Source organism: Hordeum vulgare, chromosome 4H (genome assembly GCF_904849725.1).
Source record: "Hordeum vulgare subsp. vulgare chromosome 4H, MorexV3_pseudomolecules_assembly, whole genome shotgun sequence".
In the NCBI taxonomy this organism is placed as follows: domain Eukaryota; kingdom Viridiplantae; phylum Streptophyta; class Magnoliopsida; order Poales; family Poaceae; genus Hordeum; species Hordeum vulgare.
Window position 1 is genome coordinate 495191657 of NC_058521.1, and position 72089 is coordinate 495263745.

The window sequence follows — 72089 nt, forward strand, 5'->3', positions numbered from 1 at the left end:
CAAGATAATTAGAGTTTAACTAATCAAATTAATTAATAATCTCCCACTCAAAAAGTACATCCCTCTAGTAATTTGAGTGGTACATGATCCAAATCCACTAACTCAAGTCCGATCATCACGTGAGTTGAGTATAGTTTCAGTGGTAAGCATCTCTATGCTAATCATATCAACTATACGATTCATGCTCGGCCTTTCGGTCTCTTGTGTTCCGAGGCCATGTCTGCACATGCTAGGCTCGTCAAGTTTAACCCGAGTGTTCCGCGTGTGCAACTGTTTTGCACCCGTTGTATGTGAACGTTGAGTCTATCACACCCGATAATCACGTGGTGTCTGGAAACGACGAACTGTCGCAACGGTGCACAGTCGGGGAGAACACAATTTCATCTTGAAATTTTAGTGAGGGATCACTTTATAATGTTACTGTCGTTGCCATGATCTTGTGCTTCTTGATCTCCATCACCTAAGCACCGGCATGATCTTCTTGTCACCGGCGCCACACCATGATCTCCATCATCATGATATCCATCATCGTGCCGCCATCGAGGTTGTCGTGCTATCTATGCTGTTACTACTACAGCTACAACCTAGCAATATAGTAAACACATCTGCAAACACAAACGTTAGTTTAAAGACAACCCTATGGCTCCTGTCGATTGCGTAGCATCGACGTGCAAGTCGATATTAACTACTACAACATGATCATCTCATACATCCAATATATCACATCATGTCTTTGGCCATATCACATCACAATCATACCCTGCAAAAACAAGTTAGACGTCCTATAATTTGTTGTTGCATGTTTTACGTGGTTGCTATGGGTATCTAGTATGATCGCATCTTACTTACGCAAAAAACACAACGGAGATGTGCAAATTGCTATTTAACCTCTATCCAAGGACCGTTGATACGTCTCAAACGTATCTATAATTTTTGATGGTTTCATGTTGTTATCTTGTCATCTTTGGATGTTTTATGTACCTTTTATATCTTTTTGGGGACAAACTTATTAATTCAGTGCCAAGTGCCAGTTCCTGTTTTTTCTGTGTTTTTGGCTCTTTTCAGATCTGATTTTGGAACGAAGTCCAAACGGAATAAAATCCCCGAAATGATTTTTTCCCAAACGAAAGAAGATCAGGGGACTTGTGGGCCAAGCCAGGAGGGCAACAGGGAGCCCACAAGCCCCCACTCCGCAACCAGGGGGGCGGCGGTGGGTAGGCTTGTGGCCTCCCTGGTGCCCCCCTAACCTAGATCTTGCACCTATATATTCCCGAAAAATCACAAAAAAATCAAGGGATCCACGAAAATACTTTTCCGCCGCCGCAAGCTTCCGTTTCCGCGAGATCTCATCTAGAGACCCTTCCCGGTGCCCTGTCGGAGGGGACTTTGGAGTTGGAGGGCTTCTTCATCATCATCATCGCCCCTCCAATGATTCGTGAGTAGTTCACTTCAGACCTACGGGTCCGTAGTTAGTAGCTAGATGGCTTCTTCTCTCTCTTTGATCTTCAATACAAAGTTCTCCATGATTTTCATGGAGATCTATCCGATGTAATCTTCTTTGGTGGTGTGTTTGTCGAGATCCGATGAATTGTGGATTTGTGATCAGATTATCTATGATATATATTTGAGTCTTTGCTGATTTCTTATATGCATGATTTGATATCCTTGTAAGTCTCTCCGAGTCTTGGGGTTTGTTTGGCCAACTAGATCTATGATTCTTGCAATGGGAGAAGTGCTTGGTTTTGGGTTCTTACCGTATGGTGACCTTTCCCAGTGACAGTAGGGGCAGCAAGGCACACATTATGTAGTTGCCATCAAGGGTAACAAGGTGGGCTCTGTCGTTGATATGAGATTGTCCATCTACATCATGTCGTCTTGCTTAAGGCGTTACTGTGTTCTTTTGGACTTAATACACTAGATGCATGCTGGATAGCGGTCGACGTGTGGAGTAATAGTAGTAGATGCAAAAAGTATCGGTCTACTTGTTTTGGACGTGATACCTATAGATACAATCATTGCCATAGATGACGTCACGACTTTGCGCTGTTCTATCAATTGCTCGACAGTAATTTGTTCACCCACCATCTACTTGCTTTCATGAGAGAAGCCACTAGTACACACTACGGCCCCTGGGTCTATTCACACCTATCGTTTCCACTTTCGCTTTTACTTTGCTTTGTTACTTTGTTGCTTTCAGTTCTCACTTGGCCAACAATCTATAAGGGATTGACAACCCCTTCATAGCGTTGGGAGCAAGCTTTTTGTGTTTGTGCAGGCTCTTGTGATACTCCTTCACTGGATCGATACCTTGGTTCTCAAACTGAGGGAAATACTTACCACGGCTGCGCTACATCACCCTTTCCGCTTCGAGGGAACACCAACACAAGGCTCCAAGGCAACGGGGGAAATCCTTTGCATATTTGCCTAGGAAGTCCCTTAAGGCGTAGCCATAGCAGAAGGATTCCTGGTGCCGTCGACACACCTATTTCTGGTGCCGTTGGAAGGTCTTTTGTTGCAGTAGCAGAAGTATTTTTGGCGCCGTTGCCGGGGAAGGAGAGATCTATCCAAGTAGGTCTTACAAACTCATCTCTTGCATTTACCTTTTTTGCTAGTTGCCTCTCGTTTTCCTCTCCCCCACTTCACATTTGCCTTTTTGCCTTTTTTCGTTTGCCTTTTTCGTTCACCCTTTTCTCTCGCTTGCTTTCTGTTCGCTTGTGTGCCATGTGCCTTCATTATGCTTGCATCTTCGCTTGCTGGAAATCTAGTGATATGGATCCTCACCCACTAGCTAATCTATGTAAGAGACCCACTTATGTCGAACGAATTCCTAGTGAGTTAAGTGCACTTGACTATCTTTATGGAGTTTTGCTTGAGATGCATGAGTCTGAAAATCGTGATGAAGAAATTCATGAAGTGATTCACGAGGGCTCCTTGGATGAAAAGCATGATTGCAATGGTTTCACTATAAATTCTATTAGTGACAATCATGCCAAAAATGTGCAAAACCCTAAGCTTGGGGATGCTAGTTTTGCTATGACCACTACTTGTTGCAATAATCATGATTGGGGTGATGATCTTTCTTATGATCTTGAAAATTTGTTCAAACATCATGATGAATATGATATTTGCAACAATATTGAAAGTGGGATTGGAGAAGTCATGACTTTAGTTGATTATAATCCCACTATTTTTGAAGAGCGTGAACTTTGCATGCATGTGGATCATGAAAAGAATATCCTATGGGATAGCTATGTTGTTGAATTTGAATATGATCCCACATGTAATTGCTATGAGAGAGGAAAATATTGTGGTAGAAACTTTCATGCTACTAAATCACCTCTCGTGATGTTGAGATTCCTCTTGTCTCTTTCTTCTTCCTTGCATTTGGCAGCTTTTGGTTGTCTTGAAGTTTTATTTTCCTATAAAATGCGTATGCGTAGGAAGTATGTTAGACTTAGATGTGATTTTCACATGCTTTAGATGCTCTCGTTGTGCTTCAATTCTTGTCTTTTGTGAGAGCATCATTGAATGCCTAGCTAAGGGCGTTAAACAAAAGCGCTTGTTGGGAGGCAACCCAACGAATCTATCCTTTTTATTTATGCTTTGTGTTTTCCACACTTTCATAATTCTATTATGATTGTGTCTTTTGTGTTTCTTTTTGCGTTTGTGCCAAGAAAAACCGTTATGATTAGTCTTGGGGATGATCGTTTGGTCATGCTGGAAAAGACAGAAACTTTCTGCTCACAAAAAGAATTTTCATTTTTTTCTGTAAGAGCTTTTGAGTTGATTCTTTTTGCTGCTGATTTCTACGCAAATTTTGCAGACTGGTGTAATTTTTCAGAATTTTTGAAGTACGAGAAGTATACGAAATATACAGATTGCTACAAACTGGTCTGCTGTTAACAAATTCTGTTTTTATTGTGTTGGTTGCTTATTTTGATGAAACTATGGATAGTATCGGGGGGTATTAGCCATGGAAGATTGAAAATACATTAACCCAACATCAGCATAAGTATAATTTAAGTTTGCTACAGTCCTAAGGAAGTGGTGGTTTGCTTTCTCATACTAATGTTATCACGAGTTTCAGTTTAAGTTTCGTGTTGTGAAGTTTTCAAGTTTTGGGTGAAGTTCTTATGGACAAAGAGATAAAGAGTGGCAAGAGCTCAAGCTTGGGGATTCCCAAGGCACCCCAAGAGATTCAAGGATGTCGTAAAAGCCTATGCTTGGGGATACCCTGGGAAGGCATCCCCTCTCTCGTCTTCAATCCATCGGTAACGTTACTTGGGGCTATATTTTTATTCACCACATGTTATGTGTTTTTCCTTGGAGCGTCTTGTATCGTAGGAATATTTTTTTTTGTGTCACAATCATCCTTGCTGCACACCTAGAGAGAGATACATGCACTCATCGTGATTTTGTCGAGCTTCACTTATATCTTTTGGTAGACAATTCAGCTCACATGTGCTTCACTTATATCTTTTGAGCTAGATACTTTTGCTCTATGTGCTTCACTTATATGTTTTAGAGCACATCGGTGCGTGGATTGGTAGTTTATCTATGCTTTGAAAGTAGTCTCAAAATGGGTAGTTATCCAAAGGGATACGAAAACTTCCACCTTCATGTGCATTGAATAGTTAGAGAAGTTTGATTCATCTCGATTAGTTTTGAGTTGTGGTTTTGGTAATATTGAAGTTATGCTAGTAAGGTGTTGTGGATCTAGAAATACTTGTGTTGAAGTTAGTGATTCCCGTAGCATGCACGTATGGTGAACCTCTATGTGATGAAATCTGAGCATGATTAGTCTATTGATTGTCATCCTTTGCGTGGCGGTCAGGATCGTGCGATGGTTTATACCTACCAACCCTTCCCCTAGGAGTATGCATTGAATGCTTTGTTTCGATTACTAATAAAACTTTTGCAACAAGTATATGAGTTCTTCATGACTAATGTTGAGTCCATGGTTTAGATGCACTTTCACCTTCCACCATCACTATCTTCTTAGTGCCGTGCAACTTTCGCCGGTGCATAAAACCCACCATTAGCCTCCCTCAAAACAGCCACCATACCTACCTACTATGGCTTTTTCAAAGTCATTCCGAGATATATTGCCATGCAACTACCACCATGCCATGTGCCATCACGTCTACATTGCAATTTCATGATCGTAAGATAGCTAGCATGATGTTTCCATTAATGTCTATGCCATGCTAAATCATCGCCACGGTACACTACCGAAGGCATTCCATATAGAATCATAGTTGCTCTAAGTTTTGAGATGAAAGTGTGACGATCATCATTGATGGAGCATTGTCCCATGTGAGGAAATAAAAGAGGCCAAAGAAGCCCACCAAAATTAAAAAAAAAGAGGCCAAAGAGCCCACCCAGAAAAAAATGAGAGAAAAAGAGAGAAGGGACAATGCTACCACTTTTTCCACACTTGTGCATTTTAAGCACCATGATCTTCATGATTGAGAGTCTCTCGTTTTGTCACCACCATATAGCTAGTGGGAAATTTTCATTATATAACTTGGCTTGTATATTCCAATGATAGGCTTCCTCAAAATTGCCTTAGGTCTTCGTGAGCAAGCAAGTTGGATACACACCCACTAGTTTTCTTTAACAACTTTCACATACTCTTAGCTCTAGTGCATCATTTGTCTGGCAATACCTACTCATTCACATTGATATCTATTGATGAGCATCTCCATAGCTCATTGATATGCCTAGTTAATGTGACCATCTTCTCCTATTTTGTCTTGCAACCTCCACCACACTCCACACCATCTATAGTGCTAAAACCATGGCTCACGCTCATGTATTGCGTGAGAGTTGAAAAGGTTTGAGAAAGTAAAGGTGTGAAACAATTACTTGGCCAATTCCTGGGTTGTGCATGATTTAAATTTGTTGTGCAATGATGATAGAGCATAGCCAGACTATATGCTTTTGTAGGGATAACTTTCTTTTGGCCTTGTTATTTTGAAAGTTTATGATTACCTTGCTAGTTGGCTTGAATTATTATTGTTTCCACGTCAATAGCAAACTATTGTTTTGAATCTAATGGATCTGAACATTCACGTCACATAAGAGGAGTTACAAAGGACATCTATGCTAGGTAGCATGAAAGCAATAAAAATTCATTCTTTATCACTTCCCTACTCGAGGACGAGCAGGAGTTAAGCTTGGGGATGCTTGATACGTCTCAAACGTATCTATAATTTTTGATTGTTTCATGCTGTTATCTTGTCATCTTTGGATGTTTTATGTACCTTTTATATCTTTTTTGGGACTAACTTATTAATTCAGTGCCAAGTGCCAGTTCCTGTTTTTTCTGTGTTTTGGCTCTTTTCAGATCTGATTTTGGAACGGAGTCCAAACGGAATAAAATCCCCGAAATGATTTTTTCCCGAACGAAAGAAGATCAGGGGGCTTGTGGGCCAAGCCAGGAGGGCTACAGGGAGCCCACAAGCCCCCACTCCGCCACCAGGGGGCGGCAGTGGGCAGGCTTGTGGCCTCGCTGGCGCCTCTGACCTAGATCTTGCGCCTATATATTCCCTAAAAATCCGAAAAAAATCAAGGGATCCACGAAAATACTTTTCCGCTGCCGCAAGCTTCCGTTTCCGCGAGATCTCATCTGGAGACCCTTCCCGGTGCCCTGCCGGAGGGGACTTTGGAGTTGGAGGGCTTCTTCATCATCATCATCGCCCCTCCAATGACTCGTGAGTAGTTCACTTCAGACCTATGGGTCCGTAGTTAGTAGCTAGATGGCTTCTTCTCTCTCTTGGATCTTCAATACAAAGTTCTCCATGATCTTCATGGAGATCTATCCGATGTAATCTTCTTTGGCGGTGTATTTGTCGAGATCCGATGAATTGTGGATTTGTGATCAGATTATCTATGATATATATTTGAGTCTTTGCTGATTTCTTATATGCATGATTTGATATCCTTGTAAGTCTCTCCGAGTCTTGGGTTTTGTTTGGCCAACTAGATCTATGATTCTTGCAATGGGAGAAGTGCTTGGTTTTGGGTTCTTACCGTGTGGTGACCTTTCCCAGTGAAAGTAGGGGTAGCAAGGCACACATTGTGTAGTTGCCATAAAGGGTAACAAGGTGGGCTCTGACGTTGATATAAGATTGTCCATCTACATCATGTCATCTTGCTTAAGATGTTACTCTATTCTTTTGGACTTAATACACTAGATGCATGCTGGATAGCGGTCGACGTGTGGAGTAATAGTAGTAGATGCAGAAATTATCGGTCTAGTTGTTTTTGACGTGATGCCTATAGATATAATCATTGCCATAGATGACGTCACGACTTTGCGCGGTTCTATCAATTGCTCGACAGTAATTTGTTCACCCACCGTCTACTTGCTTTCATGAGAGAAGCCACTAGTAAACACTACGCCCCCGGGTCTATTCACACCTATCGTTTCCACTTTCGCTTTTACTTTGCTTTGTTACTTTGTTGCTTTCAGTTCTCACTTGGCGAACAATCTATAAGGGATTGACAACCCCTTCATAGCGTTGGCAGCAAGCTTTTTGTGTTTGTGCAGGCTCTTGTGATACTCCTTCACTGGATCGATACCTTGGTTCTCAAACTGAGGGAAATACTTACCACCGTTGCGCTACATCACCCTTTCCGCTTCGAGGGAACACCAACGCAAGGCTCCAAGGCCACGGGGGAAATCCTTTGCATATTTTCCTTGGAAATCCCTTAAGGCGTAGCCGTAGCAGAAGGACCCTGGTGCCGTCGACACACCTATTTATGGCGTGTTGGAAGGTCTTTTCTTGTAGTAGAAACCGCCTCGGTCAAAATCAATTCAACTAAAGTTCAAGAAAACGACACCCGCCAGTCATCTTTATGCAACGAGTTGCATGTCAGTCGATGAAACCAGTCTCTCGTAAGCGTACGAGTAATGTCGGTCCGGGCCGCTTCAATCCAACAATACCGCCGAATCGAGAAAGTATTAAGGAGGGCATCAAATCGAACATCAACTCCCACAAAACCTTTTGTGTTCTACTCGAGATAACATCTACGCATGAACCTAGCTCATGATGCCATTGTTGGGGAACATTGGATGGGAAACAAAAAAAATTCGACGCACACAAAAACCTATCATGGTGATGTTCATCTACGAGAGGAGATTAGATCCACATACCCTTGTAGATCGCTAAGCGAGAAGCATTAAGAAACGTGGTTGATGTAGTGGTACAACTTCATGATTCAAATCACCGTCATCCTACGATCCGTTCCGATCTAGCGCCGAACGGATGGCACCTCCACGTTGAGCACACGTACGACTCAATGACGATCTCGGCGTTCTTGATCCAGCAAGAGAGAAGGAGAAGTAGATGAGTTCTCCGGCAGCGTGACGGCGCGACGGTGGTGGTGATGATCTACAACTGCAGGGCTCTGCCCGAGCTCCGCAGAAATCCGATCTAGAGGACGAACTACGTGGTATAGGTTTGAGTTGCACGTGGCAAAAGTTGTGTCTCAAAAGCCCTAAAACCACGAGTATATATAGGAGGAGGGGAGGGGCTAGCCTTGGGGCTCAAGGGAGCCCCAAGGACGCCGACCGATTGGGAGGAGGTGGACTCCCACCCCAATTCAGTTTGGGGGAAGGAGTCCACTCCTTCCTTCCCACCTCCCTCTTTCCTTGTTTTTTCTTTTCCTTTGGTTTTTTCCACTTCTGGTGCCATGGCCCTCTTGGGCTGGCCTCACCAACCCACTAAGGTCTGGTGCGCTACCCTAGGGTCACTGGGCTCACTCCCGGGTGGGTGGGCCCTTCCCGGTGAATACCCGGAACCCATTCGTCACTCCCGGTACACTACCGATAATGCCCAAAAACTTTCCGGTGACCAAATAAACCATGCTATATATCAATCTTTGTTTTCGAACCATTCCGGAAACCCTCGTGACGTCCGTGATCTCATCCGGGACTCCGAACAACCTTTGGTCACCAAGACATATAACTCAACTATACTAAAACATCATTGAACCTTAAGTGTGCAGACCCTGCAGGTTCGAGAACTATGTAGACCTGACCCGAGACACTCCTCGGTCAATATACAATAGAGGGATCTGGATGTGCATATTGGATCCTACATATTCAATGAAGATCTTATCGGTTGAACCTGTGTGCCAAGGATTCATATAATCCCATATATCATTCCCTTTGTCCTTCGGTATGTTACTTGCCCGAGATTTGATCGTCGGTATCCGTATACCTATTTCAATCTCGTTACCGACAAGTCTCTTTACTCGTTCCGTAATACAAGATCTCGTGACTTACACTTGAGTCACATTGCTCGCAAGGCTTGTATGTGATGTTGTATCACCGAGTGGGCCCCGAGATACCTCTCTGTCACACGGAGTGACAAATCCCAGTCTTGATCCATGCTAACTCAACGGACACCTTTGGAGATACCTGTAGAGCACCTTTATAGTCACCCAGTAACGTTGTGACGTTTGATACACACAAGGTATTCCTCCGGTAACAGTGAGTTACATGATCTCATGGTCATAGGAATGAATACTTGACACGCAGAAAATAATAGCAACAAAATGACTCGATCACATGCTACATTCAGAATTTGGGTCTAGTCCATCACATGATTCTCCTAATGATGTGATCCAGTTATCAACTGACAACACTTGCGTATGGTCAGAAAACCTTAACCATCCTTGATCAACTGGCTAGCCAACTAGAGGCTTGCTAGGGACATTATTTTATCTATATATATACACACATGTATCTATGCTTTCATTCAATACAATTATAGCATGGATAATAAACTATTATCTTGAAACAGGAAATATAATAATAACTATATTATCATTGCCTCTAGGGCATATTTCCAACAATCCCTCCTATTGGAATTGTGCGAGATGTTGAAGTCATATGTGGAAAGGTAAAATATCCTACCGACTTTCTAGTACTCGGTTCAGTGCAAGATATTTTTGCCCTATTATCTTTGGTGGGCCTTTTCTCAAAACTTGTGGAGCTATTATAGATTGCAGGAAAGGTAAAGTATCTGTTGAATTTAATGGTGAGCCATGATACATCTCAAACGTATCTATAATTTTTTATGGTTTCATGTTGTTATCTTGTTATCTTTGGATGTTTTATGTACCTTTTATATCTTTTTTGGGACTAACTTATTAATTCAGTGCCAAGTGTCAATGTTGGGGATATTATCTATTGATAACCCGCCCTAGTTGGGCTGGGTCACCAAATCTGGCGATTCATCTAAGCATGGTTCGGGCCTTGGCCTCGCAAGACCGAAGGTTGTATGGCGGTTTACAACTTCCGAAAGGTTTCCAAGCTTTGGAAAGATGGCGACTTAGAGATCGTGAGAATCACGGTCTGTAGAAAGGAAAGTACCCTTGTAAACCCTAGGGACTTGACCTGTATATAAAGGCGAGCCCCAGGGAAGAAGAGGGCAGGTTAGAAATCATCGAGTACTAGGTCTGGCGAGTTACACCCTCCTTGTAATCGAAACTCCATCAATACAACTCAAAGCAGGACGTAGGCCTTTACCTCCTCACGAGGGGCCGAACCTAGGTAAATCGCCATCTCACTCCCGTTCAACCCCTTTGAGTCGCCACCAAAGTGCGATGGCTCCAATACTAAGTCCTTTCACGAGGACATCTGCCGTGACAAAACCACGACAGTTGGCGCCCACCGTGGGGACTGCGCACGGTGGAGTTGAGTTCTCAAAGTTAGCCCTACCAGGGTTTGGGAGCTACGCGACGGGGCTCATGACTCGGAGCCGCCGTGGGAAGTACTACATCAACAACCTGCTATGGGGGCCCGAGGCGGATTCGATCTAATCTGGTTACAGGGTCTCCTTCGGCAAGATCAACGTCTTCATCGGCATGATCAGATCATCCGTGCCTGAGCCGGACATTTCCACCCACATCGTCGAGCCGACCAGGTATGTCCGTCCAGTAATGACGTCAAATCTAACTCGCCCGGTATTTGTTGGGTTCACGTAGGGATCGGAGGAACCAGAACACTCAGCGACCCAGGAAACCACACCGATCAACACCGATGACGAATCGTCCATGGGCGATTCAGATTCAATCCGGTCTCTACATGGGGATTGTCTTGGGGACTTGTCGCTGGCCATGGACCCCGAAGTCCTTGACCGAACCCGCCGCCAGATCGCCATTTACATGGCTGGGGCGACTCAACCCTCTCCAAACCCGAGAGGCGGGGATGGAACTGGCGAGACATTTAGAAGCCCGGCCGCTGTCTTGGTGGAATTAGCAGCGGAAATTACAAGGCTTATGGCGACCCCCATCACACCGGAAAACCAGGAGGCAGTAAACACGGAATTGGCGAAACTAAGAGAAGCAGTGGCAAAGGCTCATCGGGATGCCGAGGTGGAGTCCGCCAGGATCGAGACCCGGCAAGCTCAAATTACCGCCGAGAGAACTCGCTTAAATACTGACAACTGGCGGCTCGAAAGACACCAGCGCGCATCTGACGCCGTCCATCAGCGAAGGCACCAGGGTCGCCTGCCCCCAGATCTTAACCCGACCCGCCTGTTCGATACTCCGCGAACTCCCGAGGCGGGAGCCGCCGCAGGGGGAGGACCGGCCAACCACCTAACCAGCCGGTTCAACCAATTGAGGATCGCATTCCCCGATTCCGGACACCTCAAGGTCACTTTTCCAACCCAGTGGACAACGTCCTTGCTGCAACTCGCCATTTGGAATCTCTTCCGATTCACGGCAATACTCTTGCCGAGATAGAAGCAAGGAACGCCATTGAGATGTTGAAGATGGCGGTGGTTCAAAACGCCCAGTTCTCACATAGCCTAGATAGGTTGCATTCCACTCCCCAGGCGAGTCACACCAGGAGTCGGCCAGAGGACCAGCCCGCTGTAAACAGCGGACCACAACTCATCCCCCAGGACAATCCACCTGATCATCAAAACCCGCCGGGCCGGGATCTCCCAAACATCCAAGTCGCCCCAGCCCCTCTCGTCGGGAGCGGTGGACGAGTGGGGGTGCCGTGCTTGGCCCCCACCCTTCGCAATGAACGAATGCCCAAGGATTTTAAAGGACCAAGAAAGGTGCCTAACTACACCCCGGACCTTGACCCGGCGTCGTGGGTCGAGAGTTATGAAATCGCCATGGACATGCTCGACGTAAACGAAGCAGTTTGCGCCAGATACTTCACGATGATGCTCGAAGGGTCAGCACGTACTTGGTTAAAAAACTTACCCCCAACTCAATCCAGACCTGGGCTGAATTGAAAGAGCGCTTCATCAAAAACTTCCGAGGAACCTGCAAACGTCCAATGACGATTGTCGATCTGCAGCACTGCGTTCAGGGCCCCGATGAGTCGGCCCACCATTGGTCACGGCGGGTCGCGGAAATTATTCATTCATCAGACGGTATTACGGCGGCTCAGGCGGTGTTGATCCTCGAGCAGAATTGCCACTACGAACCTCTGGTGCAGAAGTTGGGGCGACTCAAGCGAAAGGTCCAAGACATGGGGGAGCTAATGGATACCCTCACTAGATACGCTGAAGCGGACGACACCAAAGATCCCGATGAGGATGGTAAAGCTAATTCGCCAAGGAAGGGCGAGTCATCCAAAAATCATACCCGGTTCCAGGGACGTAACCGCCACAATCAGGGAACCAATAGCAAGAGAAGGCAGCAGGAGGAATCTTCGGATTTAGTCGCCAATACCAACACCAACAATGGCAACCAACGCCAGAAGAAAAACACGGGATACAGTGGTAAAAAGCCGCGTAACTATGAAGAGTTACTCAAGGGCCCTTGCCCGCACCAGGCCATGGCAGACGGACCGGCGACTCATTCTTGGGAGAACAGTTACGTGATGCAGGAGTTTCAGGCAGAGGCGATCAAAAAAGGGCAAAACCCTGACCCGGACCAACGGCAGGAGCAGTTTGCTGCCCCCAACCAACGTCAGAACCTCTTTGGCGGTTTTCCCGAGCCGGGGGCTCAGGGGGGCTCGCAGCCGAGCAGCGGCCAGTATCCGGTGCATCACCAGCGGTGGTATAACCCGCCCGGAGTTTTTCAGCAACCGCCCCCACAGGGGGCTTCGCAGGGCCAGGATGATAACGGCGGCTTTCGCAACAACCCCAAACAGTTAAGCAATGGGCAGTACCACGTTTTCACCACCAATGCTTGCACGCGTGATAAAAAGGTGAGTCACCGGGCGTACAGTGTGTCTGAGCCGGCACTTCCCAGGTACCTCCACTGGTCCGAGCAGACCATATCATGGAGTAGGGAGGATCATCCGCCAAGAGTTGACAATCCTGGCGACTTAGCGTTGGTCGTAGCTCCCCAAGTTGGGGGGTACACCCTGTCGAAAGTACTAATGGATGGTGGCAGCAGCATTAATATCTTATATTTTGACACTTTCCAAAGGATGAACCTATTGGAAAAGGATTTGATGCCTTCAACCACGGTATTCCATGGAATCGTCTCGGGTAAGTCGGGTACCCCATAGGCCGAGTCAGACTCACAGTTGCATTTGGAACAACATATAACTACAGGAGTGAGTCGCTGATGTTTGAGGTGGTCAAATTGAAAAGCCCCTACCACGCGCTATTTGGGCGGTCGGCTTACGCCCGGTTCATGGCTCGCCCATGCTATGTTTACCTTAAACTCAAGATGCCTGGTCCTAAGGGACCCATCACGGTTGATGGTGATAGAAGGATTGCAAAGGAATGTGAAGAAGGGGACGCGGCTTATGCGGAAGTCGCGTGCACTGCAGAGGAGCTCAAATATCATCGGGCAAATGTTGATCCGGCTGACATGTCACACTTAAAGAAGCCAGAGACAGATGCTGAGCCGCCCCTCAAGTTCAAACCAACGGATGACACTAAAACGGTTGATTTCGTTCCTGGCGATTCATCCAAGCAGTTCACCATTGGGACGGGTGTGGATCCCAAATAGGAAAGCGCGCTCATCGAATTCATCCGTGAGAATCGGGACATCTTCGCATGGAAACCTTCTGACATGCCTGGTGTGCCGAGAGAATTCGCTGAGCACCATCTTAATGTTGACCCAAAGGAAAAACCTATCCAGCAGTATCTTCGCAGGTTTAACGAGGAACGACGCAAGGCAATCAGGGAAGAGGTTGCTCATCTCTTAGCTGCCGGATTCATCGTAGAAGTTTTCCACCCCAAATGGTTAGCTAACCCGGTCTTGGTACTCAAAAAGAATGGTACCTTTCGTATGTGCATTGATTACAAGGACCTCAACAGAGCTTGTCCAAAAGACCCTTTCGCTCTTCCCCGCATCGACCAGATTATTGACTCGGTGGCGGGATGTGAACGTTTGTGCTTTTTGGACGCCTACTATGGATATCACCAAATCAAGATGGCCATGGAGGATCAAGAGAAAACAGCTTTTCTAACCCCCTTTGGGGCTTTTTGCTATGTGTCCATGCCGTTTGGGCTCAAGAGTGCAGGGGCGACTTATCAGCGCTGCATCTAGAATTGCCTCCGCAGCCAAATCGGACGCAACGTCCACGCCTATGTCGATGACATTGTGATTAAAACCCGCCAGGGGGAGACGCTACTGGAGGATCTCAAGGAAACTTTCGATAATCTGCGGGTGTATCGGATGAAGATGAATCCCACGAAGTGTGTTTTTGGTGTTCCTGCAGGGAAATTGTTGGGCTTCCTGGTGTCTGAGCGTGGCATTGAAGCTAACCCGGACAAAATCGAAGCAGTTACGTCCCTTGGAAAACCGGCAAATGTTAACCAAGTCCAACGAATGGCGGGTCGCATTGCGGCTTTAAGTCGCTTCGTAAGCCGCCTGGGAGAAAAGGCGATTCCCCTTTATCAATTACTAAAGAAATCTGACCATTTTGTTTGGACAGATGAAGCAGATGAAGCTTCCGAAGCCTTGAAACGGCAACTGGTCAACCCGCCGGTCTTGGCCGCCCCGACTGAGAAAGAACCCATGCTTTTGTATATTGCGGCAAACTCTAAAGCAGTAAGTGTGGCGGTGGTCGTTGAAAGGAAGGAGGAAGGGAAGGAATACCCAGTGCAGCGCCCGGTGTATTTTGTGAGCGAAGTGCTAACTCTTTCCAAGCAACGGTACCCACATTGGTAGTGTATGGGGTGTTTATGGCGAGTCGGAAGCTTAAGCATTATTTTCAAGAGCATCCCATCTCGGTGGTTAGTTCCGCCCCCTGGGGGACATCATCCATAATCGGGAGGCAACAGGGCGGATTGCCAAGTGGGCGATTGAACTTGGGCCGCATCATGTACGATACACCCCTCGCACAGCCATCAAATCTCAAGCTTTAGTTGATTTTGTCAATGATTGGATGGAGTTGCAGGCCCTGGAAGACAGGCCTGATCTTACATACTGGACTATTTATTTTGATGGATCCAGACAGCTGGAAGGCTCGGGGGCTCGTGTGGTACTGGTGTCCCCTCAAGGAGATAAATTATGTTATGTCCTCCGACTCATGTTTCCGTGCACTAACAATGTTGCGGAATATGAGGCTTTGCTTCACGGCTTGCGACTCGCCAAGGAGATGAACCTTACGCGGGTCAGATGTTTTGGCGATTCTGATCTGGTGGCGCAGCAAGTTTCACGCACTTGGGATTCTCGAGACCCCGTGATGGCGGCTTACAGAAGAGCTGTGTCCGATGTGGCGGGTCATTTCCATGGCTATCAGGTTGATCACATTGACCGGCGCCTTAACGAGGCAGCTGACCCCCTTTCACGTCTTGGTTCCCAGCGAAAGCCGGTTCCCCCCAATGTTTTTCTGGATATTTTGCATAGTCCCTCCGTAAGTTTGCCGTCAGAGGAGGAGTTGGCGATACCAGATCCCGAGTCTCAATTCGTGGCGGCTCTCCACGTCACGCCGGATTGGGTTCTTCCCTATCTGGCCTATCTCGCCCGGGGCGAGTTACCAACAGACAAAGTTTCGGCCCGCCAAATTGTTCGGCGAAGCAAATCCATGGTGATCATCAATGGTGAATTATATAAGCCGAGTGCCTCTCGGGTTTTTCAACGATGTGTTTCCTCCAAAGAAGGATGCATAATCCTAAATGACATTCATTCCGGAGATTGTGGACATCACGCCGGGTCACGCTCTTGGGTTTCAAAGGCATGCCGTCATGGTTTCTTTTGGTTGACGGCTCATGCAGATGCAGAAGAGATAGTTCGTCGATGCGAGGGATGCCACCGTTATGGACGACAGGCTCATGTGCCGGCTCAAGAACTAAGAATGATTCCCATCACTTGGCCTTTCGCGGTCTGGGGGTTAGACATGGTTGGCCCCTTTAAAATGTCATCCAACAAGAAAACCCATTTGCTGGTGGCGGTTGATAAGTTCACCAAGTGGGTTGAGGCAGAGCCTGTTGGAACTTGCGATGCGGAGACGGCAGTCAAATTCTTGAAAAAGCTGATCTTCCGGTCGGATATCCACACAGTATCATTACTGATAATGGCACTAATCTGTCTCAAGGGGCGATGCAGGAGTTTTGCCGTCAAGAGCATATCCGGCTTGATGTTTCTGCGGTCGCTCACCCGCAATCTAATGGGCAGGCGGAACGGGCGAATCAGGAAGTTTTACGGGGAATCAAGCCCCGGCTCATGGTTCCCTTGGAAAAAACCCGGGATGTTGGGTTGAGGAGTTGCCTTTAGTGTTATGGAGCATCCGGACCACCCCGAACCGGTCCACAGGTTTAACCCCTTTCTTTCTGGTCTATGGAGCAGAAGCTGTTCTTCCCACTGACATAAGGCATGACTCGCCCAGAGTCGCCGCTTATGTGGAACAGGACAACGAACTGGCGCGTCAAGACTCTTTGGACGCCTTAGAGCAGGCGCGTGACTTGGCTGCGGCCTGATCGGCCATTTATCTGCAGGATTTACGGCGTTATCACAACCGCCGGGTCAAGAGTCGAACCTTTCAGGAAGGCGACTTAGTGCTTCGGCTGATACAGGATTGTGCTGGCATGCATAAGTTATCACCACCATGGGAAGGACCGTTCGTCGTCAGCAAAAATCTTCGCAACAGCTCTTACTATCTGGTGGATCTCCGGCCTAACCGGCCAACCACGGAGGCTGAGTCGACTCGCCCCTGGAATATTGCCCACTTGCGGCCTTACTACACTTGAGCTTTTAAGCTCTGCATTTTGTAAGTTTTTCAGTCCTTATTATAAAGCAATAAAATTAAAACGCCTCCCGACTTGGGGGCTTCCTCCCATTGAGATCAATTTTATTATCCATTTGGCCTACGAAATCATTATCTTGGGTGGCGCTTAAGCTCGTTTGACTCGCCCTATCCTGTCACGACCTTATGAGCCGACGAAATCATTATCTTGGGTGGCGCTTGAGCTTGTTTGACTCGCCCTATCCTGTCGCGACCTTATGAGCCGACGAAATCATTATCTTGGGTGGCACTTGAGCTTGTTTGACTCGCCCTATCCTGTCGCGACCTTATGAGCCGACGAAATCATTATCTTGGGTGGCGCTTGAGCTTGTTTGACTCGCCCTATCCTATCGCGACCTTATGAGCCGACAAAATCATTATTTTGGGTGGCGCTTGAGCCTTTTTGACTCGCCCTATCCTGTCGCGACCTTATGAGCCGACGAAACTGCTATTTTGGGTGGCACTTGAGCTTTTTTGACTCGCCCTATCTTGTCGCGACCTTATGAGCCGATGAAACTGCTATTTTGGGTGGCGCTTGAGTTTTTTTGACTCGCCCTATCCTGTCGCGACCTTATGAGCCGACGAAATTGCTATTTTGGGTGGCGCTTGAGCTTTTTTGACTCGCCCTATCCTGTCGCGACCTTATGAGCCAACGAAATTGTTATTTTTTACCTTCCTGGCACTGCCGCAAGGTTTTTCACACTTTTTTCTGATTCGTCTCAAAATATTTTGGGGCGTCTGCTATTTTTTATCACTTATTATTCATTGAGATGATTTCATATATGTTTTTCAATCTTAGAACAGGTTCATGATCAAAATCACTCTATCCATGGCGGATCAAGCATTTCAAAACGTCTTAAGGGCGACATAAGGATGTTTTAAAGGTGCACAAAAGCAGTGCCGATTCCTAAAGGAGACCTATTACATGGCTCTCATGGCCAAATCAATGAAATTTTATTCTGCTGATGCCCTTGGATCAGTCTGCTGCGAGCTTTGGCCAACCTCAATCTGCAAGTCGCCCAGTACCCAGTTACACTTGGATAGAGCGGCAAATTCATCTTCATTGGTCAGGATTGATGAGAGATCCGCGTCCAAGTCAAAAGGATTCTTGGGTCGACGCGGAGTTAAGCTGGTCGTCAAAAGGTTGGCGAGTTGACCTTCTTGTTCTTATTGTCATAGGCGGTCTGGTATTTTGATAAGTCCAGGCTTGCAGCAAGCTGAGTCGCCGCTAGACGGGAGTCCTTGACAACACGCTGGTAGTCCTCTTCAGCGAATTCTGACCCACCATCCTTGAGTTGAGGAAAGCCCGCTGCTACTTCTTCTGGGTTTATCTCTGGAGCATATGCTAAGCATCGACTCAGTGTAGTCAGCACTCCTTTTCCGGGCGGCTGACCGAGTTAACTCGCCAATCTGGGGAGGAAGCGTGGATAGGCAGCCAAGCATCTTCTTTATTGATGTTATAGGCTCCTTGGCGCCCATCACCGCTTTCATAGTCAGTACACTACCGGTATATAGCTGCTCCATTAGCGTGTAAATCGCCTTCAGCGTCACGACGCAATCATCCTGAAGGTTGGCGGCTCTCAGACGTGTTTAAGGGGTAATGATAATCAGCGACTCAGATAAGAGTTATTTGTTTACAAAGGTCAAGAGTTAGTTATTTACCAAAGACGGCTTGCACCATGTTTGAGATATGACGTTTTAAGCCGGACAGCTCTTGTTGTACCAATTTGGCCTCAGCCTTTTCTGCTCGCTTTGTTAAAACATCTTGGTCAGCTTGAGCCCTTTTTAAGTCGGCTTTTAGCTTTTCCATCTCAGCTAGGACCAATTGATACTTCTCCTCCGATTTGGCCCGGGCATCCTGCTGATCAGATAAGCTTTTCTTCAGGTCGCCAAGTGTTGATTCAGTCTAATTTAGAGATTCCTGTTGAGGCATATGGTTAAGGGGCAAGTCTCAGAACTTTTGCAAGCAACATCCCTGACACTTGGGGGCTAACGTATAATTTTCTCACATAAAATTATACAGCATCAAGACCCGGCTCATCTTTTTACTGATGACCCGGCCCTTGGGGGTTACTGGTCGAAAGTTTTTCAAGTCATCAAGACCTGGCTCATCTTTTTACTGATGACCCGGCCCTTGGGGGTTACTGGTCGAAAGTTTTTCAAGTCATCAAGACCCGGCTCATCTTTTTACTGATGACCCGGCCCTTGGGGGTTACTGGTCGAAAGTTTTTCAAGTCATCAAGACCCGGCTCATCTTTTTACTGATGACCCGGACCTTGGGGGTTACTGGTCGAAAGTTTTTCAAGTCATCAAGACCCGGCTCATCTTTTTACAGATGACCCGGCCCTTGGGGGTTACTGGTTGAAAGTTTTTCAAGTCATCAAGACCCGGCTCATCTTTTTACTGATGACCCGGCCCTTGGGGGTTACTGGTCGAAAAAATTTAAGTCATCAAGACCCGGCTCATCTTTTCACTGATGCCCCGGCCCTTGGGGGTTAATGGGGATAATATAGTATACAACAAAGCTTACCTCATGTTTGTTTTTCAGCATCCGAAGCAGGCTTTTCTCCATCTCATAACTCGCCTCCAGGCGACTTGCAAAACCAGAGCAAAGTTCTTTGAATTCCAGATGTTCATATTGAGAGAGCTTAGCCTTGGAGAGTTCATACTCAGGAACAGTTTGAGATGATGATGATACATGCTTCGATAAAACCGTTGTGGCCGGTTTAGAGAAGCTAGTACCAGTGATAATTACAGCTTCTGGGTCTTCTGCTGTTGTCAATGGACTTGGCGGCTTGGGGGCATCCATTGTTTCCTTGGGAGAGCTAGGGAGATCCATTTGATCTTCAGGTTTGTCTTGGTCCGGGTTATCTTGGATCGGCGCCGACTTTTCGGTAGGCTCCGAGATTATGATGGGAGTTGACCCGCCAGTTTTTCTTTTCTTCGCATGTGCCCTGAAAGGAGAAGGGGGTGCAGTTAAAGGACTGGAAATTTATCACCATCAGATTAAAAGTAAATATTATCAAAGACTTACCCAGGGGACACGGATCATCGGCGGAAGTGCCGACATTACTGAGTCGCCAGATGTAGGAGGAGAACTCTGCAAGAATTGTACTTTGAAGATATAAGCAGGTTACAAATACGATCCAAAAAGACATAGAAAAGTGTCGTTAAATGCTACAAAGGGATAAAGTATGGGTAAATTGACACGCCAAAACATCTACAGTAAGAGGTGAAACGTTTTCATTTGACTAGCCAAGTAATTTGTCCGCTGGCTGAGGAAATTTTTTGATCCGCCAATGAAGGCCCGGGTCAGGTTGCTAGGGCGACTTACGAAACTTTGGCTACTTAAGGAAGCGGTGTTTCAAGGCATCAGAGGTATTTATCCAAAGAATGGCGATGTATGAAGAGTACAAACAGTTTTCGCATAACAAAGCGGTAGATTATGGATCTACTGGACAGACGAAAATAAACATGGAAATGACCGGATATGGCAACCTTCCACTAAGATGAGATACTACTGTTGATTTGGTGAAGTCCTACTCTAAGTGTGCAAATCAAGAGCGGACACGTAAAAGTATCAAAGACATTGATTTTCTCGTCATCGACGCCATCGATTAATCAGGAACAGGTAACAACTATTCGGGAAGCGCCAAGGTATGTGGCAGTGATGAACTTTGAAAGGAAATTGGGATTTGCTCTTAAACAATGGAAACCTAACTTGGTGGATTTGGTTGGAGATGGTCGACGGCGACGAAGGCTTCCGGACGGGCACGAAAACCTCGGACGGGCGCGGAAACCTCGGGCGGCGGCGAAGTATTCGGCGGCGACGAAGTGTTCGGCAACGACGAGGTGTTCAACGACGATGAGACGGTCGGTAACGGTGAACTGCTCAGCCGTGGCGAAGTGCTTGGCAGCGACAAGATCTTCGGGCGGCACCAAAGCTTTCGGACGACGGCGAGAACCGCGGTTGGTGGCGGAGCTCATGGAAGACGATGAGGGTTTCGTTGTGATAATGGGGAGAAGGGCGACAAGACTGGTGAGTGGAATGCGCCCAGTCCTTCCCCCCCACCTATTTAACAGGGAGGCGCAGGAATCGAGGCGCCACGAGCGGGAACCACCAAAAGATAAAGATTCTCCATGATGGCGCCCCGAAAATTTTGGGATAACGATACCGAAGGATCCGTTGGGATTGCGTCATTATCTTTTCCGGAATTCAAGGGATAAGAAGGTACCAGCGAGAAATGATCTGGCGACTTAAGTTTTTCCGCAACAGATGGCGAGCTAAGTTCATGGCGTATAAAAGAGGATGAAAAATGAATCGCCGTTAATTGAGTAAGGATATTGGCGTGAAGAAAATTCAAGTCAATCTGGGGCCTAATGTTGGGGATATTATCTATTGATAACCCGCCCTAGTTGGGCCAGGTCACCAAATCTGGCGATTCATCTAAGCATGGTTCGGGCCTTGGCTTGGCAAGACCGAAGGTTGTATGGCGGTTTACAACTTCCGAAAGGTTTCCAAGCTTTGGAAAGATGGCGACTTAGAGATCGACAGAATCATGGTCTGTAGAAAGGAAAGTACCCTTGTAAACCCTAGGGAGTCGACCTGTATATAAAGGCGAGCTCCAGGGAAGAAGAGGGCAGGTTAGAAATCATCGAGTACTAGGTCTGGCGAGTTACGCCCTCCTTGTAATCGAAACTCCATCAATACAACTCAAAGCAAGACGTAGGCCTTTACTTCCTCACGAGGGGCCGAACCTGGGTAAATCGCCGTCTCACTCCCATTCAACCCCTTTGAGTCGCCACCAAAGTGCGATGGCTCCAATACTAAGTCCTTTCACGAGGACATCTGCCGTGACAAAACCACGACAGTCAGTTCCTGTTTTTTCTGTGTTTTTGGCTCTTTTCAGATCTGATTTTGGAACGGAGTCCAAACGGAATAAAATTCCCGAATTAATTTTTTCCCGAATGGAAGAAGATCACGGGGCTTGAGGGCCAAGCCAGGAGGGCTACAGGGGGCCCACAAGCCCCCTATCCGCCACCAGGGGGCGGCGGCCAGCGGGCTTGTGGCCTCCCTAGCAACCCCCTAACCTAACTCCTTCGCCTATATATTCCCTAAAATATAGAAAAAAATCAAGGGGATCCACGAAAATACTTTTTCGCCGCCGCAAGCTTCTGTTTCCCCGAGATCTCATCTGAAGACCCTTCCCGGTGCCCTGCCGGAGGGGACTTTGGAGTTGGAGGGCTTCTACATCAACATCATCGCCCCTTCAATGACTCGTGAGTAGTTCACTTCAGACCCACGGGTCCGTAGTTAGTAGCTAGATGGCTTCTTCTCTCTCTTGGATCTTCAATACAAAGTTCTCCATGATCTTCATGGAGATCTATCCGATGTAATCCTCTTTGGCGGTGTGTTTGTCGAGATCCGATGAATTGTGGATTTGTGATAAGATTATCTATGATATATATTTGAGTCTTTGCTGATTTCTTTTATGCATGATTTTATATCCTTGTAAGTCTCTCCGAGTCTTGGGTTTTGTTTGGCCAACTAGATCTATGATTCTTGCAATGGGAGAAGTGCTTGGTTTTGGGTTCTTACCGTGTGGTGACCTTTCCCAGTGACATTAGGGGCAGCAAGGCACACATCGTGTAGTTGCCATCAAGGGTAACAAGGTGGGCTTTGTCGTAGATATCAGATTGTCCATCTACATCATGCCATTTTGCTTAAGGCGTTACTCTATTCTTTTGGACTTAATACACTAGATGCATGCTGGATAGCGGTCGACGTGTGGAGTAATAGTAGTAGATGCAGAAAGTATCGGTCTACTTGTTTTGGACGTGATGCCTATAGATATAATCATTGCCATAGATGACTTCATGACTTTGCGCGGTTCTATCAATTACTCGACAGTAATTTGTTCACCCACCGTCTACTTGCTTTCATGAGAGAAGCCACTAGTAAACTCTACGGCCCCGGGGTCTATTCACACCTATCGTTTCCACTTTTGCTTTTACTTTGCTTTGTTACTTTGTTGCTTTCAGTTCTCACTTGGTGAACAATCTATAAGGGATTGACAACCCCTTCATAGCGTTGGGAGCAAGTTTTTTGTGTTTGTGCAGGCACTTGAGATACTCCTTCACTGGATCGATACCTTGGTTCTCAAACTTAGGGAAATACTTACCACCTCTACGCTACATCACCCTTTCCGCTTCGAGGGAACACCAACGCAAGGCTCTAAGGCCACGTGGGAAATCCTTTGCATATTTGCCTAGGAAGTCCCTTAAGGCGTAGCCGTAGCAGAAGGATTCCTGGTGCCGTTGCTGAGGAGTACCAAGACAAGAATAGTCTCCCGTCAACACGACTATTTCTGGCGCCGTTGGAAAGTCTTTTGTTGCAGTAGCAAGCCATATGAATTTAACTTATCTAGATTCTCGGAGCAAACTCGTGGTACTGATTTGCCTAGTAATGATAAAATTATTGAAGATATTGCTTCTATTGCTATTCCTCCTAACGATCCTTTGCAACAATTTATGGAGGACCACGAGAATGATATGCATATGCAGGAAAGGAATGAGCTAGATGACATATTCTTGAGACAACGTGCTATCCTGAAGCACAACCTTCCGGTTGAGCCTTTGGGAATTCTATCAAAACCAAAAGAAGACCCGGTGTTTGATCTTAAACCTCTTCCCAATACGCTCAAGTATGCTTATTTGGATGAGAAGAAAGTATATCATGTTATTATCAATGCTAACCTTTCAGGATATGAAGAAGAGCGATTATTGGAAGTCCTTCATAAACACCGAGATGCTATTGACTATACCCTTGATGATCTTAAGAGGATTAGTCCATCTATTTGTCAGCCTACTATCAATCTTGAGCCTGATGCTAAACCGGATGTTGATCATCAACGACGGTTGAACCCGAAGATGAAGGATGTTGTGAGGACCGAAATCCTCAAGCTTCTAGTCGCAGGTATTATCTACCCTATAGCTGATAGTAAGTGGGTAAGTCCGGTACATTGTGTTCCCACGAAAGGAGGTACAACTGTGGTTTCTAATGATAAGAATGAACTAATACCTCAAAGAATTATTATTAGATATAGAATGTGTATTTATTACAGGAAGCTGAACAAAGCAACTGGGAAGGACCACTACCCGCTGTCGTTCATCGACCAAATGCTTGAAAGGTTATCCAAAAACACTCACTTTTGCTATCTTGATGGGTATTCCGGCTTCTCTCAAATTCATGTTGACACTGCCAATCAAGAAAATACCACTTTTACTTCTCCCTTTGCTACTTATGCTTATATATGTATGCCTTTTGGTTTATGCAATGCTCCTGCTACTTTTTAAAGGTGTGTGTCTACTATCTTTCATGGTTTTTGTGAGGAAATTGTGGAGGTTTTCATGGACGATTTCTCCGTCTATGGAACCTCTTTTGACCATTATCTCCACAACCTTAATAAAGTTTTGCAGAGATGTGAGGAGACGGACTTGGTAGTCAACTAGGAGAAGTGCCACTTCATGGTCAATGAGGGAATTGTTCTTGGCCACAAGATTTCTGAAAAGGGAATCGAGGTGGACAGGGCAAAGGTCAAAGCAATCGAGAGGATGCCTTATCCAAAGGACATCAGAGGTATTCGTAGTTTCCTCGGTCATGCTGGTTTCCATAGAAGATTTATTAAAGAATTTTCTAAGACTTTTAAACCCCTCACCAATCTTCTCCAGAAGGATATTCCTTTTATGTTTGATGAAGATTGTAAGGAAGCCTTCGAAGTTCTTAAGAAAGCTTTGATAACCACCCCTATAGTCCAACCACCTGATTGGAATTTGCCTTTTGAAATCATGTGTGATGCTAGTGATTTTGCTGTTGGAGATGTGTTAGGACAAAGGGTTGATAAGAAATTGAATGTTATACATTATGCTAGCAAAACCCTTAATAGTGCTCAAAAGAATTATGCTACTACTGAGAAAGAGTTTTTAACGGTAGTGTTTGCTTGTGATAAGTTTAGGCCTTACATTATGCTAGCAAAACCCTTAATAGTGCTCAAAAGAATTATGCTACTACTGAGAAAGAGTTTTTAACGGTAGTGTTTGCTTGTGATAAGTTTAGACCTTACATTGTTGATTCCAAAGTCATCATTCATACTGATCATGCTGCTATTAAGTATTCTTATGGAAAAGAAGGATGCCTAACCAAGACTTATCAGATGGGTCCTTCTTCTTCAAGAATTTGATTTGCAGATTGTTGATAGGAAGGGAGCAGACAACCCTGTAGCAGACAACCTTTCTAGGATGGAGGACATACCACATGATCCTATTCCGGTCAATGATAGTTTTCCTGATGAACAGTTAACTCGTTTGAGGGTATAGTCTAATTCTGATCCATAGTATGCAGATTATGCTAACTTTATTGTTGCAAAGTTTTTGCCTTTAGGTTTAACATTCCAGCAGAGGAAGAAATTCTTCCACGACTTGAGGTATTACTTTTGGGATGACCCACATCTTTTTAGAGAAGGTGTGGATGGGATCGTGAGGAGATGCGTACCAGAGCGTGATCAGAAGGATATCTTGAGATAATGTCATAGCAGTCCTTATGGAGGACATCATGCCAGTGAGAGGACCGCACACAAGGTTCTCCAGTCAGGTTTTTATTGGCCTACTCTCTTTAAAGACGCTAGAAATTATGTTTTATCTTGTGATAAGTGTGAGAGAGTTGGTAATATTAGTAGGAGAAATGAGATGCCTATGAATTATTCTCTAGTCATTGAGCGTTTTGATTGTTGGGGTTTTGATTTTATGGGTCCTTTTCCTCCTTCACACAAGTACACTCACATCGTAGTGGTTGTTGATTATGTGACCAAGTGGGTTGAAGCAATCCCCACTGAAAGTGTTGATCACAAGACATCTTTGAAAATGCTCAAGGATGTAATCTTCCCTAGGTTTGGTGTACGTAGGTACCTCATGACCGACGGAGGATCACATTTTACACATGGTGCTCTTAGAAATGCTCTAGCCAAATACGATGTTAATCATAGAATTGCTTCACCTTACCACCCTCAAACAAGTGGCAAGTTGAGCTCACAAATAGAGAGATCAAGTTGATCTTGCAAAAGGCAGTGAACAGTTCTAGAAAGAACTGGTCCAAAAAGTTAGGAGATGCATTGTGGGCGTATAGAACTGCTTACAAAAATCCCATGGGAATGTCTCCGTATAAGATGGTCTATGGAAAGGCATGCCATCTACCTTTAGAGTTACAGCACAAAGCTTTCTGGGCTGTTAGAGAGCTTAATGCTGACTGATACGTCTCCATCGTATCTACTTTTCCAAACTCTTTTGCCCTTGTTTTGGACTCTAATTTGCATGATTTGACTGGCACTAACCCGGACTAACGCTGTTTTAAGCAGAATTGCCATGGTGTTGTTTTTGCGCAGAAATAAAAGTTCTCGGAATGACCTGGAAATTTACAAGGATTTTTTGTGGAATATATAAAAAATACTGGCGCAAGAATCAACCGAAGGCGTGGAGCAAGGAGCCCACAAGCCCAGGAGGCGCGGGGCCCCCTGGCCGTGCCTAGCAGGCTTGTGGGGCCCTCGGGGCTCCGCCACCTCCAACTCCAGCTCTATTTAGTCCCTTTCGTCCGAAAAAATCAAGGAGAAGAGTAAATCGCGTTTTACGATATGGAGGCGCCACCACCACCTGTTCTTTCTCTGGAGGGCAGATCTGGAGTCCGTTCTGGGCTCCGGAGAGGGGAGATCGTCGCCATCGTCATCACCAACCTTCCTTCATCGCCAATTCCATTATGCTCTTCATCGTTCGTGAGTAATCTCATCGTAGGCTTGCTGGACGATGATGGGTTGGATTAGATCTGTCATGTAATCGAGTTAGTTTTGATGGGGTTTGATCCCTAGTATCCACTATGTTCTGAGATTGATGTTGCTACTACTTTGCCATGCTTAATGCTTGTCACTAGGGCCCGAGTGCCATGATTTCAGATCTGAACCTATTACGTTCTCGTCAATATATATGTGTTCTTGATCCTATCTTGCAAGTTGTAGTCACCTACTATGTGTTATGACCCGGCAACCCCGGAGTGACAATAGCCGGAACCACTCCCGGAGATGACCATAGTATGAGGAGTTCATGTATTCACTAAGTGCTAATGCTTTGTTCCGGTTCTCTATTAAAAGGAGAACCTTAATATCCCGTAGTTTCCATTAGGACCCCGCTGCCACGGGAGGGATGGATAATAGATGTCATGCAAGTTCTTTTCATAAGCACGTATGACTATATACGGAATACATGCCTACATTACATTGACGAACTGGAGCTAGTTACATATCTCTCCATGTTATAACTGTTACATGATGAATGTCATCCGGCAATTATCCATCACCGATCCAATGCCTACGAGTTTTTTCTACTCGTCCTTGCTACGTTACTTTGCTGCTACTGCTGTCATTGCTGCTACTGTTACCGCTACTGCTGTCACTGCTGCTACTGTTACCATTGCTACTGTTGCTATCACACTACTTTGCTACTGAAACTTTGCTGCAGATACTAAGTCTATCAGGTGTGGTTGAATTGACAACTCAACTGCTAATACTCGAGAATATTCTTTTGCTTCCCCTTGTGTCGAATCAACAAATTGGGGTTGAATACTCTACCCTCGAAAACTGTTGCGATCCCCTATACTTGTGGGTTATCACTGACCCAAAGCTTGCTGGTGAAAAGCGTCTCATGAACTTGACTTCTCTAGATGAGTGGAGAAGAGAAGCTTACGAGAGTGCAAAAATGTTCAAAGAAAAGGTAAAGAAGTGGCATGACAAGAGAATTTTGACGCGTGAATTTAATTTTGGTGATAAAGTTTTGTTGTATAGATCTCGTTTCAGGTTTTCTTCGGGTAAATTACTTTCCAAGTGGTAAGGACCGTACCATATCGAAGAAGTCTACCACTCCGGTGCAATCAAGATTAACAATTTTGAAGGCACCAAACCACATGTTGTGAATGGGTAAAGACTCAAGCATTACATGGCTGGAAATCCCATCAATGTAGAGGTGGATGTGATACAGATAGTTACTCATGAAGAACATATTGCAATACCGTGTCAGACACCAGCAGAAGCAGAACAAGAATAGGTATGTAATACGGTAAGGAAACTTCGCGAACATCAATAAAAGTTATGTATTATGTGTTTTTGCAAAATTAGGAAAACTCTGAGCCGAAGTGGAGCCGGAAAGGAACTCCCGGGGCTCCAGGCGACCTGGTGGCGCGGCTTGCCACCTGGCCGCGCAGGGAGGCCGCCTGGGGCCACCAGGAATCTCTCTCCGACCCCACTTTGGCTTGTTACCTTCCTTTTGATGCAAAATTTTTGCTATATATTTTCCCGGATCGTCCCGGTTTTGTATCTTGTGTTTCCGTGCGTTTTCTTTTCGATCTCTTTGTGTCAGGAGAACTTTCAGCAAACCTAGGTGCCATGGCTTCCCAAAACTCCCCCAAGGACAAGTTCTTCGTCAACGTCATCAACCCTTAACTCGCAGAGGTAAAGATACACCCTCAAACACTTTTGGGTGGAGGATGGTGTCCTCCACAAAGAGGATCTAAAGGGACCTGTCAAAGAGGGGACCAACAAGGCCAAGCTGGAAGAAGTGGAGAAGAAGTCTTCAAGTACAAGTTGATGATCGAGCGTGGTGTCGAGGCCAACTTCGATATCATCGTCGAGCTAAAGAAGCAACATGAAGAGGAGATGAAGGAAGTGCGATCAAGCATATACGCACTCGAAACCAAAGTGTTCGAGCTTCAAGGGCACATCTATGACCTCCAAAACCTGAACTGTAAGTATGAACTAAAGTTTTTGCGCATGGGCTTATCTGCCAAAAGCAGGATCCTGGAGACTGAAGAATCTTGTGTGGAGGGAGGACCCTTGCCATGGAAGCTTTTCGCTAAGAATTACATGAGGAACAAGAACAAGGATGAAGAGTGAAACCTTCATGGGTAATGGCATCCCCTTAGCTTGTTCCAAGCTTGAGGGAGTGCCTGGTATCTTTATCTTTATCCTTTATCTTTTATGGTCAAATCTAGTGTCGTATCATGTCTATGGAATTTATCTTATGAAATAGGTGTTTGCATTGAGGTCTATCACTACTTTGTGGAGAGTCTTGTATCCGTGAGTGTGCAGTTGTCCGTGATGGAATATTAATGAGAAGTCTATTGGTTTCTTCATTGCACCTGGTATTCTCTTCATGCAATCAACCTTATATGTAATTGTTATGGGAGTATTGATCTTATATATCAGGTATGGCTTTGAAAACTTTATTTAATCTTCGCAAACATAGGATTGGTCATAACAACAAGCACGAGTTTTTCTAGTAGTGACATAGTGACGTTTTGTTGTGTATCCCTTGCAACGACGCCAGAAATAGTTGTGTCGACGGCACCAGGAATCCTTCAGCTACGGCTACGCCTTAAGGGACTTCCTAGGCAAGTATGCAAACGATTTTCCCCGTGGCCTTGGAGCCTTGCGTTGGTGTTCCCTCGAAGCGGAAAGGGTGATGTAGCACAGCGACGGTAAGTATTTCCCTCAGTTTGAGAACGAAGGTATCAATCCGGCGGAAGAGTATCTCAAGATCCTGCACAAACACAAAAGCTTGCACCAAACGCTATGAAGGGGTTGTCAATACCTTATAGATTGTTTGCCAAGTGAGAACAGAAAGCAACAAAGTAACAAAGCAAAGTAAAAGCGGAGATGTAAACGATGGATGTGAATAGACCCGGGGGTCGTAGTGTTTACTAGTGGTTTCTCTCATAAAAGCAAGTAGACGGTGGGTGAACAAATTACTGTCGAGCAATTGATAGAACTGTGCAGAGTCATGACAATATCTATGCAATGATTATTTCTATAGGCATCACGTCCGAAACAAGTAGACCGATACTTTCTGCATCTACTACTATTACTCCACACGTCGACCTCTATCCAGCATGCATCTAGTGTATTAAGTCCATAAGAACAGAGTAATGCCTTAAGCAAGATGACATGATGTAGAGGGATAATCTCAAACCAATGATAAAAACCCCATCTTTTTACCCTTGATGGCAACTGCTTGATGTGTGCCTTGCTGCCCCTACTGTCACTGGGAAAGGTCACCACATGGCAGAACCCAAAACCAAGCACTCCTCCCATTGCAAGAATCATAGATCTAGCTGGCCAAACAAAACCCAAGACTCGGAGAGACTTACAAGGATATCAAATCATGCATAAAAGAAATCAGCAAAGACTCAAATATATATCATAGATAATCTGATCACAAGTCCACAATTCATCGGATCTCGACAAACACACCGCCAAAGAAGATTACATAAGATAGATCTCCATGAAGATCATGGAGAACTTTGTATTGAAGATCCAAGAGAGAGAAGAAGCAATCTAGCTACTAACTATGGACCTGTAGGTCTGAAGTCAACCACTCACGAGTCATTGGAGGGGAGATGATGATGATGAAGAAGCCCTCCAACTCCAAAGTCCCCTCCGGCAGGGTGTCGGGAAGGGTCTCCAGATGAGATCTCGCGGAAAGGGAGCTTGCGGCGGCGGAAAAGTATTTTCGAGGCTCCCCTGATTTTTTGCGGAATATTTGGGAATATATAGGCGCAAGACCTAGGTCAGGGGGCGGCCAGGGAGGCCACAAGCGTGCCCACCGCTGCCTCCCACCTGGTGGCGGAGTGGGGGCTTGTGGGCTCCCTGGAGCCCACCTGGCTTGGCCCAAAAGCCCCGTGGACTTCTTCCATTCGGGAAAAAATCATTTCGGGGTTTTTCTTCTGTTTGGACTCCGTTCCAAAATCAAATCTGAAAAGAGTCAAAAATACGGAAAAACTAGAACTGGCACTTGGCACTGAATTAATAAGTTAGTTCCAAAAAGATATAAAAAGGTACATAAAACATACAAAGAAGGCAAGATAACAGCGTGAAACCATCAAAAAATATAGATACGTTTGAGACGTATCAAGCATCCACAAGCTTAACTCCTGCTCGTCCTCGAGTAGGGAAGTGATAAGAATGAATTTTTGATGCTTTCATGCTACCTAGCATAGGTGTCCTTTGTAATTCCTCTTATGTGACGTGAATGTTCAGATCCATTATATTCAAAACAATAGTTTGCTATTGGCGTGGAAACAATAATAATTCAAGCAAACTAGCAAAGTAATCATGAACTTTCAAAATAACAAGGCCAAAAGAAAGTTATCCCTACAAAAGCATATAGTCTGGCTATGCTCTATCATCATTGCACAACGAATTAAATCATGCACAACCCCGGTATTGGCCAAGTAATTGTTTCACACCTTTACTTTCTCAAACATTTTCAACTCTCACGCAATACATGAGCGTGAGCCATGGTTATAGCACTATAGATGGTGTGGAATATGGTGGAGGTTGCAAGACAAAAAGGAGAAGATAGTCACATTAACTAGGCATATCAATGAGCTGTGGAGATGCTCATCAGTAGAGATCAATGTGAATGAGTAGGGATTGCCATACAAATGATGCACTAGAGCTACAAGTATGTGAAAGCTCTTAAAAAAACTAGTGGGTGTGCATCCAACTTGCTTGATCACGAAGACCTAAGGCAATTTTGAGGAAGCCTATCATTGGAATATACAAGCCAAGTTATATAATGAGAATTTCCCACTAGCTATATGGTGGTGACAAAATGAGAGACTCTCAATCATGAAGATCATGGTGCTCAAAATGCACAAGTGTGGAAAAAGTGGTAGCATTGTCCCTTCTCTCTTTTTCTCTCATTTTTTTTTTATTTTTGTGGGCTCTTTGGCATCTTTTTTATAGGTTTCTTTGGCCTCTTTTATTTCCTCACATGGGACAATGCTCCAATAATGATGATCATCACACTTTCAACTCAAAACTTAGAGCAACTATGACTCTATATGGAATGCCTTAGGTAGTGTACCGTGGCAATGATCTAGCATGACATAGACATTAATGGAAACATCATGCTAGCTATCTTACGATCGTGCAAAGGCAATGTAGACGTGGTGGCACATATCATGGTGGTAGTTGCATGGCAATATATCTCGGAATGACTTTGAAAAAGCCATAATAGGTAGGTATGGTGGCTGTTTTGAGGGAGGCTAATGGTGGGTTTTGTGCACCGGCGAAAGTTGCACGGCACTAAGAAGATAGTGATGGTGAAAGGTGAAAGTGCATCTAAACCATGGACTCAACATTAGTCATGAAGAACTCATATACTTGTTGCAAAAGTTTTATTAGTAATCGAAACAAAGTATTCAACGCATACTCCTAGTGGAAGGGTTGGTAGGTATAAACCATCGCGCGATCCCGACCGCCACGCAAAGGATGACAATCAATAGACTAATCATGCTCAGATTTCATCACATAGGGGTTCACCATACGTGCATGCTACGGGAATCACTAACTTCAACACAAGTATTTCTAGATCCATAACACCTTACTAGCATGACTTCAATATTACCATAACCACAACTCAAAACTAATTGAGATGAATCAAAGTTCTCTAACTATTTAATGCACATGAAGGTGGAAGTTTTTGTATCCCTTTGAATAACTACCCATTTTGATACTGCTTTCAAAGCATAGATCAACTGCCAAGCCACGCACCATTGTGCTCTAAAATATATAAGTGACACACATAGAGCAAAAGTATCTAGCTCAAAAGATATAAGTGAAGCACATGTGAGCTGAATTGTCTACCAAAAGATATAGGTGAAGCTCGACAAAATCACGGTGAGTGCACGTCTCTCTCTCTAGGTGTGCAGCAAGGATGATTGTGACACAACAAAAAAAAGACTCCTACGATACAAGACGCTCCAAGCAAAAACACATAACATGTGGTGAATAAAAATATAGCCCCAAGTAACGTTACCATGGATTGAAGACGAGAGAGGGGATGCCTTCCCGGGGCATCACCAACCTTAGGATTTTACTGCATCCTTGAATCTCTTGGGGTGCCTTGGGCATCCCCAAGCTTGAGCTCTTCCCACTCTTTGTCTCTTTGTCCATAAGAACTTCACCCAAAACTTGAAAACTTCACAACACGAAACTTAAACAGAAACTCGTGATAACATTAGTACAAGAAAGCAAACCACCACTTTCTTAGGTACTGTAGAAAACTTAAATTCTACTTGTGATGATGTTGGGTTACTGTACTTTCAATCTTCCATGGCTAATACCCCCGATACTATCCATATTTTCATCAAAATAAGCAACCAACACAACAAAAACAGAATCTGTTAACAGCAGACCAGTCTGTAGCAATCTGTATGTTTCGTATACCTATGGTACTTCAAACATTGTGAAACATTACGACAGTCTGAAGAATTTGCATAGCAATCAGCAGCAAAAAGAATCAACTCAAAAGCTCTTACAGAAAAAAAAATCTTTTCGTGAGCAGAAAGTTTCTGTCTTTTCCAGCATGACCAAACGATCATCCCCAAGACTAATCATAACAGTCTTGCTTGGCACAAATGCAAAAAGAAACACAAAAACACAATCATAACAGAATTATGAAAGTGTGTAAAACACAAAACATGAAGCAAAAAAGCAAAGAAAAATTTATTCATTGGGTTGCCTCCCAACAAGCGCTATCGTTTAACGCCCTTAGCTAGGCATTGATTTCAATGATGCTCATATAAAAAGGTAAGGATTGAAACACAATGAGAGCATCATGGAGCAAATGGCTAGCACATTTAACTCTAACCCACTTCCTATGCATAGCGATTTTGTGATCAAACAATTTATTGGAGCAAGAATCAACTAGCATAGGAAGGCAAAACAAGCATAGCTTTAAAAATTTCAACATATGGAGAGGAAGCTTGATACTATTGCAATAAGTAGAAGCATATGATCCTCTCTCATAGTAATTTTCAGTAGCATCATGAATGAATTCAACAATGTAACTATCACAAAGTATATTCTTTTCATGATCCACATGCATGCAAAGTTGACGTTCTTCAAAAATAGTGGGATTATCATCAACTAAAGTCATGACGTCTCCAAACCCACTTTCAGTATTGTTGCAAATATCATATTCATAATGAGGTTTAAATAAATTTTCAAGATCATAAGAAAGATCATCACCCCAATCATGATTATTGCAACAAGTAGTGGTCATAGCAAGACTAGCATCCCCCAGCTTAGGGTTTTGCATAATTTTAGCATGATTGTCACTAATAGAATTTATAGTGAAACCATTGCAATCATGCTTTTCATCCAAGGAGCCCTCGTGAATCACTTCATGAATTTCTTCCTCACAATTTTCAGATTCACGCATCTTACGCAAAACTCCAAAGAAATAGTCAATTGCCCTCAACTCACTAGCAATTTGTTCCACACGAGTGGGTCTCTTAAAGAGACTAGCAAGTGGATGAGGATCCATATCACTAGATTTTCAGCAAGCGAAGATGCAAGTATATTGAGGGCACATGGCACACAAGCGAACAGAAAGCAAGCGAGAGAAAAGGGCGTACGAAAAAGGCAAATGAAAACGGCAAATGTGAAGTGGGGGAGAGGAAAACGAGAGGCAACTGGCAACAAAAGTAAATGCAAGAGAAGAGTTTGTGAGACCTACTTGGATAGATCTTGATTTCTCCTCCCCGGCAACGGCGCCAGAAATACTTCTGATGTTTTGCTGTGTATCCCTTTGCAACGGTGCCAGAAATAGTTGTGTCGACGGCACCAGGAACCCTTCAGCTACGGCTACGCCTTAAGGGACTTCCTAGGCAAGTATGCAAAGGATTTCCCCCGTGGCCTTGGAGCCTTGCGTTGGTGTTCCCTCGAAGCGGAAAGGGTGATGTAGCACAGCGACGGTAAGTATTTCCCTCAGTTTGAGAACCAAGGTATCAATCCGGCGGAATAGTATCTCAAGATCCTGCACAAACACAAAAGCTTGCACCCAACGCTATGAAGGGGTTGTCAATCCCTTATAGATTGTTTGCCAAGTGAGAACTGAAAGCAACAAAGTAACAAAGCAAAGTAAAAGCAGAGATGTAAACGATGGATGTGAATAGACCCGGGGGCCGTAGTGTTTACTAGTGGCTTCTCTCATAAAAGCAAGTAGACGGTGGGTGAACAAATTACTGACGAGCAATTGATAGAACTGTGTAGAGCGTGACGATATCTATGCAATGATTATTTCTATAGGCATCACGTCCGAAACAAGTAGACCGATACTTTCTGCATCTACTACTATTACTCCACACGTCGACCGCTATCCAGCATGCATCTAGTGTATTAAGTCCATAAGAACAGAGTAACGCCTTAAGCAAGATGACATGATGTAGAGGGATAATATCAAACCAATGATAAAAACCCCATATTTTTACCCTTGATGGCAACTGCTTGATGTGTGCCTTGCTGCCCCTACTGTCACTGGGAAAGGTCACCACATGGCAGAACCCAAAACCAAGCACTTCTCCCATTGCAAGAATCATAGATCTAGTTGGCCAAACAAAACCCAAGACTCGGAGAGACTTACAAGGATATCAAATCATTAATAAAAGAAATCAACAAAGACTCAAATATATATCATAGATAATCTGATCACAAGTCCACAATTCATCGGATCTCGACAAACACACCGCCAAAGAAGATTACATCGGATAGATCTCCATGAAGATCATGGAGAACTTTGTATTGAAGATCCAAGAGAGAGAAGAAGCCATCTAGCTACTAACTACGGACCCGTAGGTCTGAAGTGAACTACTCACGAGTCATTGGAGGGGCGATGATGATGATGAAGAAGCCCTCCAACTCCAAAGTCCCCTCCGGCAGGGTGCCGGGAAGGGTCTCCAGATGAGATCTCGCGGAAACAGAAGCTTGCGGTGGCGGAAAAGTATTTTCGAGGCTCCCCTGATTTTTTGCGGAATATTTGGGAATATATAGGCGCAAGACCTAGGTCAGGGGGCGGCCATGGAGGCCACAAGCGTGCCCACTGCCGCCTCCCCCTGGTGGCGGAGTGGGGGCTTGTGGGCTCCCTGGAGCCCACCTGGCTTGGCCCAAAAGCCCCCTGGACTTCTTCCGTTCGGGAAAAAATCATTTCGGGGTTTTTCTTCCGTTTGGACTCCGCTCCAAAATCAGATCTGAAAAGAGTCAAAAACACGGAAAAACAGGAACTGGCACTTGGCATTGAATTAATAAGTTAGTCCCAAAAAGATATAAAAAGGTACATAAAACATACAAAGAAGGCAAGATAACAACGTGAAACCATCAAAAATTATAGATACGTTTGATACGTATCACATAGCCAAAACCTTTATGTTCTTATGCTCGAAGTGTTATGCTGACAAGGAAGACAACTTGATGTTTCATGCCAATTCTTTATGTTGAACTTTATATTGTTTTGCATCCAAGTCAACATCATTTGTGTGCTTCAAAAGCCTTTGCTAGCCAAACCTTGTACTAAGCGGGAATACTGCTTGTGCACCCATACCTTGAAACCTCAACCTTCCCAAGAGTCCACCATACCTTCCCTATATGTGGTATTTCACCACCACTCCTAAAGTATATTACTCATGTGCTATCTTTAAACCTTCAAAATATTATTCCCTGTTTTGTGCCTCTGCTTTAGCTCATGAGGAAGTGGTAGATAATTCATGATCTTCTCATACTGGACAAGCTTTATCCTGGGTTTGCATGTCCAATCTGCGAACCCCTAATACAAGGAGGGACTGGCATGAGTGCATCGAGCTTGTAAAATATAATAACAACAAACAAAACCTCCTTCATGCTTTGTTTATGAGAAATCAGAAAACTTTGGTAGTGATAAACAAAGGAGACTAAGGGGATGTGATCGTCCACACTTTGGGAGCCGTTCCTCAAAACTTGTCCAACATGAGAAGTGTTGGGCTATCTGCTAGCATTCGTTGACGAATTATGCACCTCCCAAAAGCTTATTTTACAATCTTATTGATTTCAAAATTTCTAAAAGCTCTAGCACATGAGTTTTCCCTACTTCCCTCTGCGAAGGGCTAATCCTTTACTTTTATGTTGAGTCAGTAAACCTACTTCTTTCTATCCTATGAAAGAGCTGACACCTTATGTTGACAAAGATGCATACACTTATATTGTTTCATTGAGAATTGCCATATCACAACTTTCTTGACATTATCATTAAGATGAGTAAGTTGTTTGTTAAGCCTAGCTAAAGCAAACATCTTCCTTGGTGTTAGCATCTTCACTTCTTGACTAATAACATGTTCTTTCAAAAAGCTTCAATTGATCTCATCAAAATATAAGAGGAAGAGCAAAATTTAAAAGTTATTAATTGTTCTTTGACCAAGGACATGTTTGCCATGGTTTGATGAGTTTCCCTAGCCCTAATTTTGATTGTAATTGATATTACTATTTCATATGGGCCTCATCAGTTGAGATTGCTCTTGAGGATGGTTGAGTTTAGTAGAGAAATTATGACGCTTCTTGTCTCTATTCTTATTTATTGACACTTCACCCTCTAAACTTGTGCACAGGTTTACCGAGCTCAGTATTCGCTTGGGGACAAGCGAGCTCTAACCTTGGGGGAGTTGATACGTCCAAAATGCATCACTATTTTGTATCATAATTTGTCTCTATTCATTGATATATTTCACAATATGATGCTGTTCTTATAGTGTTTTGGCTTATTTTACACCGTTTCGAACTTTCCGGTGCCGAAAGAGCAGACGCAGGATTCAGCGGAGAAAATAGCATGAAGAGTTGTCATATCAGAACATCTCCAACTGAGCTGAAATTTACGGGGAAGGAGTTTCCGAACAAATCATGAAGACAGGCCGAAGAAGGGCTGGAGGGGGGCCACCAGGCACCCAGGCGACCTCGTGGCGCGGGTCACCCCTAGGACGCGCCAGGTGGCCGCCTGGGTGGTGGTTCCCGCCTCCGGTGCTCTCCTTTGGCCTATATGACCCTCGTGACCTAAAAATCCCGAGGACAAGAGAATTTTCATAGTTTCGCCGTTGCTCCACGGCGGAAACCTACATAGAAGAAAAGACCTTTCCGACAGGTAGATTCTGCCAGGGAGAAGTCCTCCCGGAAGGGGAGATCGTCCTCATCGTCATCACCATCATCACGGGCATCATCGAGATCATCATCACCATCATCTTCATCACCAGCACCATCTCCATCTTCACCCCATCTCACTTTATCATTGCAATCGGAGTTGTACCTTGCACTATTCATCCCCTTTACTCTACCGGTGTTGATTACTCTTTTGTGGTGAATGCTATTGAGTATTGTTGGAGAATTATTGTTATGACCAGATTGTTCATCATATTTTCACCCCCTCTGATCATGATCTCTTTGATGTCTTGCGAGTAGTTCCTTTAGTTCTTGAGGACAAGGGAGAAGTCTAGTTGCTAGTAGTCATATGATGCTGAAGTAATATGTGTTGATTAATATTTAAGTTATGATGTTATTTTTCTAATGGTGTTATGTGAACGTTGACTACATAACACTTCGCCTTTTTAAGGACCTAGGGGAATGCATCGTGTATAAAGAATGCTTATGGTTGCCGGAGTGACAGAAACCTGAACCCCAGTTCGCATGCTTTTGCACGAGGGAGTCTTGGATCCTAAAGTTTATTGCTATGGTTAGGCGTTGCCTTAATTTCTCTCTTGTATTTGCGGATGCTTGCAAGGGGTTTAACCATAAGAGTGTACTTGTCTTAGCCTAGACAGTGCACTAACAAAGATCCACCGACATAACACTTATCAATACAAAACATAGTACTAGACGGAATATGGCGAAAGCACTTGACTATCTCTCCCGTGTGTCCTCAGGAATGCCTTAGTCTTTATAAGTTTAGTCTTCCGGCTTATCCTTTGTGTTCAAAAGGATTGGGCCACTAGCTGCAACTCGGCACCATTTACTTTTCTTGCATTTTATTCCTTGTCGCTTATACTAGAAAACCCATAAAAAGTTACCTTCGAGTACTTGCAGTTATTCCTTGCTCAAGATCGCTTGTCAGTACCTTCTGCTCCTCGTTGGGTTCGACACTCTTACTTATCGAAAAGGCTACGATAGATCCCCTACACTTGTGGGTCATCAAGCACTCCTTCGGGAGCCTCCGAGCAGGCACTCCCATGCGCCGTCACTTGGCGTATACTCAGCCGCCGCCACGTGTCGTGCTCTAAGCGTTTCTTCCGGATTCTGTTTTTTTCACGTGTTTTCGGCTTTCTAAAATGGTTTTTTCTCGGGTTTTTTTGGTGTTTTGTTTTTTCACCGTTCTTTCTTAGCTTTTTGATGAAAAAAATCAATTTTTTTTGCAAAAAGACGTGCTTTTTTTTGCGAGATGCACGGTTTTTCTTTCGCGAGAGGCACGGCCGTGCCTCTTGAAAAGAAAAGAAAAACGCGATTTCTGTTTTTTTCCAAGAGGCACGGTTTTGCCTTTGCGGAAGGCACACAGTGCCTCTCGAAAAGGAAAAAACACGTTTTCTATTTATTTATTTTTCGTGAGAGGCAGGATTTTACATTCATGAGAGGCACGACCATGCCTCTTGGGAAGGGGGAAAACACCTTTTTTTCCTTTCGCGAGAGGCGTTGTTTTTTCATCTGGTTTTTTTCATGAAAAATAAAGTTCGTCAAAACCTATCAAAATGGGATATAATTTCGAAGATCTCGACGCAAGAAACCCAACGATGTAAACGGTTCGAGATTTGGACGCACGGTTTAGGAGATAAAATATTTTAAAAATACGGATCTACGAAAAAAGGAAAACTCCGGGCTACGACAAATGACACGCATGCAATGCACTCCTTGTCGTAACGTGGGAGGTGAAGTGATCTTTGAAAGGTGTACTCCTCAATTAGTGATTTCGTGTTGGCCTTGTTGGTTGCAAATGATTTGTTATTGTGATATAAAATCATTTGATATGTTTCTGCAATATTTCTTTTTAATCGGATTTACATACATGAATGTCCGAAATTTTATGTAAATTTGACTGTCTATCGGATGGGCGGCTCAAATAGGTCGGTCGATTGCGAGCATCGTTCAAAAAAAACACGATCGGATGTTGTCCCTTCTACCAACCCAAGCAATAAAAGAGGAACCGAATATATTCGCCTTTGAATCGGTGCGTTGGAGTTGGTTTTAGAGCCTGGCGCACCAAGTGGCAACCATTTAAGGACAAATTCATTGGTTTTGATCATTTTTGCTATTTTTAGCCTGATTTAACTTTGTATGTGATTTTTTTTATCTGATTTTTTTTCCTCTCGTCACCGGCTGTGATGATAGACATACACACCCTACCGTCACAGACAGTAACGATAGAGGTCAGGTCAATGCGGATGGTTCCTTCGGATTAACAAAGTCAAACAATCCTACTACCAATGTGTGTGACGGTAGTATGTGTGGCAGTAGAAAAAGATCAAGATCCGTTTTTTTTCTTTTTACAAACGAAGTCGGGTCGGGCTAAACTATGTAAAAAGGGTCCACCATTTGACCAACAATGGATCCAACACATGCGCAGCCCCTATTCGCCGGCACATAACTTGGGCGAACTCTCCTCGTCCCAGCTATCGTTGCCCCGTCGAAAGGGGGGAGGCCGCAAGGCCACGTTGCGGAGCTCGGACCAGATCAAGTCATGGGCACAGAGGCCGCCCATCGAGGGCATCCATCCGGTGGTTGAGTCGGGAGGATAATGTTAGACCGAGTGCCACGCCACGCCACGCCCATTCGGCGCGCGCGTATGACAGGGATTAGCGTCGGATAACCAACGAACTGGTAAAACAAAACAAATCTGCACATGGACATTCGCATACGACCGCAGCAGGCTGTACGGCGCTCGAGCAAAAAAGAAAAACAAAGCATCTCCCACCGCCGATCCTCCATCTTGCTTATGCGGGAAACAAGTCAAACGCCAGTATCAGGGAGGGGGTTCGTTCGATGCACGCAACGCATGCATCCAAGTCCATTCCCACGTTTTCGTTTCTCCCTTGCCACCTCCTGCAACAGCGGACGCACATACGTAGTATTTGATTAAAACGCCGCAGATGATCTCCCTAGCTTTGCGAGGAGTCGGTCAGTAATGGCGAGCAGGAAACAAACCCGTCCGGCAAAAGTCAAACTATTATCGCACTTGCATTTCGCTTCTGCGTGCAGAACTCACCAGCGGAGTTCAGAATAATCATGCCCCAAACGGAAGGTAATGTCACGCTCTGCGTTTTGATTCACTGCATTCACGGTCATGCGCATATAAAATGGATTCACGGGACCAACTTGGCTGCCTTCTCGACCGAATGACTTGGTTACTCACCTCCCTCGCTGCTTCACAGCAGTATCCTCATGGCCATGGTTCATCAAAATCTTGAGAGAGATCTTATCACAAAAGTTAGCAGCCAGTGAACGGAGGAGCACAGAGATAGATGAAAAGGACCGATACATACACAAACACAAGAAAAAAAATTAAAAAAAAGGAGGAGGAGACTAATCCATGAACACCTGTCGAATCAAATTAATTAATGGATATAAATTCAGTTGACTTCAGAAGGCACCGCGAGTTCCTTGCTTTTAGACTACGATCTACGGCCATCTTCGATCATACTCGCAGATCTGACTTGTGCATTCCCTTATATAAGAAATACAACGAGTAGTACTATACATGTTAAGCAGATAAGATAACAGGTGGAGAAAATGGTGCTTTGTTTTCACAAGGGGCAATAGGTACGTTGTCATCCCTATCCATCCATCACATACACACATGTGCAAGTACAATGGCAACGCACGAACTCTAGCTAGCTAAGCCACTACTCGATCAAACATTGACACTCCACTGGTCTTATTTATTTTTTATACTAGGAGTACATGACATGTTGAGCTGCTCAGCAGTGCTAACCCATTTTTCTGTTGGATTATCCTGAGAGGTCGGATAACAGCTGGAGCTAGGCCTGCGGCGAACCAGTAAGATGGTCAGATTATCTGCAAATGATAACGCTAATGACGAAGGGCTTGCATAGTAGGAGTAGTAATAACCTGGCTGGTAACTTGGCTATGTACTGGATGATAAGCAGGCGGGGAAATCCCATTTTGTAAATCACCCACTACGTTGTCAATCCCATACTTCTTCCTGTCAGTGAATCGGCTACACTTCCTGTCACGTTTTGCAAAACGAGAAACAATGAATTTCTATTGAAATTCTCTTGGTTACGGTTTGAATTGGTATTCTAACCCACTGGGTACGAAGATATTCAAAGTTATCCATCACATTATTCATCTCTGTTTTGTCACTTTATTGATCTCTGTTTCGGATTATAAAGAAAGAAGTTTCGTTTGCAGTTGCTGAACTGTGTTTATGTTGTGTGTTTTATAATCTGCTGTAGAAAATTAGCCATAAAAACAGGCACAGGTACGTCTAACAAACACTAAATTAGGGATAAGCGGATGGGGCAAACTGGATTACACAAGTCAAGTTTTCACTAAATTATTACATGTGCAAATAAGTCTAAAAGCATTAAAAATGTACATTGCACAAACTAAAGGTTTCGATGATATTCTTGCGATTACACTTATATTGGGGTATCTAAGATAATAAGCCATTTGTAGATAAAAAGCCAACAATTTTGCAAGGAGTTAATAATTGCATTTGAAGAAATAAGTTTAAAAACGGACGAAACTTAATGACATCGTGTAACCAAGCACTCTTGTAGCTTCGAAAATTTCGTGTTCAAATCGGTGAGGTGAGAGACAATACATCATTAGCTACCTAAATACCCTCGAGATCATGAAGAATGATAAAAAAATTAATGGCTTATTTTTATGTATTATTCTCAACGTGGGAGCAAATACTTCCTACAAATGTTGGAATTACGTACTTCTCCTTCTGTCTCCGAAAAGAAGACATATAAATTTTCTCCCAATTTGAATGGTGCAACATATTACCAAATTTGTAGAAAAAATCATCAACTACTACAATACAAAATTAACATCACTCAGTACATAATAAAAATGTAGGCTCCCTGCCTCGACAGTTGCAGCTTTTGCCATCAATAGTTGCAGCATGTGAGCGCGCTGTTGTGACTGCATCGTGCTTGCATAATCAATGTTGACTGTACCATCAATGATTACAACATATGGGCACCGCCGTCGCGGCTCTTCGGTCACCGTTGTTCGCAACCCCCCTTGATTGCAGCTCCATGCATCGAGGTTGTAACTCTACCGATCAACGGTTGTAGCGCCACCCTCTGCTGGTCGGAGCATCATATGGTCAACGCCACATCATGCCTTTACCACATCTGGTTGTCGACATAGCTAACCATCCCTAGAGCTATCTGGCAACGATCCGAGGCGTAAGGGAAGCTCCCGCGCAGCGACGTACCTCCCTCCTCTAATCTTCCCTGCAGCAGCGCCAACGCTCGGGGAAAGGGGACGCGTAGAATAACGACCCAGGTCGTCACAATACGCATGATACACTTTCGGTTTGCCATGCTCGTGCAACACCAACGTCACTCGGAGGGGAGGGGGGTAAGTTTGAGCGGTGTTCGGCACCGTGTAGCTTCACTCGGGTGGCTTGTGCGGAGGGCGGTCAGTCGGTTAGCACGATTGGATCCGGTTTGAATCCTTTCCGACAATCAAATCACACGATACTACAAAAATCAACCCATCTTATTCAGCATCCTTCCGTGTTCCCAAGAACCGAACACACTAGCCAAAAAATAAAAAACCTAGTCCAACCTTTTTATTTCACACGCTACGTTCCTTTCATGGTCAGAAGTCACACCCCAACGCGCCAGCGTATTCACCCCCATTGTGAACTCATTTAGAGCATCTCCAACAGGCGCCCAAAAACTGCTCCGCGCGCTAAAAGATTCATTTTTTGGGCGCCGGACTGCTCCAGCAGAAACTGCAAAACACTGCGCGCGCTAAAAACTTTTGGACACACGCTCAAAAACGCTATCGCGCGCAGCAAACTCTGAGCTGCTGCAGATGGAACCACTGGATCGGACTGGATTGGACGCCGCACTAGCGCGCGTCTGTTGGAGATGCTCCGGTCCCCGCGCTTCAAAACTGCTACAGTGGCGCGCTAAAATTTTTATTAAACACGGATTTTTTAAGCTACGCTCTTAGCGCGCCCAATCGACTTTGGTGGTGATTTCCCGCCCCTGCGTCTGCCTTCACCACGAGCCCGGAAGTCCCAACCCAACCAAGAAACCAACGCTGCGGCGAACCCAGACCGGCATGGTCAAGTAAACCCAACCATGGTTAACCCCAGCCCCCTTTAAAAGCCTCGCCGGGGCAGGGGCTCTACCCATCTGCCCCACATCCCTCACTAGCTCCTCCTTGTGCCGTCGTGTGCCACCGCCACCACCCCTACCGCCTCACGTACCCTTGCTAGCTCTCCCTCTCCTCGTGCGTGCACTGCACATACCTTGTCTTCCTCTGCTTCTTGCTCGACCCAATGGTATGGTTGCTAATGTGATCGTTGTTTTCTTGCAAGGGCAGAAGGGCGGCCATGGCGACGGCGCCGAACGGGCTGGCGCGGATCGACACGACGCACCCGGAGAAGAAGGCGGCGGCCAAGGCCAAGGCCAAGCACGAGAACGGGATATGCCACGACGACAGCTCGGCGCCGGTGCGGGCGCAGAACATCGACGAGCTGCACTCCATGCAGCGGAAGCGCTCGGCGCCCACCACGCCCATCAAGGACGGCGGCGCCTCCCCCTTCGCCGCCGCCGTCTCCGACGACGACCGCCGGAAGCAGCAGCTCCAGTCCATCAGGTCAGTAGATCAATCCTCTCCTCTCCTCTCCTCTCGCCGTCTCGCGCGCCCCCGTTCGCTTGCGCTTCTGCTTCTGCCCCTGATATGAAAGCGGCCATTCATAGTTTCTTCACGATAAAGCAGCCATTAATTGGAGAATGGCGAAGATTAAGGCATCCTTTTTACTATTTGACACTTTGCTTTTTGCTGGACTTGGGAAGAAAGAACGGAGGGCGGAACATGCACGATAATAATCTTCTACTTGTACATTTGACCGCCACGTGCGCGTCGGACGATGGGCATTTCGCCTATAGACTGGACGCTGGGCCATGGTTTTTGTTTTCTCAGAAAGTAACACCAAGAAGGAATAATATAACGTTTTTTATTTATTTTGGTGAGATGGGAATAATTTGAATGAAACTCTTTAGGCGAGGGTTAAATCCGTGAACGAATTGAAGAAAGAAAACTGGAATCACTAGAGCAGGAAAAAAGAAAGGAGGGGCTGTGATGACGATCACCCAGCCGGTCGTTTTCCAACCAAAAGTGCCAGTGCCACAACCATCGCAATAAAATCTGCACCACATCCTTTGGGCATGGTTCCACGTATGTATTCACGTGGCCTTCCCGTGCATGCCTGCATCGAAGTGCCAAAATGTCACTTAATTGCTTTGTTCTTATCGCACCGCATAAATAAAGTTCCATAGTACCCATGTACGTAGATGTAGCCATTTAGGCTACTGAATCCCAAACTCGCACAAGCATTTTAGGAAGTGCAAATCGCATACGAACATGAGCACGCACGGCCCCCAATCTGGGATGCACGGGGCCGGCAACTTGGGCATGGGGGTATCGAGAACAGTGGCTTGACGCGACATCGCTGTCGCCGTCGTGCAGGTACAACCCGCTCCCGTGTTGCCAAGAAACCTCGTATCCTTTTCGTAATCCCTCAAACACTAGTAATATTTTTTGCCTGGCTCGTTGCGTGCATATGTCGATCTGATGCGATCTTTCTTGGTGTTGACAAATGAGCTCGCGTTGCTCGGTGAGCTGCCAGGTGCAATACTCAATTTCTGAAATGGTTTTGTACAACATGCAAACTGACTGACACCGTGATGGATGCAGTGCGTCGTTGGCGTCGCTGACACGTGAGACCGGGCCCAAGGTGGTGAGGGGCGATCCGGCAAGGAAGGGCGAGGCCGCCGCCAAGACCGCGCCGGCGGCCGCGGCCCCGACGCCGCAGCCCCATCACCACCACCACCACCACGTCGCCCCCACCATCAGCGTCAGCGACAGCTCCCTCAAGTTCACCCATGTCCTCTACAACCTCTCGCCCGGCGGTACGCACGCACACACGCACCCCTCGTCGTCTAAAACCCGTCCAGATCGTGTGTTCTTATCTTGTGTTTCGAAAACCCCCCCAAAAAAACAGAGCTGTACGAGCAGGCGATCAAGTACGAGAAGGGGTCGTTCATCACGGCCACCGGTGCGCTGGCGACGCTGTCCGGCGCCAAGACCGGCCGGTCGCCCAGGGACAAGCGCATCGTCAAGGACGAGGCGGCGGCGCAGGAGCTCTGGTGGGGCAAGTGAGTGCTCTGCTATACCATGGCCGACCCATCCCTCTGCTTCTTCTTCTTCTTCTTCTTCAGATTACTGAACATTATTATGTGTGGTCTTGGTGTTGGTGATAAATTACAGGGGCTCGCCGAACATCGAGATGGACGAGCACACGTTCCTGACCAACAGGGAGAGGGCGGTGGACTACCTCAACTCGCTGGACAAGGTGTTCGTCAACGACCAGTTCCTCAACTGGGACCCGGAGAACCGCATCAAAGTCCGCATCATCTCCGCCAGGGCCTACCACTCGCTCTTCATGCACAACATGTACGTATACTTACTAATGATCATAATATAGTAGTATACAACATGCATGCGGTACTACTCCTACGGTCGTACGCTTTTTATACAGTAGAATCGTATGGTAGTAACCACCGGACGGGATCCTATTTCAGGTGCATACGGCCGACGGAGGAGGAGCTGGAGAGCTTCGGCACGCCGGACTTCACGATATACAACGCCGGCAAGTTCCCCTGCAACCGGTACACGCACTACATGACGTCGTCGACGAGCGTGGACATCAACCTGGGGCGGCGGGAGATGGTCATCCTGGGCACGCAGTACGCCGGGGAGATGAAGAAGGGCCTCTTTAGCGTCATGCACTACCTCATGCCCAAGAGGCGTATCCTCTCCCTCCACTCCGGCTGCAACATGGGCCGCCACGGCGACGTCGCCCTCTTCTTTGGACTCTCAGGTACGCCCCACAATCCATCATCCATGCCTGCCTGGATCCATCCATACGGCCGCAGCAACGACATCACCTGACTGACTGACGCCTTCGCCTTGCTCATCAGCAGCCTATCCACACCATACTGCTCTAGTTTTTGTTATCGCGTGATGTCACTTTCTCAGTTTTCAAAAAATAAAATAAAATGAAACTTACTACTAGATTTTTTCTGTATTTGCTGCTGCATATCTTGAAAATTTGGGAAAATTGATTTGCTTTTTGTTTCTCTGATGATAACAACAACAACAGGTACCGGAAAGACGACGCTGTCGACCGATCACAACAGGCTCCTGATCGGCGACGACGAGCACTGCTGGAGTGACAATGGCGTGTCCAACATCGAGGGCGGCTGCTACGCCAAGTGCATAGACCTCTCCCGGGAGAAAGAGCCTGATATTTGGAACGCCATCAAGTTCGGGACAGGTAGCCGCCTCAGCCCTACCACCTCTCTCTTCTTTCCCTGTTCTGTTCAACCCCTGAACCATTTAAGTAACTGTGGGCTCCATACGTATTTCCATGGCTTGCATTCGATTGAAATGCTGTGCTTGCAGTGCTGGAGAACGTCGTCTTCGACGAGCACACCCGCGAGGTCGATTACACCGACAAATCTGTCACAGGTAAAAACCATTGTTATCAACAAAAATAAATAATCCACTCACACCAGGAGAAATCACGTACATACAGTAGCAAAGATGGTGGTAATAAGATCGCATTATATTGCAGAGAACACTCGTGCCGCGTACCCGATCGAGTACATCCCCAACGCCAAGATACCGTGCGTCGGGCCACACCCCAAGAACGTCATCCTCCTCGCGTGCGACGCCTTCGGCGTGCTCCCGCCCGTCAGCAAGCTGAACCTGGCGCAGACCATGTACCACTTCATCAGCGGCTACACTGCTCTCGTAAGCATCAATTCACCAGTTTGCTTGTTCCTCAGGCCAGGGATGCCCATCTGATCGCTGTTGCCATCTGGTATCGTCATCTTCACAGGTCGCCGGTACAGAAGACGGCATCAAGGAGCCGCAGGCGACCTTCTCCGCCTGCTTCGGCGCGGCCTTCATCATGCTCCACCCGACCAAGTACGCCGCCATGCTCGCTGAGAAGATGCAGACGTACGGCGCCACCGGGTGGCTCGTCAACACCGGCTGGTCCGGTGGAAGGTGCGATCCCTACCATCTTATCCTTGCAAATGCGACTCCTCACGACCACCATGCGTATGAGATGGAGCTGACTCGATCTGCGTTTCTCGCTGTCCAGGTATGGCGTCGGCAAGCGGATCAAGCTGCCATACACCAGGAAGATCATCGACGCCATCCACTCCGGCGAGCTCCTCACGGCCAACTACCAGAAGACCGAGGTCTTCGGCCTCGAGATCCCCACCGCCATCGACGGCGTGCCGTCTGAGATCCTCGACCCCATCAACACCGTAAGCTCTCTCTTCTGCGCATTCAGCCATTCTTCTTGTGAAAACATACACCCAACGATTGCTTTGTTGCGTGCAGTGGACGGACAAGGCCGCGTACAAGGAGACGCTCCTGAAGCTGGCCGGCCTGTTCGGGAAGAACTTCGAGGTGTTCGCCAGCTACAAGATCGGGGAAGACAACACCCTCACCGAGGAGATCCTTGCTGCTGGACCCAAAGTCTGATTGCCCAAGTCGCTCCCAGACGAAGAGCGCGATACAATGGAACTGTGTTTTTTTTTTCAGAATAAAGCAGTGGTGTTTGGGTGTGCGCTGTGTAGGTCGATGATGATGACGAAAATTGGGTCCGTGTGCGGGGTTTGTTTACTAGTAGAGTTGGTGAACACGTATATTTTTCATGCGCAATGTTAGTTTCTGTCACGGATTGGTGCTTGTTTTGGCTATGTATATGTACAGATGCACTGTGCCTTTATATTTGGAACTGGGATCGGCCTGATATGATCATATAACCATGTGTTCTCCATTGTTAATGCATTATGCATAACACCATATTGTTCTGTTTGGGAACGTGCCTCTCGGATATCATCGCTTTTGCTAATTTCGATCTCCTGAAAATGTTGAAGTCTTACTCCTGTAAAATGGAGGAATAACAAAACACATGCCACTGTGGACTTTCTATAAGATTTCGAAACAGGGCAATTCTCCATGGATTGAAGAGAGAGAGCTTCTTGAAGAAAAAATGAAGTGAAGTTCGAGCCTATGAAATTGAGGGTACTCTACATAAATGAAATCAATAGGAATTTGGCATTTAGAAAAAAATATGAAGAGGGTACTCTACATGAAAAAAAAAATCAATAGGAATTTAGCAACCCGAAATCTGCCCAAATTTCAATGAAAATCCTACAGTCCAAAGAGACCCTTGAAATTCCATAATGCTGTCTAGAATTGCATTCTTTGAAGGTGTGCAATTTTATTATGTAAATTTTGACAATATAAAGTGAGGTTGAGATGATGATGGTTGGATATTGATCGAAAAATGTGGCTGAGATTTGAAATAATATATCAGGTCACGTATGAACAGATGATAACCCATCACTGGTGCTTGGTGCTGCGAGATGGTCAGATAAGGACTCTCATGCCTGGCTTTATCAAACCCGAAAAGGACTTGCAGGACTGCACGAAATTCGCATATGGCCACTACAAAATGGCTGTTAGTGGAAAAATTAATAAACAGAGAAACCACTGAGGATCAGATGAACAACTTTAGTAAAATGAAAAAAATGCTGGTCATATTAAGACTTCGTGTAGATGCTCAGACTTAGATTATTACTATCATATACTGTACTACTAACAGAAAATAAAAGAGAAGTCGTATTCACCGTACATCAGTACTGACAGTACAGGTTTGGTACGACACGGTTTGGACAAAGCGAGCTTTCCTTTTCGTGGTGATGCATTAGCTAAAAGTCAGCGAAAACTTTAAATCTAGCAGGTGAGAGCACGATGTTTTGACAAATCACAAGTTCTTTGATTTCCCTTACTGCTGCCTCGAGATAGAGCCGGTGCGCGCACGCGAGGTAGACCAGTGTGGCTACTTTATGCCATCCCCACGGGTTTGGAGACTTTCAGTTTCAGGCATAAAAGAGCGATGTTGATCAGTGTCTGTTTCTGCAAGAAATGGAGATGAAAGTGAGGCGGTAAAATTTGTGGTGCTGAAGAAAAGTAATGCCTCCTTCCGACATGATAGGTTATTTTTTCTTCTGATTGTTTGCATCAAAATTAAATGTCTGTGCCGGTAAGTAGACGTGTTTGCAAACGTGTCTTTCTCCTTATTTATGATGCAGCGTTTGCAGCCAAATTTTTTTCTCAGAAAACACAAAGGACCTTTGCATTTCATTTCACTGAAAAGATGGCTGAGAGAACAATCCTATCGCATCCAAATGGAAATAGATTCTGGTACAAAAAAAGGAGGATGAGTGGAGACAAAAAAAGTCATAACCACGGAATCTTGCTGAACCAATAGATAAGGACAACTATTTGTTTTCCTCTTATATGGGTGTTTGAAGGCTTCAAGTTTAAAAAAATCCTTATTTTTTTAGTGTAGGGTGTCGAAATGTGCAAAACTTATACAATAACCTGTGCAAGTGGAATATCAGTTCATAAAAAGAGTGAATACATGAAAGAAAGTAGTTGAATGCAAAACCGATTCCAAGCACACGTTGATCATTTCAATTCAAGGCACGTGATAGCAGGTGTGCATTTGACAGATATGTACAATCCTGGACTACAAAGAAGTTGCTACAGAATGGAGGCAAAGGAGCAAAACCATCATCAAATTTGATCATCAGCTAAAAGTTCTCTCCAGAAAGATAGACAACTGAAGTATGAATGCCTTTATCTTTGCTTTCAATAAAGGTAGTTCATGTACAGATTATCCACCAACACTGCAAGGGTGGTCCTTTTTTTTACAAAACCCTTCAATGGAGTGAACTATTTGAGTTACCCCAATTACAGTCTATAAACGATCGTGAGACAAGTGGTTAGAATCCTAAATCCAATTATACACAAATGTTCTAAATTATAGTATAGATTTACTCCCTTGCAGGGTAGCTTCGATCTTCATACAGCTTTATGGTTCCGAAAAATACATCTTCAGACAACTTTCATCCTTCAGTCATCATCTGTCAGCAATCAGCAGTATCATGGTTTTCGTGCCCAGAACAGTTCTCAGAATCAGTTTCCAACTCTGATGCCTCACCTTGCAACTTCATTTCCTCAGAGATCTGATCATCATGGCCGTAACCTTCGACATTCACCGCCGGTGGCTCACTGTGGTCATTCTCCTCACCATCTTCACTAGACGATGACATGGAGACCGCCTCGGGAACTAGACGTGACAGGCTGCTTGAAGGTAATCTTGCTATTTTGGCCCCTCCAGATCTGATCTTGGACTCAATGGCCTTGATCAACGAAGCTGCCTCCTCGAGAGGAACAACACGAGCACCACAAGCAAGAGCTGTAGCATGCACTAGAGGGTGTGGACCTTTTTCTCGCCCGGTCAGTTCAGACATAACACCTGGCAATGGACCTAAATTACAAAAACTTCTTTTTGGTTGTCTGATGGGTTCTGCGGGACGGTATGAAATTGGAACTGCTTCGATAGGTGCAGTCAACAATTTGTACTGTCCATCTGTAGCCCAAGGAAATGAACATATATCAGTTAATGCCCTGTACTGCTTCGATCTATTAAGATGCCTACAAGTACGGAAATCAAATAAAAGTTGAAAAGTCTAATGTGCGTGTGTGGAAGCCTGAATAACTTAGCATGTTGATTCGTGAGAAACAGTATAACTTGTTTTGAAGCTATCTGCAATAGTATAAGGGCCTATAAATACATTAATCATGAACTCTGAGGGACAGAAACATTTCAAATTTGCAGTGGTCCAAATTTTAAAACGTTCCAGAATCAACACTGAAAACCTAACAAACTAGTATTCGGTAAGCTATAATATACAGTTTACTATTCTCGAGGCACAACATCTTAAAGGATGAAACCACAGATTCAAGAAATGATGAAAATTACTCTCATTTCTGTTCTCAGTTTCTAATTTTGCAGCAATCCTGGCAGATCAATTTTACGTGTACATGCCTACTGTTTGTTTCCGCGAGGGGGGGGGGGGGGGGTGTTTCTCCTTGTCAGAAAAACAAAGGACTGGCATGCGCAGGTCAGTGAACATAAGGTGAATGGAAGTGGAAACCCTTCTCACAAGTTTAATGTGCTAAATTTCTCAGGGTTCATTTTACATATTCCTTTCCTCTTTCTTAAAGTAGAATTGCTCCCTCTTAATGAAAACTGATGTCATTTTAAAGCCACACAAGTAGAAGTAGCTGGATTGGGAACATGATATATGGGGTGGTCATGATGGACACAGCGACGTACTGGTAGAGAGTACAATGTTGGTTGTGCGAACTTACAAACTACTCCCTCCTTTCCGGTTTATAGGGCTCAAATCTGAAATCTCATCAACCAAGGTGAATTGTGAGTGGATGACACTAGTTTTAACTACCCAATTAAATATTTCTCACATATTCAATTTCCAAGGCAATAAATGTAGCATCCTCCTTTTCATTGGACTTGGATAGTGGATGTAGAAAACGATGTATGCATAGCCACTCATCTCCTTTCTCTAAACTCTATGTATTAAATAAGACATGGGACTCAAAGCACTTTAACTCAATTAGACTCAAAATGAGCCTAATATAATGGAAATCTGAAAATTTTGAGATGAGCCCTATAAACCGGAAAGGAGGGAGTAAACAGCTACACAGTAGCCCCCTCAAAAGAAAAAGGGAAAACAGCTACACTGGAAAAAGATAATGGACTAAACTGTGAAACGCTAAAAGGTTAGCAGCCTAAGGGTAGAAATGATAAAAAATAATATTACTCCCTCCATCACAGTATATTGGGCGTATCTCCAAAACGATAATTTTTCACAATTAGAAAGAAATAAGGCGCATGACATTAATTAGCCTATTAATTGGGGTGTTTTGGAAACCGTCTCCACCAATACATGCGAGGAAGACGCTCGTTTAGTGGACGGGGGGTTACTAATGCGTCAGTTTTACGATTAATTAGGCGCTTTTACAGCTCGTCGGCTCGGTTTTTCCTACCAATAGAAAAACACCTAGGTCCCAGAGCCCTGTGAGATACGCCCAATATACTGTGATGGAGGGAGTACTTGTTTTCCCCGCAAAAAAAATAGACCACATGGAAACATTAGAATATACAATGAGTACACAATGAGCAATTTATAAAGCTTTCATCATATCCACTCATTTTTATTTTAAACATTCCATCCAAAAATCCATGTATCAATATTTATTCCGTAATCAACACAAGAAAATGGAATCTAACCAGCAGAATCTCCAGGTGAATTCCTTGACACAGGCATGTATAGCGTCAGAGGTATCGCAGGAATAGCAACTGAAGTTTCTTCAGAAGGTCCATGATAGGTTGCATGATTACCCTGTGTTGCCCGGCCAGATGTGCTATTCTGCAATTAGAACTACAAATAAGAACCTTGTAACCCGGTAATAAATATCAAATGCTGTTGCGAATATTGCTGAGACAGGTAAGAGGTTGGCTGGGTAACCTGATATTTCTCAGGTGAGTCCACCTTTCTGTTCTTAGCATGCAAATAAGAACATTCTGGTCCATGCCTGCCTTGCCCCCCTGTTGATAGAACATTCAAGATTTGTTATGAAAAAGAAGAGCTTATAAGCAACAAGTTACTGGATTAATTGATATTATCTTATGCGTAGTGTATTTACCACTTGCAGGGAAAGCACATGATAACGGACGATTGTTATCAGAATTAGATAAGCCCGAATCAGTCAACAGGTTGGCAGGAATGAGCACTAGATTGGAGGTAGACTCTTGAAACATCGTGAGCCGCGACGGTGTTATTTTCTGTCTGGCTTCATCTGAACATTGCGAAGCACTCATAGTTTTCATCTGTACAACCTTATGTTTGCCTTCACTACCAGAAACTCCATGTTGAGAACAACTTTTGACTTGAGAAACCTTCTCTGACGCCTCTTTCAAGGCAGACATTGCCACATGGTAAATTTCTTCTGTGACTGACCCTTCTTTTGCAAATTTTATAGCCTCCTGACATAAATGGTTGTAAAGTACAGTGAGCGAATCTGTAGTATGTCCCTCAACCTCCGCTTCGTTAGGAGCTGAACTCTTTGCAGAAAATTCAGCATTATCTCCAGAAGTAATGTTCGATGTACTAGGGGCCAGTTTAGAAGATGACAACAAATGATTATGCTCCTTCTCAAATTTAGACACCATCCATTTTCCAGAGTTCATCTTTTTTACTACAATCATAGCTTTGCAACCAACTCTAGTTATCATTCTTGGGCGCTTCGTTTTCCCTTCGTCTGTGACCTCTTTCTTGGCTCGAACTTCACGGAAGCCTTCCTTGGAGCACACAATCTGGCGAGAAATGATTGAATTATCACGCCTTGAACGGCAATACCTGCTAATACGTGCACGAAAACCATTAAGCCTCGCATAATTTATATAGAACAATTTCGCGGCTTCTTCAGAATCAAATTCCATACCCTCAACCGGCTCCCCAACAGGGTCTACCTCGGTAGATTGTGGCTTTTCAATTGGATTAAGGTCCTGATGTGCTGACCTAATATCAAGTTTTCTTGGTGGAACTGATCCATGATTATGGGTTTTCACAAATTTAGCAACTACCCATTTGCCAGGACCAATTTTTTTTATCATTATCATAGCCTTACAACCAACTCTAGTACCTGTCCGTTCTTGCTGTTTTTGGTCAGGGTGGAGGCCTTCACAGTTACGCGTTTCATGAAATCCCTCCTTTGAGCATACAATACGACGAGAAATAATTGAATTATCACGTCTGGAGCGGGTATACCTGCTGATCCGAATACGAAAACCTGCATGTCTCGCATACAAGCTGTAAAAATCCCTTGCAGCATCTTCAGACTCAAATTCCATACCTTCGCAAGGTGTTAATTCAGTATCATCTTCATGTCCAATTAGATTTTCTGCTTCTGATGGTTCATGTGATGAAATCTCCATAACAGTAAAGGCTCGGGGAAGTCCGGTTAAATCATCATTTTGCTCATTGTCTCGTTTTGACTCAAACTGCTCTGATTAGTAATATACCTTCCATAACCAGTATCGACCGTCACAAATCTATGTAGATTTTCCTCAACGTCTCTTTTCTATACTTTTGAATAATATAATTACAACAATCATCAACGTGGCGCCTTATAAAATTACCATTATGGTCCACGGCAGTCCAGCTATGGCCCTACCTTCAAACTTGTTCACATGGTACGCAGGATGCAGAACTGTAAAATGATCTAAAGTTAGATGATATCAATCAGATATTGCAGCAAGCAGGATTGTATCTTGATAAGGAAAAATGTAAATGACTTGTGAGATCTCTGACAACTTTGTTCAAACACCAGTAAGCAAATAGGGTTAAGTGAAAGGTGTCAGGAAAATCGTCTAGGGGGTACAAGAACAGGAGCCAGGCATCTTTTTATCAGAGTTAACCACAGGATCAGATGACGGAGTTCATTGCTACCATAATATGAAAATCGTTCAGAAAATGTGTGGAGATAAAGGATTGGCCCATTTCAAAGAGCTACTCCACATCATGATTACTCGTAAGACATATTGATGATGCAGCATTGCATAGGTAAGTAGAAGCACTTTGTTGCCCTGTCAGAGCTCTAGGAACCACACAAGCAACAATTTTCTAATAATCGCAAAGTACTACAGTATATTTTTACCATTCGAAATTAGAATACTTGGTCATAAATGTCAATGGCTGGCATTCAGAAACTGAGTTAGGCATGCAAAGTTTCTGTTAAACGATTTCAGTTTAAGCCACATGGTTCTAAGTTGAGTATGACTTTTGGTTGAATTGTCCAGGAAACTTATTAGAGGTAAAAACAAACTTGGCACTATTTAAAGATACACTTTCTCCTTCTCTTCTTCGGAGCTTTTGAGCCCCTTTTCTCCTTTTATGGAACTTTTTTACTGTTGAATGTTTACTTCCATTGATGACCGTACTAACAAGGACCTGCACTAGTAACGGTCTAGTATGAACCTTACTCTGGTACAAAGTAGCACGTGATCCTCCGGCGCAGCCGCCTCACCACAAGTTCTTATTATGGACAGACACGGAACTGATCGAACACTCAAAACTGTTCTAATGATTGAGTCCATGCGCGGCAACAAAAAATTCCATTTATAGGCATGCATGAAACGGAAGTACTCCTATATATCACGGACAATAAAGCAAGAAAGCGATTAACTTGAGCCCAGATAGGACTAGAACAACAACATCACAACAAAAGTTAAAAAAAAAAAACAGAAAGCCTTTTATGTGGAGGAACTCGGCACGCACCTGTGCTCCCGATAATCCCGAAACCAGCGCAGGAAAACCGATGGGCCAGGAACCAAGAAACGAACAGCCCGAGCGGTTGCACCCAGGTGGTGGATACGGCAGGTGGTGGGGGCGGTCAAATCGAGCCCAGGCGCGACGACCAGATCAGTACGGAACGCCAGGAAGAAGGAGAGGAGGCGGAGGAAGAAGAAGATGAAGCGCGGAAGGGAGGGGATGGATTGGGCGTGGAGAAGTCGCGGCGACTGCTCATCGTTAGCATTAGGGAAAGGGATCGCCGGTGGGATTAGTGTGGATGGATGAGGAGAATTCGGGAGGAATTTTTTTTTGGATTAAAGAAAGGAGACGGCCGGGACGCGAGTGGGGGAGGGAGACGGCGAAGGTGGTGGTGGTGGATGAGGCCGGATCTTCGGAGGGCGGAACGGACGGCGGAGCGTCGAGCGCGCGGGAGCGGCGGAGGGCGGGGATCTCGAGATGTTCGTGCGTATCCGCCCGCCCAACGGCCCAACCGTCCAAGTGGATAAACAACTCACGGTGAGGCGGGCCGTGATGCTGACGTGGGGGGCTGGGGACCCATTTACCAGGGACGCTGTTTGTGCCGGGGAGGGGACTGGATGAGCGTCGCCGTTGCGTCCTTCTCATCATCCGGCGGCCGTGCTCTTTTCCGTCTTGGAAAGAAAGTTGTGGGTTTTGTTTCAAAAATCAACCCAGTTTTGCGACCTTCCATGGAAACAAAAATACTCAGAGCATCTCCTATTGTTCTCATATTTAAATGCATGAATGGCTGTGTCTATTTGTGTTAAAAAAAATAGTTATCGTATTTAAGGCATCTAAAAAGATGTTGTACACATATTGCACACATACAAAGAAACCACATGTATACATATTGCACGCACACAAAATACTAAATACATTTCAAATGAGTCCAAAACGAACAACAAATTACTCCCTCGTGTCAAAAAAAAGTCTTATATTTTGAGAAGAGTGGGTATTACATAGTTTGGCAAATTATTACATAGTGCATCAAATCCATATAACATAAATTGTTTATCAAGGTGAACAACAACGATCAACACACAATACAACAAAGTTCATCACACAAATGCAACAAGCATTACTCATATAAAGGATGTAGGAGTACCCACCACCTAGGGCGCCTCGCAGGCGGAGAGGCTCGCCTAGCCGTCTGTTGCCGGGTGGCATGCCGCAAGGACTTCTCAAGAGAGATCTGATCTTTTCGGACGGCTCATGCCCAGGCGACACGGCTGGAGGGTCCATGACGGGTGGACCAGCCAACGCGCTCGGGGCCATCGTCATTGGGTGGCTTCATCGCGTGGACTCTCACGCATGTGAGCGTGTTCGAACCTGCTTGTCGATGTCTTGGATTCGTCCGATCGCGCCAGGGAGGAGCTTCTCGGGACAACTTTGCGTCATCTGATCTGCCCCGATGTCACGCGTCCGGGTGACCCGATGATACGCCCATTTTGCATCATGTTTTCTCAATGATATTTATTGTATTTTGGATCGTTATTTCACTTTATGATGCAATCCTAATGCCCTTTCTTTCTTAATTTGCAAGTTTCACACACAAGAGGGAGATTGTTGGCAGCTGAAATTCTAGACCGAAAAGGGTTATAGAAGAGTTGAATATTGTCTCAAACTCCAAATGACCTTTAAATTTTGGAGAAATATTTTGGAATATACAAAAACACTGGCGAAGGAATTACTAGAGGAGGATCCGCGAGGGTGTCACGAGCCGATGTGGCACGCCCTACCCCTCCAAGGCTCGCCAAGCAGACTCGTGGCTCACTTGGCTGGCCCCAGGGCCCATCTTCTCCTATAAGGTGCTATTTGCCCTAGAAAATCAGAAGAAGACTTAGTACATCACCGCCATCTCGAGGCAGAACCTGGGTAGGAGCACTTTTGCTCTTCACGGGAGCGATTCCGTCGGGGAAACTTCCCTTCGGTAGGGGGAAATCGAAGACATTGTCATCACAATGTTCCCTCCTTCGTGGGAGGACCAATCTTAACCAACATCTTCACCAGCACCATATTGTCTCAAACCCTAGCTCATCTCTTGTATTCAATCTTTGCCTCAAAACCTTAGATTGGTACATGTGGGTTGCTAGTAGTGTTGATTACATCTCGTAGTTGATGCTGGTTGGTTTATTTGGTGGAAGAATATATGTTCAAATCCTTAAGCATATTCAATGCACCTATGATCTTGAACATGAGTATGATTTGTGAGTAGTTACTTTCGTTCTTGAGGACACGGGAGAAGCCTTGTTATAAGTAATCGTGTGATGTTGGTATTCGTTCTATATTTTGATGATATGTATGTTGCTCCTCTCTTAGTGGTGTCATGTGAACGTCGGCTACATGACACTTCACCATATTTGGGCCTAAGGGAAAGCATTGGGTAGTAATAAGTTGACGACGGGGTTGCGAGAGTGACACAAGCTTAAACCCTAGTTTATGTGTTATTGCGTAAGGGGCTGTTGGATCCATATGTTTCATGTTATGGTTAGAGTGATCTTAGTTTTTCCTTCGTAGTTGTAGATTGATAACCCCCAAGTCCAAGGAATCATCATAGCACTTTCCAAAGATGGAAGTGATAAGTATATAGTGTCGAACCCACAAGGAGCTAAAGGTAAAATCAATATTCTCTCAAGTTGTAACGCCCAAGATGCGATCATATCCTTATTTTGGCGTGAGGGACTCGATAGGGATAGGAGCGCATCTCGTCATTTCGCAAGAATGGATATCGTTACCAGTACATGTACATAAGAGATGAGTATATGGAAATGGCGTAACTCGCCACAAGATATAGCATCAACATCTCAATACAACAACACATGCAAACATCATGTAGAAGAGCAGGGTCCGACTATAGACAAAATCAAACAATAAAAGAATGAAATCTATCCTTGCTATCTTAGGCTGTCGGTCTGGAACCCATCCAAGATTGATGAAGAAGAAGAAGAAGAAAACCCCAAATAGAACAATCATCGCGCTCACATCAAAGTATCGCTTTACCTGTACCTGCAATTATTGTTGTAGTAATTTGTGAGCCACAGGGACTCAACAATATCATTTCCAAAGGCATCAAGACTAGCAAAGTTTAATGGGTGAGGTATGGTTAAGTGGTGAGGCTGCATCAATCACTAAGCATTTATTTGAGTGGCTAACTTACGAGTACAAGAATAAGAGGGGGTGATTTACACATAAATGAACATGAACTAATAATGACCTTGAAGTGATCCTTAAAACCTACTTATGCTAGACATAACCCCACGTTGTCCTCTCTCGGATACAGAGTTCACGAGAAGAGACAGTCACAGTTACGCACACAGTTGGCAAGTTTTAATTAAGTTTACTTCAGGTTTGCTATGACCGAGTGTTAAACAAAGTTTCCAAGTTGACACATAACCGTGGGCACGAATTTCCGAAAGATTTAACCCTGCAGGAACGCTCCAACTAATCCATCACAAACTACCACAAGCTGCATTCGAAACCTCGACCACGAAAAACCCGTGATCACCTCGGATTCCTAGTGGAAACCTCAACCTTGAGATAGCCCAAAGTATCCTCGGAATCCTCGCACAAGACGTTCGAGAAAGGTAAAACAAATCTAGCAAGGTCGCCTGATGTGCCAACGATCCCGATAGGAGCCACGTATCTCGTTCTTAGGGCACAATGGATGAGCTATGGTTACCATGCTAAAACACTGAGTTGCCCAATGGAGCGTTAATAAGCTGCTCTGGGTTGGACGCACACTCATGACGAGCACTAGCCCCCCCCCCCCCCGGGGGGGGGGGGTGATTAATTATCCACGGGTTAATTACTCCCTATGCGGTCCATTAGTTATTAGGCAAATGTAATACCAAAGTTGGGCCTTGCCAGAAGAGTTTTATCCCAAAACAAAAATCAAGGGGGTCCCCATTGTTGGGGAACGTTGCATGAGAAACAAAATTTTCCTACGCACACGAAGACCTATCATGGTGATGTTCATCTACGAGAGGGATATCGGATCCACATACCCTTGTAGATCGCTCAGCGGGAAGCGTTAAGAAATGCGGTTGATGTAGTGGTACGTCTTCACGATCCGTCCCACGAACCGTCTCACGATCCGTCCCACGATCCGTTCCAATCTAGTGCCGAACGGACGGCACCTCCGCGTTCAGCACATGTATAGCTCGATGACGATCTCCGCCTTCTTGATCCAGCAAGAGAGACGGGAAAGTAGATGAGTTCTCCGGCAGCGTGACGGCGCGCCGGCGAGGGTGCTGATCTATTCCTATAGGGCTTCGCCCGAGCACCGCTGAAATCCGATCTAGAGGAAGAACTACGAGGTATGGGTTTGAGTTGCACGTGGCAAAGTTGTGTCTCAAAAACCCTAAAACCTCTAGTATATATAGGAGGAGGGGAGGGGCTAGCCTTGGGGATCAAGGGAGCCCCAGGGACGCCGGCCGAAAGGAGGAGGAGGACTCCAACTCCCATTCGGTTTAGGAAGGAGGAGTCCTCCTCTTCCTTCCCATCTCCCTCTTTTTTTTTCTTTTTTTTGGTTTTCTTCTTGTGGCGCCATAGTCCACTTGTGCTGGCCTCACCAGCCTACTAAGGGCTGGTGCGCCACCCTAGGACTATTGAGCTCACTCCCGGGTGGGTGGGCCCCTCCCGGTGAAAACCCAGAACCCATTCGTCACTCCTCGTACACTCCCGGTAATGCCCGGAATCTTTCCGGTGACCAAATGAAACCATCCTATACATCAATCTTCGTTTCCGGACCATTACGGAAACCCTCGCGTCGTCCGTGATCTCATCCGGGACTCCTAAAAACCTTCGGTCACCAACACCTATAACTCAACTATACCGAAACGTCACCGAACCTTAAGTGTGCAGACCCTGTGGGTTCGAGAACTATGTAGACATGACCTGAGACACTCCCCGCCCAATATCCAATAGCGGGACCTAGATGTCCGTATTGGATCCTACATATTCTATTAAGATCTTATCGGTTGAACCTCTGTGCCAAGGATTCATATAATCCCGTATAACATTCCCTTTGTCCTTCAATATGTTACTTGCCCGAGATTTGATCGTCGGTATATCTATACCTATTTCAATCTCATTACCGGCAAGTCTCTTTACTCGTTCCGTAATACAAGATCCCGTGACTAACATTTTAGGCATATTGCTTGCAAGGCTTTATATGTGATGTTGTATTACCGAGTGGGCCCCAAGACACCTCTCTGTCACACGGAGTGACAAATCCCTGTCTTGATCCATGCTAACTCAACGGACACCTTCGGAGATACCTGTAGAGCACCTTTATAGTCACCCAGTAATGTTGCAACGTTTAATACACACAAGGTATTCCTCCGGTGTCAGTGAGTTACATGATCTCATGGTCATAGGAATGAATACTTGACACATAGAAAACAATAGCAACAAAATGACACGATGACATGCTACGTTTATAATTTGGGTCTTGTCCATCACATCATTCTCCTAATGATGTGATCCAGTTATCAAGTCACAACACTTGCATATGGTCAGAAAACCTTAACCATCCTTGATCAACTGGCTAGTCAACTAGAGGCTCACTAGGGACATTGTTTTGTCTATATATCCACACACGTATCTATGCTTTCATTCAATACAATTATAGCATGGATAATAAATGATTATCTTGAAACAGGAAATATAATAATAACTATTTTATTATTGTCTCTAGGGCATATTTCCAATAGTCTCCCACTTGCACTAGAGTCACTAATCTAGTCTCACATTGCCATGCGATTTACATTGGAATGAATCTAACACCCATACATTTCTGGTGTTGATCATGCTTCGCTCGTGGAAGGGGTTTAGTCAGCGGATCTGCAACATTCAGATCCGTGTGCACTTTGCAAATATTTACGTCCTCTCCTTTGACATAGTCACAGATGAGGTTGAAGCGTCGTTTAATGTGTCTGGTCTTCTTGTGAAACCTTGGTTCCTTTGCTAGAGCAATGGCACCAGTGTTGTCACAGAACAGAGTTATTGGATTTAGTGCGCTCGGCACAACTCCAAGATCCGTCATGAACTGCTTCATCCAGACACCCTCCTTAGCTCCCTCCGAGGCAGCCATGTACTCCGCTTCACATGTAGAATCTGCTACGACGCTTTGCTTGGAACTGCACCAGCTTACCGCACACCCATTAAGAGTAAATACATATCTGGTTTGAGACTTAGAGTCATCTGGATCAGTGTCAAAGCTTTCATCGACGTAACCCTTTACGACGATCTCTTCGTCAACTCCATAAACGAGAAACATTTCCTTAGTCCTTTTCAGGTGCTTCAGAATATTCTTGACCACCGTCCAGTGATCCATTCCTGGATTACTTTGAAACCTGCCTGCCATACTTATGGCCAGGCTGACGTCTGGTCTTGTGCACAGCATTGCATACATGATAGACCCTATGGTTGAAGCATAGGGGCGGTACTCATCTTTTCTCTATCTTCCGCAGTTACTCGGCATTGAGTCTTACTCAACTTCATACCTTGTAATACTGGCAAGAACCCCTTCCTGGACTGCTCCATTTTGAACTTCTTCAAAACTTTATCAAGACATGTGCTTTGTGAAAGTCCTATTAGGCGCCTCGATCTATCCCTATAGATCTTAATGCCTAATATGTAAGCAGCTTCTCCTAGGTCTTTCATTGAAAAACATTTGTTCAAGTAATCCTTTACGCTCTCTAAAAACTCCACATTGTTTCCAATCAGCAATATGGCATCCACATATAATATTAGAAACGCTACAGAGCTCCCACTCACTTTCTTGTAAATACAAGATTCTCCAACAACTTGTATAAACCCAAATGCTTTGATCACCTCATCAAAGCGCGTATTCCAACTCCGAGATGCTCGCGCCAGTCCATAAATGGATCGCTGGAGCTTGCACACTTTGTTACATTCTTTGGATCGACAAAACCTTCGGGTTGCATCATATACAACTCTTCCTTAAGAAAACCGTTAAGGAACGCCGTTTTGACATCCATCTGCCAGATTTCATAATCGAAAAATGCAGCTATTGCTAACATGATTCGGACGGACTTAAGCATCGCTACAGGTGAGAACGCCTCATCGTAGTCAACTCCTTGAACTTGTGAAAAACCCTTTGCCACAAGTCAAGCTTTATAAACGGCCACATTACCGTATGCGTCTGTCTTCTTCTTAAAGATCCATTTGTTCTGAATAGCCTTGCGGCCTTCAGGTAATACTTCCAAAGTCCACACTTTGTTTTCATACATAGATCCTATCTCGGACTTCATGGCCTCCAACCATTTGTTGGAATCCAGGCCCACCATTGCTTCTTCATAATTCACACGCTCATTGTTGTCTAACAACATGATAGATAAGACAGGATTACCATACCACTCAGGAGCAGTACGTGATCTTATCGACCTGCGAGGTCCGATAGTAACTTGATCCGAAGCTTCATGATCATCATCATTAGCTTCCTCCTCAACCGGTGTTGCCTCGACATGGGTTTCCCCTTGCCCTGCGCCACTATCTAGAGGGGGAACATGTTCTACAACCTCATCAAGTTCTATCTTCCTCCCACTCAATTCTTTCGAGAGAAACTCCTTCTCAAGAAAAGCTTCGTTCTTAGCAACAAACACTTTGCCCTCGGATCTGACATAGAAGGTGTACCCAACTGTCTCTTTTGGGTAACATATGAAGACACACTTTTTTGCTTTGGTTCCAGCTTTTCAGGCTGAAGCTTTTTGACATAAGCATCACATCCCCAAACTTTAAGAAATGACAACTTTGGCCTCTTGCCATGCCATAACTCATATGGTGTCGTCTCAACGGATTGTGATGGTGCCCTATTTAAAGTGAATGCAGCTGTCTCTAATGCATAACCCGAAAATGATAACGACAAATCAGTAAGAGACATCATAGATTGCACCATATCTAACAAAGTACGATTACGACGTTCAGACACACCATTACGCTATGGTGTTCCAGGTGGTGTCAACTGTGAAACGATTCCAGATTGTCTTAAGTGAGCACCAAACTTGAAACTTAGATATTCACCCCCTCGATCAGATCATAGGAACTTGATCTTCTTGTTACGATGATTTTCAACTACACTCTAAAATTGCTTGAACTTTACAAACGTTTCAGACTTGTGCTTCATCAAGTAGATATATCCATACCTACTTAAATCATCAGTGAAAGGTGAGAAAATAACGATATCTGCCGCGCGCCTCCACACTCATCGGACCGCACACATTAGTATGTATGATCTCCAATAAGTCACTTGCACGCTCCATTGTTCCGGAGAACGGAGTCTTAGTCATCTTGCCCATGAGGCATGGTTCACACGTGTCAAGTGATTCGAAATCAAGTGACTCCAAAAGCCCATCATCATGGAGTTTCTTCATGCGCTTTACACCAATATGACCTAAGCGGCAGTGCCACAAAAACGTGCCACTATCATTGTTAACTCTACATCTTTTGGTCTCAATGTTATGTATATGTGTGTCATCACAATTAAGATTCAATATGAACAAACCCCTCACATTGGGTGCATGACCATAAAAGATATTACTCATAAAATAAGAACAACCATTATTCTCTGACTTAAATGAGTAACCATCTGGCAATAAACAAGATCCATATATAATGTTCATGCTTAACGCAGGCACTAAATAACAATTATTTAAGTTCATAACTAATCCTGATGGTAACGGAAGTGACATTGTGCCGACGGCGATTGCATCAACCTTGGAACCATTTCCCACGCGCATCGTCACTTCATCCTTCGCCAACCTTCGTTTATTCCGCAGTCCCTGCTTCGAGTTGCAAATATGAGCAACAGAACCGGCATCAAATACCGAGGCACTACTACGAGAGCTGGTTAAGTACACATCAATAACATGTATATCACATATACCTAGTTTGGCGTTGTCCGCCTTCTTATCGGCCAAATACTTGGGGCAGTTGCGCTTCCAGTGACCCATCCCCTTGCAATAATAACACTCTGTTTCCGGCTTAGGTCCAGCCTTGGGTTTCTTCGTCGGATTGGCAACAGTCTTGCCGCTCTTCTTGGAGTTACTCTTCTTGCCTTTGCCGTTTTTCTTGAAACCAATGGTCTTATTGACCATCAACACTTGATGCTTGATACATCTCCGTCGTATCTACTTTTCCGAACTCTTTTGCCCTTGTTTTGGACTCTAATTTGCATGATTTGAATGGAACTAACCCGGACTGACGCTGTTTTCAGCAGAATTGCCATGGTGTTGTTTTTGTGCAGAAATAAAAGTTCTCGGAACGTCCTGAAAATTTACGGAGATTTTTTCTAGAATAAAAGAAAAATATGTGCGCAAAGATCCATCGGAGGGGGCGTGCCAGTGGGCCACAAGCCCACAGGCCGCGACCACCCCCTATGGTCGCGCCGTGCAAGCTTGTGGGGCCCACGTGGCACCACTGCCCCAATCTCAGCTCTATATCTTCCGTTTCGCCTGAAAAAAAAATCAGAGAGAAGGTTTCATCGCGTTTTGCGATACGAAGGCGCCGCCACATCCTGTTCTTCATCTGGAGGGCAGATCTGGAGTCCGTTTCGGGCTCCGGAGAGGGGAAATCGTCGCCATCGTCATCATCAACCTTTCTCCATCGACAATTCCATGATGCTCTTCATCGTTCGTGAGTAATCTCATCGTAGGCTTGCTGGACGGTGATGAGTTGGATGAGATCTATCATGTAATCGAGTTAGTTCTTGACGGGGATTGATCCCTAGTATCCACTATGTTCTAGATTGATGTTGCTACTACTTGGCTATGCTTAATGCTTGTCACTAGGGCCCGAGTGCCATGATTTCCGATCTGAACCTATTATGTTGTCGCCAATACATGTGTGTTTTAGATCCTATCTTGCAAGTTGTAGTCACCTACTATGTGTTATGACCCGGCAACCCCGGAGTGACAATAGCCGGAACCACTCCCGGAGATTACCATAGTATGAGGAGTTCATGTATTCACCGCGTGTTAATGCGTTGGTCCGGTTCTTTATTAAATGGAGAACTTTAGTATCCCGTAGTTCCCATTAGGACCCCGCTGCCACGGGAGGGATGGATAATAGATGTCATGCAAGTTCTTTTCCCTAAGCACGTATGACTACATACGGAATACATGCCTACATTAGATTGACGAACGGGAGCTAGTTACATATCTCTCCGTGTTATAGCTATTACATGATGAATCACATCCGTAATACTCATCCATCACCGATCCACTGCCTACGAGTCTTTTACTACCGGTTCTCGCTACGTTACTTTGCCTAGGCTTGTACCCTGCTACAAAAGGGATTGGGCCACTTTGCTGCTGCTGTCACTACTGTTGTTACTTGTTACTTTGTTGCTGCTGCTACTGCTGTTCCTTACTACTCCGCTATTACTTGTTGCAAGACTTTGTTGGAGCAGTAGCCGGGGAAGCATTCTTCTCAAGAATAATCCCCCGTCAACGTGCTGGCGCCATTGATACAACAGTTAGGAATAGTTTGCCGTTAACAGATCGTTTCTGGCACCGTTGCTATCATACAACCTTGCTACTGATACTTTGCTTGCAGATACTAATCTTCCAGGTGTGGTTGAATCTGACACATTCAACTGCTAATACTTGAGAATATTCTTTTGCCTCCCGTCTTGGCGAATCAACAAATTTGGGTTGAATACTCTACCCTCGAAAACTGCTGCGATCCCATACGCTTGTGGGACATCAAGGCTTTTTCTGGCGTCGTTGCCGGGGATTGTCAACAGTTTTTTTCTGGCGCCGTTGTCGGGGATTGTCAACAGCTTTTTTCTGGCGCCGTTGCTGGGGAGGCACAACTATATTCTCTGAGTCACTTGGGATTGACGTCTGCTGATCACTATGAGGAATCCGAAAGATCCAAGAACTAAAATCCTACCTTCCACTACGAGGAGAGGTAAGGAATTGCCATCTAGCTCTGCACTTCATTCACCTTCAGTTTTGAGTAAGTTTGTGACTTCGCCTCCTGCTAGAAATCTTGATATGTCGCCTATGCTTGATGATGCTACTTCTGCTGCTCATGATGCTATGCTTGATGATATGCCTGATACTGCTTTGCCACTTGGTGCATTCCTTGATGCACATATTGCTAGAGTTGCTGCTAGATGTGATGATACTTCTGAAACTGCTGATACTATTGAAGTAGAACCTGCTACTATGCCTGAATTGCCTGTTATGCCTGATACGCGCTATGTTATGGAGGAAGAGATAGCTGAGGACTTTCCTACGTGTAAGGATAGCTATGATATTGAGAAACTTCTGCGCAAGTGGAAAGAAAAATCTTTGAACGCTAGGATGAAATACGACCCGAAGTTTGCAACTTCGCCTATCTTTGTGACCGATAAGGATTATGAATTCTGTGTTGACCCTGAGTTAATCACTCTTGTCGAATCTGATCCCTTTCACGATTATGAGTCTAAAACGGTTGTAGCCCATCTTACCAAACTACATGATATAGCCACCCTATTCACTAGTGAGGAAAAGATCCGCCACTACTATATGCTCAAGCTGTTTCCTTTCTCGCTAAAGGATGATGCTAAAACCTGGTTCACTTCTCTTGCTCCTAGTTGTGTGCGTAGCCACCAGGATATGGTCTACTACTTCTCTGAAAAATATTTCCCTGCCCATAAGAAGCAAGCTGCCTTGCAGGAAATATACAACTTTGCTCAAGCTCAGGAAGAGAGTCTCCCACAAGCTTGGGGGAGGCTTATCCAGCTACTGAATGCTTTGCCTAATCACCCTCTTGAGAAGAATGAGATACTTGATATCTTCTATAATGGACTTACCGATGCTTCCAAAAACCATCTAGATAGTTGTGCTGGTAGTGTTTTTAGGGAACGAACCGTAGAACAAGCTGAGATTCTGTTGAATAACATCTTGTGCAATGAGAATGCTTGGACTATTCCCAAATCACCTCCTAAGCCAACTTCGAAGAAAAGAGGTATTCTATTCCTCAGTCCTGAAGATATGCAAGAAGCCAAGAAATCTATGCGAGAGAAAGGCATTAAATCCGAAGATGTCAAAAATCTACCACCTATCAAAGAGATCCATGGTCTCGATAACCCGATACAGGTAGTAGAAGTAAATTATGTGCGTATGTTTGATGACAGTGATATTCCTTTTGATAAACCTGCTAGCTTATGCATGGATGAATTTGATAACTTTGTTGCCAAACAACAGAATTTCAATGATTATGTTAGCAGACAATTGGAAAAGAATGCACGTATGCTTAGTCATTTAAGTGCTTGTGTGGACAGAAATGTCAATGATCTTAAACTTCTGAGTAAGCATGCCTCTATGGTTACTACTCAGGTAGAACAAGTACTTAAAGCTCAGAATGACTTGCTCAATGAGTTGAATGACAATTCCGTTAGAGTCGTCACTAGAGGCGGTAGAATGACCCAGGAACCTATGTATCCTGAGGGTCATCCTAAGAGAATTGAACAAGATTCTCAAGGAGTTAGCACTGATGCACCTAGTCATCCTAGGAAGAAGAAGAAAGATGATAGGAACCTGCATGCTAGCAACCCTGTTGCTGCTACCCCTGAGAGTCCAAATGATGCCTCTATCTCTGATGCTGAAACACAATCTGGTGATGAACATGAGCCTAATGATAATATCAATAGTGATGTTCATGAAGATGCTCAGCCTAGCAATGAAAATGATGTGGAGATTGAACCTAGTGTTGATCTTGATAACCCACAGCCTAAGAACAAGAGATACGATAAGAATGACTTCGCTGCTAGAAAGCACGGTAAAGAAAGGGAACCATGGGTTCAGAAACCTATGCCCTTTCCTCCCAAACCATCCAAGAAAAAGGATGATGAGGATTTTGAGCGATTCGTTGAGATGATCAGACCTGTCTTTCTGCAAATGCGTTTGACGGATATGCTCAAGATGTCTCCGTATGCTAAGTACATGAAAGATATTGTGACTAATAAGAGAAGGATACCTGAGGTTGAGATTTCCACCATGCTTGCTAACTATACCTTCAAGGGTGGAACTCCTAAGAAACTAGGTGATCCCGGTGTACCCACTATACCTTGCTCCATTAAAGACAACTACGTTAAAACTGCGTTATGCGACCTTGGAGCCGGTGTTAGTATTATGCCTCTCTCTCTTTTATCGTAGACTTGAACTAGATAAGTTGACACCCACTGAAATCTCTGTGCAAATGGTCGACAAATCAACTACTTTCCCTATCGGCATTTGTGAGGATGTGCCTGTTGTGGTTGCTAACACCACTATCTTAACAGACTTTGTTATCTTGGATATTCCTTAGGACGATGCCATGGCTGTCATCCTCGGAAGACCCTTTTTAAACACTCCAGGGGCTGGTATAGATTGCAACAAAGGCAATGTCACTTTCCATGTCAACGGTAATGACCATACGGTGCACTTTCCAAAGAAACAATATCGAGTACATTGCATCAGTGCTATCGAAAAAACTTCATCGATTCTTATCGGGAGCTTTGAATGCCCTATTACTAGTGTCAAGATGAAGTATGATTTGCTTGTTGGGGAAATACACATCCCCATTGAGGTGACATAGTGACTATTCAAAAATTCTCCGTTCTCTTTTGCGATTCGAGAAAGTTTTGTCGAGGGGATTTGATCAACCCCATTGACGGATTTCTTTCTAAGACCATGAGATGGATGAATCAAGGAGTCACAAACCTCTGTTCCAAGCTTTCACTTTAGGTTGCTTAGAAGAAAGATGATAGATTTAGTTTAGTTTTCCCCGTTTTCTGTTTTAGCGTCCGGTGGAAAAATACCCCGAAAATAAAAGTTCTCCGAACGTTGTGAAAATCTAGTATGATTTTTTCTGGAATATTTGAAAAATACTGGGACAAAGATTCTGTCTAGGGGCCACACTAGTGGTCCACAAGCCCTAGGGGTGCGGGCACCCCCTGGCCACGCCACCCAGGCTTGTGGGGCCCATAGGCACCCCCTCCACTCATTCTTGCTCTCATCCGCTTCTCCTACCTCCAGAAAAAATTGTTTCGCAGCTCAAACCCATGTTCTTGCTCCTCTTGCTAGGATTTTTGATCTCTTTGCTCAAATCACCGTTCTCCGAACTGTTTTGGGGAAATTACTCCTTGGTAAGTAACTCCTCCATTGGTCCAATTTGTTTTTGCTCTAGTGCCTTATACTCCGCGTATTTTTGCTGGCTTGGTGACCATGTTCTTGAGCTTTGTATGTTGATTCTAGCCGGTCCCAAGTAGTTTTGATGCGTAATATGGTCTCTAGGCACTTGTGGGAGTAGTTGCTACGAGTTTCGTTGAGCCTTATTTACTTTTCCTTAGAATCACTAAAAATTTCAGAGATAAGAAAGGGAAAAGATGAGGAGGTTCTTGAGAGGCTCTTCAAGCCGTGACCCCAAGGATGATGGGAGTGAGAAGAAGCCCAAGTATCCGGTCCCTCGAGTCGCGGAAATTCAAGCATGCGAGTGGCCAAGCGACGTGTTCTTACGCGTCGCTGGAATTTATGAGGACTTTTATCATTTGGTGGAAAACGCAGGCCTTACCGCCTTCGTTGAAGATAAGTGTTCGCAATACCTCCTCCTCACTAATATCTTCGTACAAAGCTTTAACTTCTATCCGAGGAAGAATCCTCCTATGGTTGAGTTTAAACTTTATGATATCCCCCAGCGCATGTCACTCCAGGACTTTTGCAATGTTTGCAAATTACCTTACGTTGGGGATATTCATGAACCTCGTCCACGTGACTTGGAAGCTTTTATCGGTACAATTGCTGTAGGAGAGGAGAGAGGAGTGTCTTGCGCTAGAGCTGCTAGCATTCATTTTCCCGTGCTTCGGTACTTCTCATTATTTGTGGGTAAATGTTTGATTGGTCGTGGGAAAGCTGGGTCACTTAGTTCCCCAGATCTTGCGGTCTTGCACGAAGCCCTTTATAACGATAGAACTTATAGCTTGGGCGCCATAGTAGCTCAACGGTTGAACCTGAACCGTTCTAAAGGTGTTGTCTATGGAGGTATCTATGCTACCCGTCTTGCGAGACACTTTGAGATACCTATTAGACTAGAGGAGTAAGAAGAGATTCTTCTTCCCGAGAGATATCTAGATTACGATAGCATGGTTCGCCATGACTTTCTTGATAGAGATATAGGTGGAAGGATGATTTATAACCTGGTATTTAGTCAGGGTACTCGTGAGACTATTACTTTGCCTGCTCCTTTGTTCAATCTTCGTGCACGAAGGTACACTATTATGCCCTCGGACATCTACGCATATTGGGGCTTAGCCCAACCACAGGTGCCCGTGCCCGAGCCACCAGTCAAGTACCAGACGCCAGTTTATCAGTGGGAGCCAGATGAGCTCACACAACAGTGGCATCCTCAGTCCACTCCAGAGTATCCCGGAGCTGGTTATTT

The 72089-nt window shown here is 44.9% G+C and overlaps 2 protein-coding genes across 4 annotated transcripts; one reads left to right on the forward strand and one right to left on the reverse strand.

Annotated features, from left to right (window-relative positions):
• The first annotated feature begins 44451 nt into the window (after window positions 1-44451).
• On the forward strand, window positions 44452-49169 carry LOC123449116 (phosphoenolpyruvate carboxykinase (ATP)-like). The gene is made up of 12 exons (XM_045126207.1): window positions 44452-44550; window positions 44644-44919; window positions 46021-46235; window positions 46328-46481; window positions 46594-46779; window positions 46908-47206; window positions 47489-47662; window positions 47791-47856; window positions 47963-48141; window positions 48230-48399; window positions 48497-48665; window positions 48742-49169. The coding sequence occupies exons 2-12, from the start codon at window positions 44654-44656 to the stop codon at window positions 48883-48885; spliced, it is 2022 nt and encodes a 673-aa protein (XP_044982142.1). The 5' UTR covers window positions 44452-44550; window positions 44644-44653; the 3' UTR covers window positions 48886-49169.
• Window positions 49170-51038: 1869 nt separating this feature from the next.
• Window positions 51039-57048, reverse strand: LOC123449117. 3 transcript variants are annotated; one of them, XM_045126209.1, is made up of 6 exons: window positions 56625-57048; window positions 56330-56494; window positions 53992-55557; window positions 53814-53893; window positions 53576-53714; window positions 51039-51850 (listed from the first exon to the last, which is right to left on the reverse strand). In XM_045126209.1, exons 3-6 carry the CDS (start codon window positions 55280-55282, stop codon window positions 51345-51347), a joined length of 2016 nt encoding a protein of 671 aa, XP_044982144.1. In that variant the 5' UTR covers window positions 55283-55557; window positions 56330-56494; window positions 56625-57048; the 3' UTR covers window positions 51039-51344. The 3 variants fall into 3 exon arrangements, with proteins under 3 accessions (XP_044982144.1, XP_044982145.1, XP_044982143.1); XM_045126210.1 differs by lacking the exon at window positions 56330-56494 and having other exon boundaries at window positions 53992-54661; window positions 54991-55557; window positions 56625-57044; XM_045126208.1 differs by lacking the exon at window positions 56330-56494.
• Window positions 57049-72089: the final 15041 nt, after the last annotated feature.

Bases quoted from the DNA above. Each gene is read 5' to 3' on its own strand.
- LOC123449116 (XM_045126207.1), top strand. From the start codon at position 44,654: ATGGCGACGGCGCCGAACGGGCTGGCGCGGATCGACACGACGCACCCG. The intron at 46,236-46,327 runs GTACGCACGCAC...CCAAAAAAACAG, and splicing joins CTACAACCTCTCGCCCGGCG to AGCTGTACGAGCAGGCGATC. The intron at 47,857-47,962 runs GTAAAAACCATT...ATTATATTGCAG, and splicing joins CACCGACAAATCTGTCACAG to AGAACACTCGTGCCGCGTAC.
- LOC123449117 (XM_045126208.1), bottom strand. From the start codon at position 55,282: ATGGAGATTTCATCACATGAACCATCAGAAGCAGAAAATCTAATTGGA. The intron at 53,715-53,813 runs GTTACCCAGCCA...TTCTAATTGCAG, and splicing joins ACTCACCTGAGAAATATCAG to AATAGCACATCTGGCCGGGC. The intron at 51,851-53,575 runs GTTAGATTCCAT...CTTGGGCTACAG, and splicing joins TTCACCTGGAGATTCTGCTG to ATGGACAGTACAAATTGTTG.